The sequence below is a fragment of the Coccinella septempunctata genome, chromosome 8 (genome assembly GCF_907165205.1).
Source record: "Coccinella septempunctata chromosome 8, icCocSept1.1, whole genome shotgun sequence".
Lineage (NCBI taxonomy): Eukaryota > Metazoa > Arthropoda > Insecta > Coleoptera > Coccinellidae > Coccinella > Coccinella septempunctata.
Window position 1 is genome coordinate 10154016 of NC_058196.1, and position 68358 is coordinate 10222373.

Sequence of the window (68358 nt, forward strand, 5' to 3'; positions counted from 1 at the left end):
TCGCTGTCAATCATGGTGTGCTATAACCCTTGGGGCAGCGAATAAAAGTCTCGAACAGATCCGCCCTAGCCCTTGGGGTACTGAAGGGAAAGTTCCGTCAACCCCGCGTTCCGCGTCATAAGTGTTAAATCCGAAATCTCTTCTTTTCTGTCAATCATGGTGTGCTATAACCCTTGGGGCAGAGAATAAGAGATACCGCACGTAGTCAGTGAGATCCCGTAGTTGCGTTAAAAATAGACATTTTCTTCGCTGTCAATCATGGTGTGCTAAAACCCTTGGGGCAGCGAATAAAAGTCTCGAACAGACCCGTCCTTATTGTGTTTCATTCCCGGAGAAATATAACTACACACCGATACCGTATAGCAAGTCCTTAGCATTCGTCAGTTCTGGTTGGCGCATTTTTATTGAACCGTTAATTTTTCACTACACCCGGTACAAATTTCATAAAGTGCTCGTGACCGGATAAGATTTCCCGAATGTGTTTTCACTGATAGAATCACTCATATTTTGTATCGCACATGTCTCCCTTGTAATTGGTTTCCGAAGTTGTGAATAAACTTTAGTTCGATTTTGACTTCTTCGTTGTCGCTACTACCCTAGACAACACCGAGCTCTGTCTCTGGCTAGCAGCTACTCTGGTAGGTTTGCTATTCTTCCTATTGAAAAGAATAGCTGGCGCTCGAGATTAAGGCTTCTCCGAGAAACGCGCGTTACAAAATGGCGCCCGAGCAGGGACTGTGCAAAATCTAGTAGGAAACAACAGAGGTGAGAAACATTAACCGGACAGTGAGTGAATTCCCGAAACAGTGAGTAAAATCTAAGAACAGTGAGTAACTATTTCTTGAACCGAGAACTGTGAAAAATAGACTTGAACTGTGTTTTATTACCTGCCACTCTGTATTGAACTGTTATACTGTGAATTGAATTGGACTATATTCTGAAAATTTTCCTATTGTTGAAATCTATTGGAAATAATTTAATTAGTTTGTGATTATTCCTTTTGCCGATTACGTTATTGAGGACTGAACTGTTATTGCGCCTTAATATCAGTGAAAATTATTTCCGATTTCTTATTATTCCTGATTTATTGAATTGAACTGTTTTAATTTCGTATTGAAGGTGAGTGAATTTCCGAACATTGAAAATTTATTGTCACAATTGGTAAAATTTAATAGGTTTGATTTACCTATCAGTTTAATAGTGAATCACCTATTACCCTATTGATAACTTGTCTACCTGCTTTCATTTTCTTTTGACCTGTACTGTTGAAACTTACCAATTATTGCTGATTTTTCTGAAACCTATTGCGATTTATTTTCTGGATATTGAACTTGAAAAACTGTTTGGAAATTAACCTGTGCGTTCTGGTGCGATTCGAATTTCGGGAAATTTTCCGGACTATACGAAACGACTTGCGAGTGTGTGCGGTATTTCGCGAATGTTTTCGGACTTTAGTGGGACAGATTGAAATTTTTTTCAAGTAACGTCGGACTTGTAAAATTTTTTTTGGTGTGATACATCGGGACTTAAGATTATTTTAGTGCGCCGGGACTTGAACTTAGATTTTTTTTTTTTTCCGATACACCGGGACTTAGACTTTATTATTTTTTGGGGTTACACCGATACCCACTTCGAACTTAAGTGAGTAGGTTAGCTAACGATTAACTTACCGGGTTGGACTTGGAACTTGAACAGATTGTGAAGGACATACCGAGTGTGAAAGATTGGTGCGTTCCGAATCGGACTTAAGCGAAAATAATATGTCGAACATGGATGTAAACCGGTTACTCAGTGATGAACTTACATACGAATTACAACTGAGAGGACAATCGATACCGGGTACTGTGATGACTAAACGGAGTCTACTACGACAAGTACTTCAGTCTAATGAACCTCTATTACTCCCAACGTCATTGAATCCCGCCTCGGAGATTGAGATTTGTCAAAATAAACTCACCGATTTAGTGGAATCCCTTCAGAACTTCAATCATGAGAATGCGGCTAACGAATTTACGCGAATTTACACCCGATTAATACACATACAAGGAAGGCTGGACTTTATTGTTACTGCAGACACAACACAGTTACAACTAGTTGGACAAATGAAGGCAACTACAGCTAAGGCGTTGGAAACACTAGAGGAGCTACGTAAAAAGAGCAATCGTGAACAGCTGCAGACATCTAACCGATATCAGAAGTCTCTCTTAGATGTGGAGGTGCCCAGTTCACCTGGAGTGTCAACGATCCAACCGGAACGGATTTCAGGGCTCCGAGAGCCATCGCTTATCGACTTGGGAGATGGTGTCGATCCTCCTGTGGCGGTCGATGTCTCACATACTGGAACACCTGTAAGGAATCCAACATTAGAACAGGTCATGAATGAGACAAGGCAGACATGTACAGCATTACTGCGACAGTTACCAGCGATACCTCTCACGCAGTCACAGGACTGTAGAACAACAACACCTGAGGGTCTGACACAGGGTAGATGGATTAATTCTACACGAAGGGTGTCTTTTCCACACTTACCTGCACCTTGGATAAATCCTGACCGACCTATTATCACAACACCTGCCAGATCGGAACCGGAGTCCCGATCAACAATACCGACTGTCCCTGTACACAAGTGGAACATTTCCTTTGATGGCACTGGAAGTGTGACCGGATTCCTTGAGGAAGTGGAGGGGCTGGCTGAATCCCGTAAAGTGTCCCTGGAACAAGTTTTTGAATCAGTTTATGAATTACTACGGAAAGATGCAAGGGATTGGTTTATTCCCAGGAGAGGTACTTTCGAGGACTGGGAGGATTTCAGCAACCAACTGAAGGAAGCGTTTCTGCCTGTTAACTATGAGGAGAATCTGTTAGAGGAAATAAAAAGACGAACACAAGGTCCTGAGGAAAAGTTGCTTCTGTATGTTACCCGGATGCAGAACTTATTCCAGAAGCTCACCTATACAAAACCATCCGAGGTGGAGCAGATCCGACTCATCCGACAAAGCACCCTTACAGCAGGCCTTGGCCTTCCAGGAGACCAAGACGTATGATGAACTTCTCCGTAAAGGAAAAGTTTTTGAACTGGTCCAATGGCAGATGAGCCAGTACACCCGGCCACCCTCAAAACCAGGTTTCGTGGAGGAACCTCACCTGACGTACACTCCCCGCCAACTGAACCGATATCAGGCGAGTTTTTCTGTGGATACCGGAGAACAGGTACAAACAACTGATCATAGGAAATCAATCCCGCCGACACCAGCCGGCCAGACACGACTTTCTCCGCCGGGGGAAAGCCGTCCAAAACCGCCCAGATCCAGGGAGTCAACAGTACAGCGACAGGAGTCACACCGTCCGGTTCCTGGAGACAGGTCCGAAGGTAGATCCGGAACTTCAACACCGCCACCCCGCCGTCGAGCCGAAAATAGCCACGCTGACCGGACCGAGCCATCATCAGGGAGGAGAGTGTCCTTCCAGACACAGTGTTTCCGATGTGGTGGGTATGGCCACATGCGTCGAGAATGTCGCAGGCCACCGAAAATATTCTGTTCTCGATGTCAGAGGGAGAACATTCTCTCACGAGATTGTCCCTGCCGTCCGGAAAACTAGACGGAGGTATGGAGAAGGAGTCGACCATATCTCCCAACACACTGACTCCCATAACATCGACCGCCTGGAATGATAACCGACCGCTTGTCGAAGTTAAGATAGCCGGAAAGCACTACAAAGCATTAATTGACACCGGAGCCACGAAGAGTTTCGTAAGTCGGAAAGTGGCAAAACAATGTGAAAGCAAGGGAATCACCGGACAACATGTTGAGAATGGTTTCGTGGTGGTTGCAAATGGACAACCCACGACAACACCCAAACTCTACACTACCGCTGTTCACCTGGCTGATTATTCCTTGACCGACGTAAAATTTCTGTTGGTGCCTGATTTACCCGTTGACCTCATTCTAGGAATGGACGTATTAGGAAGGTTCAATTTTTCCATTAACCTCAGTACCGCGGACTGTTACCTGGAAGGTCGACTGATTGCCAAACCAACACCGAAAAGTCAAGAAGCTGTTGAGGTACAGGGCCGGAGAAAATCCCGAAACCCGTTGCCGTCCCTAGATTCCGTATGTTTATCCGAGATAGAAACAACTCAGTGCAAATGGTACAACAAAAAGTTACAGGAGGTGGAAAAAGACCCAGCAAATTTTCCTGACTACGCCGTTGAAAATGGAAAACTGTTGCGACATTTCTGGGACTCATCCGACTTCACAGAAGATGGAACCGGCCAACCCTGGAAACTCTGTGTACCATCCGAACAGCGAACAGAAGTACTGAAGGAAAACCACGACTCAGAACTAGCAGGTCACATGGGGATTGCCAAAACGATTGCACGGATAGCCAGAAACTACTACTGGCCAGGGATGTTTAGAGACATTGCGAAATACGTGAGGAACTGCACATCGTGCCAAAAGTACAAAGTTTCGCAACAGAAAACCCCTGGTAAGATGCAACCACACCGAATGGCGGATGCGCCGTTCAAAGAAGTATCTACGGACATAGTTGGACCATTGCCACGGTCAAAAAAGGGAAACTCCTACATCGTGGTAATGCAAGACCGGTTCACAAAGTGGGTAGAGTGTCGTCCGTTGCGAAAAGCTACCGCCAAAACTGTTTATTCGGCCCTCTACGAACAAATCATACTGAAATATGGTTGCCCAAAACTAGTAATATCCGACAATGGAGTACAATTCGACAGCAGGCTATTCAAGAACAGTCTCCGAGAGCTGAACATCGCTCACCGTTTCACACCACCGTATACTCCTCAGTGCAACCCTGTAGAAAGAGCTAACCGTACCCTAAAGACAATGATAGCACAGTTTTGTGAGACCGATCAAAGAACCTGGGATGAAAAGATAGGAGAGTTAACGTTTGCCATCAACACCGCTAAACAGGAGTCTACTGGATTTACACCGGCATTTTTAAATTATGGAAGGGAACTAGAAGTCCCGAGGGCGATTTATTCGACAAACCCCCACAATGAAGAAATGAACGGAGAATCCAACCGTACAGAAGAAGAAAATAGAGATATGACTTACCGTACTCAACAGATCAAACATCTCCAGGAGGCTTATGAGTTCGTCCGTACTAAACTATACCGTGCGTTCCAACAACAGGCTCACCACTACGATCTTCGACGAAGAGAAATCCGATACCATGTGGGAGATAAAGTTCTACGCCGGGACCGTCCTTTATCCTCTGCCGTTGACAGTTTCGCCGCCAAGTTGGCTCCGAAGTTTTCCGGTCCGTTCACCGTTGTTAAAGTCGTTTCACCTGTCGTCTATGACCTGAAAGATACAGAGGGTAGAAAAATCACTAACATACACATTAAAGATTTAAAACCATTTCATGCATAATAATATTATTGACATGATCCGTTAACCGTTCTATAGAAATAACCTCTGAAAGGAGGAAATCCGTTATTTTTTTTTTGTTACCGAATATATATTATTTTTCCGTCACCGAATATATATATGTATATATTTTTTCCGTTACCGATTATATTCTTATTTTCCGTTTACCTGTTGATCTGAATAACTGTAGTTGCTCGGCCAACCAGAACCAGTGTTCCGTAAGACAAAAGGTGTCTAGTTAACATGTTTCAGATGGAACATTTACACCTGGGGGAGATCTTGGGAGAAGGCAGCTTTGGGCGTGTCTATAGAGGCCAACGACACGGCCAAGCAGTGGCGGTGAAAAGGACTATGTTGACTCACCACGCCATCCAGGAAGTCGACATACTCAGGTCCCTAGAACATACAAATATAATACCCCTGCAAGAGGCCATCATAGAGGGAGACTACCTTTTTATGGTAATGCCTCTGTGCGACGAGGACCTAAATGCCTTCCTGCGTCGAGAAGGGCCGAGGAACCAGCCGTCTCGGTTCTTCCGCGTGATGCGGCAGTTAGCAGCAGCCGTGACGGAGTGTCATCGTCGGCAAATAGTACACCGAGATATCAAGCCAGCCAACATCTTACGCCGCCGGTGCCGATTCCTGCTAGCAGATTTTGGGTTGGCCGAAACACTCACCACCGCCCAACCCCTGCTTACCGAGCCAGCAGGAACCATGGTGTACTGGGCACCGGAACAGCGCAGGCTAGAGCCGTATGACACGTCCGTCGACCTGTGGGCGTTGGGGTTAGTGGCCGTAGAGGTGGCGACCGGCCTACCGTGCCGTCAGGGTGAGGAGGAACAGCATTGGGCCTCATCCCTGGACGACAAATACCGTGCGGAGATGGAGCGGTTGAGATTCCCCGTCCGATGGTATATCGAAGGTTTGCTCCAGGATAACCCGTCCCACCGGAGACCTGCTGCACAGTGGGAGTGGCCTGGAACCGATACCGTCCTGTTAGTTGAAACCGTAGCTCAGCCACCCCCACTGATACCGGTGTCCACACTGAGACCAGCACCGCTTCCACCAATTGCTCCGTTAACGCCACCACCCCAACTGTCTCCCGTCCCACAGGAACCGCCAGCACCAGGGAAGACACTGATTTTGCCGTCAAGAATAGCATCCAAAATCCAGGCTCAACCGAACCCCCGTCTGTGGTCACCCAGTCTTCGGACTGAGGTCATCGCCCTGATACCAACCACCGTCAAGGGCAAACGCCGGCTCCGGCTGAAGCTCAGGTTTCCCTCCGGCACTGCCCACCGTCTCTGGGTGCCAGTGGATTGAAACCGTAAGAATTATCTTCCTGAAAAAAAAAAAAGAGAAATTTGCGCCAGTCAAACCGTGTGTTCACCGTATAGAAATGAAAATACCAGGTAATAATGATCTTACCTCTTTTCAGAATACCGTCTGGCAGCAACATGAGCGACTCAGACTTTCTGGAACGACTGGACGAGGAGCTGGGTCTTGTCGAGCCACTAAAAGACCAGGAACCGGAATCTCCTCCCCGTCCTGTGCCGTTGCCGTTGGGGGCACTCAAAGCATTTGGTCGCCCCAAACCAAACACCTCTTCCGCTGTCACTGACCGTTCCACATCATCACCCAGGAAGCAGGAACTACAACAGGCGGCTGTTCCGACTCAGAGACAGAATGCAATGGAGATAGACATTCCAGCTGGAAAGAGAAATAAGCAAGATAAACGTTATTTCATAAACAAGGGGAAGATTGCCAAACAACCGGATAATCGTCAACATGACAGCCATCGACATAACAACCGTCCAGATAACCGTCAAATAACAACCAAGATTCCAGCCCGAGTACGTACAGTTGGCACAATGGGGCCCAATGTCTACTTAGAACTTCGCCCTAATATGTGTTGGAGATGTGGCCAAGGGGAGCACAGTCGAGCACACTGCACCGGTACCCCGATTCTCTTCTGCAGCAGTTGCGGCCTGCTAGGTACATTAACCAGAAATTGTACTTGTCAGTCTCATCACCGTCAACGCGAGGCTGCCGTCCAATGTGATATCCCCAGCGCATCCACCCAATCCGAACCGCCCCGGAAGAAATCGAACAAGTTCCGTATGCCAACCAGTAGGGAGTTAGCCCTCCGTGCCTGTCCAAGATGTCGAGAACTCCGTGAGGCCAAGGACAATAGCAAGGAGAAATCACGTACAACTGAAGCCCGTCACTAACTTAGTTATAACCGATTACACCGTAACAATTCCGTTCAAATTCCGTACAGGCACCACCGTTGACCGAAATACCGTATCTACAGATTTTCATCCGTTCAACATGCAATTATAAATCAAACCTGTTAAAACTGTCCGAAAAATCTGTTATTTATGTAAGGAATACCAATAAAGGATACTGTTTCACCTTGCAACTGAGTATATCCGTCTATTAATCCAATAGATCTAACCAATTTCTGTCCTGAACCGAATCGAAATTACTGTACCGTCAATTTAACACTGTTTACCTGAAGAAAACACCGTCTACCTGAAAACAGAGTACAGAGAAAAACCGTTCCAAGAAGAAAAGTTGACCACGAGGAACGATGAAGATTGGAGAGTTTATTGTTAGAAATTACCCACCTGCAAGTCTCATACCGGATCCGAGAGTCTCAACGTCCGTACAGCCGGGTCATACCAGTCCATTGAACCCCCACGTCAAGCTGTTGGAGGCTTTCCACCTGTTGCAGCTCCCACGAATCCTGGGTAACCTACAAAACCACGATGGAATTCAAACACCCGCCAAACACAGTTAAATTAGGTACTCACCGGAGGGATGAAAAATGGCACGTTTCCGACCAACGATGAAGATGAATTTCCACATAGAGAAAGAAGATTTTCCACTATTATACACCATTTATCCACGGAACGCTGAACAAAGTTCTTTGACAAGATGGCGGAGACCTGCGCCGAAATGACTGACGCTGACGTTTCTGCGTGCGCATCGGAACTACCATTGCCAACCATAGAGAAGTATTGTAAACTGGTCACGAGTATAGTTTGTCTATGGTATATAGGTGGCGCGCGCGAAAGTAAGGTACTAGGGGTAGATAGAGTCGTGAAATTAAGCTCACTATTTCATCGTAAGTTAATTTCTTCCGAGATGCAGGGGGTGTGATGAACCCCAGTTTTCTGAGGAAAATTGGAGTTCATCTTAGTGAATTCTTTCGTTTTAAATTTCCGTCTTTGAAAATATTTTAATTCTCGAATATTCCGTACGTTCATTCCGACAGTCAGAGTAAATGTAAAAAACCGCTTATCTGTATTCCACGTTGTTTTTCTTACTTGCCGCTGAAGATTTCGACGTTTTTCATCTGTTGATATGCGGTAAACCGGAGCTGACGACGTTTTTCAGTCTTGTAGCATTCTGGAATTTTCAGATTTTTACCGTGGGAGGGGATATACCTATAAAAGCAAATTTTCCCCCGCGACGGTCACTTTTGAATTTTACTTCAGTGCCTTCCTTTCGCTTCAGTATTTTCGATTTTTTTCGCTTGCTAACGTAGTGACTTCTGTTATAAATTCATTTAATTTTCGGTATTCTTTCGCCGTTGAAGAATAGTCATTTTGTGTTATTTGCATCAGTGCTTAGAGTTAATTCTTTAGTTTTTCTTTTAAATCCTTTGAGTTTCGAGTGCGTGAAACAAAGGAGGTAGGTCCCCGTCTGTACCGTTCAGTTTCTTTGTTAGACCTACGCCGTTACTTTCTTAACTTTGACACTGCTGTACTGTATCGTTTTCTGTTGTATTTTATCGTCCTTTACCCCGTTGCGCGAAATAGACATTTTCTTCGCTGTCAATCATGGTGTGCTATAACCCTTGGGGCAGCGAATAAAAGTCTCGAACAGATCCGCCCTAGCCCTTGGGGTACTGAAGGGAAAGTTCCGTCAACCCCGCGTTCCGCGTCATAAGTGTTAAATCCGAAATCTCTTCTTTTCTGTCAATCATGGTGTGCTATAACCCTTGGGGCAGAGAATAAGAGATACCGCACGTAGTCAGTGAGATCCCGTAGTTGCGTTAAAAATAGACATTTTCTTCGCTGTCAATCATGGTGTGCTAAAACCCTTGGGGCAGCGAATAAAAGTCTCGAACAGACCCGTCCTTATTGTGTTTCATTCCCGGAGAAATATAACTACACACCGATACCGTATAGCAAGTCCTTAGCATTCGTCAGTTCTGGTTGGCGCATTTTTATTGAACCGTTAATTTTTCACTACACCCGGTACAAATTTCATAAAGTGCTCGTGACCGGATAAGATTTCCCGAATGTGTTTTCACTGATAGAATCACTCATATTTTGTATCGCACATGTCTCCCTTGTAATTGGTTTCCGAAGTTGTGAATAAACTTTAGTTCGATTTTGACTTCTTCGTTGTCGCTACTACCCTAGACAACACCGAGCTCTGTCTCTGGCTAGCAGCTACTCTGGTAGGTTTGCTATTCTTCCTATTGAAAAGAATAGCTGGCGCTCGAGATTAAGGCTTCTCCGAGAAACGCGCGTTACAAATTCTGATTTTCGATTAAGAGTTTTAGATATTCCTAAATGAGCAGAAGTTTCTTTATCATGATAAAAGCTGAGAACTTCCAAACGATTAGTGGAAGGGACTACAATTTTCCAATCGGTTAAATTACTAGTTAAATTGTGATGTGAAAGAACATGTTTATACAAAATCCCGTTTTCCACACGAAAAGAAGGATATTCATCGGGACTCTTCAGAACATTTTCAATCATTGACTTATACCATCTATCAGGTTGAAAAGTAGAAACGTCAATTACAGAAATATCTGCGACCGAGCGCGACAATGCATCAGCCACAACATTCAAAGATCCTTTCCGATGCTTTATCGCAAAGTTAAACTGAGAAAGTTTAACAGCCCACCTAGTCAAACGTCCGGAAGGATTTGACAAGTTATGAAGATAGATAAGAGAGGCATGATCTGTTTCAACTGTAAATTTGGTACCTTCTACATAACTCCTGAATTTTTCAATTCCGAAAATGACCGCTAACAATTCCTTTTCTGTCACAGTATATTTACGCTGACAAGTTGTCAAAGTTTTACTAGCGTAAGCTACAGGGTGTTCCAAACCATCACATTCCTGGTATAAAATAGCACCAACACCTGTATCAGAAGCATCACACTGGATAATGAAGGGTTTCGAGAAATCAGGGCTGGCGAGCACTGGTGCTGAAACTAAACGAGATTTTATTTCAGTGAAAGCTGCTTCGGCTTCAGGAGTCCAAGTAATAGTTTGTCCTTTCTTTCGACCATGCAACAAATCAGTTATGGGAGAACAGACAGACGAAAAATCTTTTATAAAACGCCGATACCAACCGACAAGACCAATTAAACGTTTGATCTCAGTTGTACTTTTGGGGGTTGGATAATTAACAATCGCAGAAACCTTTTCTGGATCAGTTCTCAAACCATGTTCATCGACTACAAACCCAAGATAAACAAGAGATGGGCGACAGAATTCACACTTATCTAAATTTACTGTGAGATTCGCGTTTTTGAGTCTCCGATAAACCTCTTTCAAAACCTTGATATGAAGAGCAAAAGTAGGAGTGGCTATAATGATATCATCCAGATAAACAAAACAATAAGGCGCTAAGTCATGACCTATAACCTTATCCATTAAGCGAACCATAGCTCTAGGACTGTTCTTCAGTCCAAACGGACAAACAACAAACTCAAACAGACCTCTTCCTGGAACTGCAAAAGCGGTCTTGGCACAGGAAGAATCATCCAAAGGAATCTGAAAAAAAGCCTTGGTCAAATCAATTGAGGAGAGATATTTGGCGTCCCTCAATTTATTGAGAATACAGTCTATCTGAGGCATAGGATACATATCATCTGCTGTAACCTGATTCAACTTTCGACCATCGAAGCATACACGATATTCCCCTGTACGTTTTGGAACTAACCACAATGGACTGCACCAAGAAGACTGAGAAGGACGTATAACCTGCAATTCCAACGTTTCATCAATTTCTTTATTTAAATGATTTTGCATAGTAGGCGATAAAGGATATTGACGTTGAACGATTGGTTTCGCGTCTCCCGTGTCGATATGATGAGTTATCAAATGTGTACGACCGATTTTATCGTTAGGAGCAATAGACTTGAAACAATCTATCACATCCTGAAGTTCTTTTTTCTCTGACGATGACAACTCCGAAAAAGGCCGGATAACATTTACTGCATTTATTGAAGCTTCATAAGTATAAGAAAGATTAGTGAAATTAGCTTCAATTCGAAATGATTCAAAGAAATCCATTCCTAAAATTAGAGCGTGGGCAACAGAGGGAATCACCAATATTTTCATTTCCCTTGAAACACCATCCAGAGAAATGGGAACCGAAATATACCCTAGAAAATCCTGTGGTTTGCCGTCAGCAGTAGTAACACTTATCGGGGATTCATATCTGATAGGTATGTTGTGCTCGTGCAAAAGGGAAAAACCAGCAGAACCCAAAATAGAAGAGGTACTACCAGTATCAGCTAAGGCAAGAATTTTTTGACCGAAAATTTCAATGTTGAGATAGGGGCGATTATCATTAGGTTTCTTTACAAAAAGGGGATTGATATGTACAACTGAAGGCTTTGAATGTGAATATTCTATTGGTTCGAAACGTTCTGTCTTCGGTTGTTTCTCGAATTCGCGGCGCCATGATTTGTGACATTTCGATTGACTGTAGCATGACCGTTCTGACTGGTGACGAGATTCGTGTTCTCGCCACCGCGATTCACGTTTTTTGAATTACATTGATCACACTTAGACTTAAATGTGTCCTTCTTACCACAACCATAACAAAATACTGTTCTGGGTTTTCGACATTGAGGATAGTTGTGACCAGATAAACCGCAATTCCAACATCGAGAACTAGATATTGTAGATACATTATTAGATTGACCACGAGAAATAGACCTATTAGTCATAGAAGAGAAAGAAGTTGAATCACGAACAGGTCTGCTTAGGTCTGGTTCCAAGAGGCCGGCATCATGAGTCGGTGGAGCTTTATAACGACTGGCCCATATTCTAGATTCTTCCAGCCTTTTACACATTTCGGTGAGCTCACGGACTGTTTGAGGATTATACATCGCTAAACCTGAAATAAAAAATGGCAACAGATTTCTACGAATTTTCCTAACCCTTGTTGGTTCATCAGGCTTGTTCGTCAACCTATTGAAAAGACCTTCCATAGAAGAAATATACAGAGACACCCTTTCGTTGCAACCCTGGGTCCTTGCGTTGATCTCTTGTTCCAGGTCCTCCTCGTAAAAGTAAGGAAGAAAATCTCTCTTCAACTCAACAACAAGATCATCCCAAGTGTGAAATTTAGCTCTGCTATTAACAAACCACGTCCATGCTGATCCCCTAAATAAGTCACAAGCAGATTGGAAAAGTTCCTGCTTCGATACACCTCGTGCCTGTCTCAACAATTCAACCTTTTCTAAAAATGAATTTACTGACTCGGTCTGGGTCGAACCTGTGAAATAAATATTCCATTTATGTGGAGCCACAAATGAACCATTCGATGAACTACTATAATGGACAGGAGCATTCACCTGAGTGGGGGTAGAAGACCTAGCAGGAGACACCTTCAAATCGAGATCAGCCTCCAACTCTAAAACTCCATACTCAATCTTCTGTTTCGTCAAAATCTCAAATTCCTCATCAGCAACTAACTTAGATAATCGATTAGACGCGTGAGTTAAACGACTAGAAATTCTAGTATAGGTAGGATCATCTCTATTACCGCTAAAGTCAGAAATAACCTTTTTCAAATCAATGAGAGTTTCACCAATTTCTTCTACGTCTTGAGAATGAGAATATGGATTTGTTACGGCATGAAAACTGCGATTAGCTTTTTCCTGACTAAGAAGTCCTCTTAATATTTTTCTCTTAGTATCAATATCTCCAGTAGGTTCAACACCTCGAATTTTAATTTCATAAATCAGTTCATTAATTTTCAAGTGATTAGGATTCATATTGTGTCGAATTTATAGGTCCATACGAAGTTACGAAAAAAATCAAAAATAAATGAGTTTATTGAATTTCGGGAAAATCGTATATATCTTCAGAAAATTTGCGATAAAGAAAAAATAATTAAATATCGAGAAGGAAGGAGTTCGTTCAAAAGCAAATATTACCAGTAGACATAATATGTGTTAGTAAATTTTGAACAAATTCTGTCGGACCAGTTATTTTACAAATATTGTCTCCAAGAAGCAAGACCTCAAAGAAAAAATAAAAGAAAAGGAAGTTAAGCACTGTGAAGCTCTCAAAAGAAATGGCGGGCCCCACGTTGGGCGCCAATGTGTAACCTACAGTTGTACTTGGCCTATCGGCTGCTCAGATGGATACGGTGAGGGGTGAGTCCCCAAAATTTTCTTCACAGAACCTAACTTTAGTTGGGCGCCAGGTTTACCACGTAAACCAAGAGGAATCCTGCTTCAGGGAAAGTTGAAGAAAATGGTTTTTTACAATTTTATTAAAATTAAAAATTTACAAACAAAAAAATATAAGTTATGATTGCTGAAGGCTGATTATATAAAAAAAATACAAATAAGGCGTTATAGAAAGCTAATTGGGCTCCAGACAGAATTTTGATAAATATGTACTGATCGAGTTAAAGTTATAAAAAAACAGAAATTTTGAGACCTCACTTGTTCTATTCTGGGTATTTCCCGTTGGATGGTAATTGGCAGAAAATTTTAGTTCTCACTGGTTCAATCCAGATGCCTTTGATTTGCAGTTCAGTTATTGGAGGCTCGCTGGGTGTATATCAACCAAAAGATTTCAGTCCACGAGATTCTGATCTTAAGACTCAGCTTCAGACGGTGTTGCTTCCCTTCAATGTCAACTGATACTCCAACGTGCAGTGCAGAATAGACAACAATTAGTAGATGTCAAAATGGTGGTCGATTTAATTCTGTTACAACTAACTCCTTCGACAGTAATATAATAATTGGAATCAGTACAAAACGCCTTTTAAGTGTTAAGTGAAATAATTCACAGAATAACGAACTATAAGTGATTGAATAGATAAAAAACTATGATCAAGTTCAACAAAATATAACAAAATTCTAGCTATATCTTTCCGGAAAGAGAAAACAAATTCAACAAATTGGTCAAACTAGAATTAACCAAATAGAAGTACAACAACTTTTCAATAAATCATCCGAAAGAATTATATCAAGAAATTAAAGAAAAAATGATGACAAAAAAAGGGAGCATGTACTCTCTGGCAAGTGAAGAAATGAAAGGAAAAAAGGATTTATAATAATAAATAAAGTCCCAACCCACTGATGGTGAGCAGGATGAAAATTACGAAATTCAGCAAATTAAATTTCTGAACAAAGAAAATGAAGTAAAATTAATATGATTGAAATTAATCAATAAAGATATTTTATCACCAGATATAACGTACTCACTTTTCGTCACCTGTTAACAACGTCAAGTTCAAAATCTAATTGATTTGAAGGTCAATTCAAATGGAATTGAAAATGAACGACTCCCCTCCCTCCTTAGAAAAATCCGGTTAATTATTCCGTATATTACGGAAGCAGTAGCGTCACGGCGATGAGGATTAGGGTTGTAACGAGATCGTTACATCATCAACTCTTGAAGTATCACATTCAATGAAGTCATCATTATCCCTGAGCAAATATTGTGTAAAACACAGGCTGCCATCACAGATTTCACATCAAGTTTGATTTTCAGGTTCTCAAAATGATGAAGCTTTCGAAATCTGTTTTGTAAAAGGCCAACAACAGCATTTTCTACATTTTCTGCCACAATTCTTGTCGATGACAATTCATAATTGAACAGTGATGAGCTGAACTCAATGATATATTGAATCTGTCAGATATTTGTCGAAAACTCTCAGTATTCGACGAAAAGAAAACAATTACACTGAAATGACACATCTCAACAATGTGCGCCTACCAATCAGTACTTGAACAGTTTTTTTTGACATACGGAAATGTTCTTCAAATAGCCTTTCATCTTAACCTGGCACCACCTTTTCAATGAAATTTTCTAGTTTTTGCGTTCTTGGCCTAGGACTTTCTTCCTCACTACACTAATGCTACTGAAGCTACCGCTAGAAGACGATATATCTTCTTGACGCTTCAATAATTCCGGCTGTGATAAAGTGCATCAATTATCATTTCTATTCATTGCATACATGGAAAAATATAAATCAAATACGGTGTCTGTCTGTAAACTGTTTCGATAACGATCGATATTGAAGAATTAAAATACTACTCAAATTATGTAAATTGTAATTGGATTCGGCATCTTGTCGTGATTAGAAAACCTAGTGAAAATCATATAATTCCCTTTCGAATTTAATAATACGTTCAAATTGAATTATCGATTTTGTTCTGAATTGGACTGATGAAAACCTGGCTACTTTTCTTTTCATACTTACCAAAATAAAATTCTTCTCTAGAATTGTCTCTGAAGACCTGATAGTTTCCGAGATCAACGCTCATTTGCACCGCTTACCCAAAAGTCTCTCTTTGCTGGGTTCCACTTACACAAGAGGTACCTCTTAATGGAAACTCAGCTAAGGGACACTTACATTTGTAAACGCTGTAAGATTATTATATTGTTAATACACTCGACCAACTTGCGGATTTAAAAAGAAAAAATTTCATATCCATTTCTATGAATTGTCAGTTTTCAATTGGCCTACTGCCGATCACGTGGGTGCCGTTTGAACTCAAAATCTTAATAATGGATTCTATGAGATTATGAGATTAAATAATATCTGATCTTAGTCTCAGCGTGGGTTTGTCTTTATGTGAGTAGATTTTAAATGAAAGTAAAGTGCCCTTAGTGAAGGAAAGGGGTGTAAAAACCTTTCTCGAGTCGAGTTTTTTTTGAGAACATATGTTGATCAAAACAGCTGTTAGCAGTGGTAAATCAAATATTACGTTATCAAGACCTGCGAATTGTCTCTCAGTGAAACAATTTTGAAAGCAGCTGAAAAAAGTTGTGATGAATGAGCTCTCAAAATAAAATAACGTATATATGAGTTAAAAAATTTGGTAGCCCTTGATGCTCGATATCATCGGTTCTGTCAAACAAGGCACTACCAAACACCACCAACAGGAAAATCTAGCTGAAATCCCACTGTTGATGAGGCCATGGAAGAGATTCATTTATTTCTGGAAGAGAACGTCACAAGACCTCAACCCCAAAATGATGACCAGAGATGCTGACCCACAACACCTCTTGCAGATGATTTATTTTTATTTTTTTCAAGTTTTTTTAACTAGAACGAAGTAAGGTTGGCACTCATTAAATGTCGTTAATGTCATAACGCCGTTGCCAATACTAATAATAATAATGCCTGGGGATCGTCAGGGCATGTCTGGACGGGCGCTGGACATGACAGCATGCGGGACGTCGGTGGCAGGATGTTGAGGAAGCGGGCTCCTGCTGCAAAAAAAGCTACAGCAACAACAGCAACCAACGAGTGCAATTCAATTGCCGACTCGAACCGCTGAAGGTGCTGCGCAGGATATTCTGCCAGTGCTCACCCAAGCGGGGTTAGTTAGAAAGCGCATGAAGTGGACAACGTCCATGAATGAAACTATTGTGCACATATATAACTCCATCACGGGACTAGGGCAGAACACGAACAACTATAGGAAAAGGCTCCATGAAGAATTCTGCAACGCCTACCCAAATCTCAATGTCACTGAACAACGAGTGGCAGACCAGTACCGCGTAATACTGAGAAATGAACTAATACCAACGGCCCGAATCGACGCAATTAAACGAGAACTTCAGCATCCGCTTGCAAAAGAGAATAACACCAACACCTCTGATAAAATTCACATTCCTGGGCAACAACACTCAGAAGACATTGATACTGAAAGTCCATCTTGCAAAGCAAATGAGCCTGAACACCAGGACGATAGGGATGAGCTCCACCGACAAGTTGACTCTGAGATGAGGAGATAATTTGCCGAACTGGAAGGAACAGATCCTCTTCATCGAATAGCACCTCCCCGACTCAATACATCCAAGAAACTGTGACTCATAATCGACATCTTGAATAAGGACGTTTTACCTGAGTACCTACAGAATGGAAGTTCATTGGAATATCTTCATCTAGTTTTTACTGTGCAGCGCTAACGACGGCTAATATCATAGGGGCAAAAATTCGCCGAACGAACAACGATGGTCCCAAATTACACAAATTACATGCGTCACCATGGCAGAAACGTCTTCAACACAAAACAGAGAGACTAAGAAGAGACATTGGACGACTGACGGAGTACTTGAACGGGAATCGCGGAAGAAAGGTTGTGAAAGCTGCCAAAGAAATCATGGATAGAAACAGAACACACACAGAACGAGAGACGGAGAATGCTACAGCTCACCACTGCCTCGACACTCTGAAGCAAAAGCTAAGTCTGTATGCAGAACGCCTGAGGAGATATAAAAGCAATTATAGCCGAAAAAGAGACAATAATTCACTCGAAAAGTCGGAAGAAACTTTCTACCGGTCACTCACATCGTCTGATGTAGAAAATGGAAAGTTACCACCAAAGGAAGCCATAGAACAATTCTGGACCGAACAATTATAAACAAAACCTCAGTTCAATGGAGATACCGGATGGATTGAAGATGAAAAATCTGAAGCTATAAAATATGAACCGATGCAGCATGACAAGATCACAATTGAAGAAGTGAAATCAGCTATCAGAGGACTACACAACTGGAAAGCACCTGGACCTGATGGATTACAGAACTTCTGGATCAAAAAACTTTGGATCATGCATAACAAATTGACCTCCGCAATAAATGATGTCATTGAAAATCCTGAAAGAATGCCAATATTCCTTACACATGGCACAACGTACCTGTTACCTAAAGACCAAAGGAATACAGAAGACCCATCCAAATACCGACCAATCACATGTCTTCCAACGATGTACAAATTAATCACATCGTGCATTTCAAATCGAATTCACAACCATTGCGAAAGGAATAACATCATCGCCATGCAACAGAAAGGATGCACCAAAGACAGCCGAGGGTGCAAAGAACAGCTAATAATTGATTCAGTTATCTGCAATCAAGCGTTCTCCAAGCGTAGGAATCTTTACGCTGCGTACATAGACTACAAAAAAGCATTCGATTCTATACCCCACGAATGGCTCTTGACGATCTAGAAGATTCACAAGGTGGATCCCAATATTGTTAAGTTTCTGAAAAACGCTATGTCAACCTGGCGTACTAGTCTTCAAATGAAAGCAGCAGATTGCTCCATTACAACAGGACCTATTCCAATAAGACGCGGAATTTTCCAAGGAGACTCGCTGAGCCCTCTGTGGTTCTGCTTGGCCCTGAATCCCTTGTCTCATAGATTGAATTCTACGGACTACGGATTTTCCATCAAGAGCGGCAGTAGAACTATGATGAAACTGAATCATCTACTTTACATGGACGATTTGAAACTCTTCGCATCTACCAAAAAACAAATGCAACAGATGCTGAAAATGGTGGAAGGATTTTCGGAGGACATCAAAATGAAATTTGGATTAGAAAAATGTCGACTGCTGAACATAACGAGAGGAAAAATAGAAGATGGTACGTTCAAACTCAAGGAAGGTGCAGAAATTGAAGCATTGAAGGAAGGAGACACATACAAGTATCTAGGCATAAAACAGGCAAGACAAATCAATCAGACCCAGATGAAGAGAAAATTAACGGAGGAGTTCACCCGAAGATTGAGAAGGATAATGAGAACTGGTCTTAACAGCAAGAGTCTCATAAAAGCGATTAACACCTACGCTTGCTCGACGCTGAGCTATTCAGTCGGTATCATCTCTTGGACGACCACCGATTTAGCAGCCTTACAGAGAAAAATAAGGACAATGCTGACTAAACACAATGAACATCACCCCAAAAGCTCAATAGAAAGGACAGAGCTGCCACGACATCTTGGGGGTAGAGGAATCGTTGATTTGTCCAACCGTATATCCCAGGAAATTGAAGGACTTCGAAAATATTTCCTGAGCAAGGCTGCTTCGTCAGAACTCCATCGAGTAGTTTGTGTTGCTGATAGTTCTAAACCGTTAAAGCTACAACTGGATCACTTACAAACCGTCGAACACTCTGCAGAAAGTAAAATGCAAAAACTGATTGGCAAACCTTTGCATGGAAGGCACCAGAACGAGGTCAACCATGATTACGTCGACATATCTGCGTCGAACTACTGGTTGACTTCCGGAAAGTTGTTTCCTGAGACAGAGGGCTTCATGCTTGCCATCCAGGATCAGGTGATTCCAAGAAGAAATTATATGAAATATATCGCCAAGGATGCCTCAGTGGCGGACGATAGCTGTCGTTATGGCTGTGCGACACATGAAACTATCCAGCACATCACCGGGGGATGTCAGAAGTTCGCGGGCACGGAGTACAAAAATAGACATGATGCTGTTGCCAAGATTCTTCACCAAGAATTGGCACTAAAACACCAACTTCTAAGTTCGAAAAAGGTTCCTTATTACAATTACCATCCGGATACTGTGTTGGAAAATGAACATCACAAGCTCTACTGGGATCCCACGGTTCTCACAGACCGGATAATAACCCACAATAGACCAGATCTCATTTTGCTAAATAAGGATGAGGACACAGCACTATTCATCGACGTGGCAATTCCAAATAATAACAATCTTCTATATAGGCACACTGAAAAAATTTCAAAATACAGAGATCTCGAGGAACAAACCAGAAGACAGTGGAAGCTGAAAGAAATCAAGACCCTCCCTATTGTAATTTCATCTACAGGCCTGATACCGAAGAAACTACTGGAGAACTTGAGGAAACTTCAGCTGGACGAAAATATTTATAGAGTCATGCAGAAGGCGGTACTGCTCGGAACGGCGGGAACTGTACGCAAGTACATGGGGAATGCAGAGGAACACCGTCTGCGCCGACAGGAAGTACGGATGGAGAAGGAATCCAACCTACAGCAGGGAGGCGAGGAGCGACCCGGACCCGACCATCACCTCGAGCCCGAAAACCTGGAAAGGGTTCCGACAGAGCTTAATCCTTTTGATATCTGAGATATCTGGGATAAGTGAATTTTCCTCTGGAGAGGAGTGTGAAAGCCGCAAGGCTAAAGTCATAATAATGTCTGGCCTGCCTGGCAACTATCTGGTAGATGGCCTGCCTGGCAACTATCTGGTAGATGGCCTGCCAAGTAGCCATCGTAACGACGTAGACGGTACAGCCAGCCACGCCTGCTGTCCGCAGTCCCATTCCTTTTTTCTCTCTCTTTCACATCCTTTATAGGGGTGCTCTTTCTGCTCTCATTTTTCTACCCCTCACCCAAACCGAGAAAGGGGAGCACAAACCCATGAAAATGGTGATAACGAGAAGCCTCGGAAACAAGTTGCTCCCTGGGGATCGTCAGGGCATGTCTGGAGCCGGCGCTAGACATGACAGCATGCGGGACGTCGGTGGCAGGATGTTGAGGAAGCGGGCTCCTGCTGCAAAAGAAGCTACAGCTCCAAAGCAACAACAGCAAACAACGAGTCCAATTCAATTGCCGACTCGAACCGCTGAAGGTGCTGCGCAGGATATTCAGCCAGTGCTCACCCAAGCAGGGTTAGTTAGAAAGCGCATGAAGTGGACAACGTCCATGAATGAAACTATTGTGCGCATATATAACTCCATCACGGGACAAGGGCAGAACACGAACAACTATAGGAAAAGGCTCCATGAGGAATTCTGCATTGCCTACCCAAATCTCAATGTCACTGAACAACGAGTGGCAGACCAGTTCCGCGTAATTCTGAGAAATGAACTAATACCAACGACCCGAATTGACGCAATTAAACGAGAACTTCAGCGTCCGCCTGCAATAGAGAATAACACCAACACCTCTGATGAAATTCACGTGCCTGGGCAACAACAGGCAGAAGAAACTGATACTGAAAGTCCATCTTGCAACGCAAGTGAGCCTGAACACCAGGACGATAGGGAAGAGCTCCACCGACAAGTTGACTCTGACATGAGGAGATACTTTACCGAACTGGAAGGAACAGATCCTCTCCATCGACTAGCACCTCCAAGACTCAATACATCCAAGAAACTGTCACTTATAATCGACATCTTGAATACGGACGTTTTACCTGAATACCTACAAAACGGAAGTTTTGCATCTAGTTTTTCACTGTGCAGCGCTAACGACAGCGAAAACCATAGGGGCAAAAATTCGCGGAACGAACAACGATGGTCCAAAATTACACAAATTACACGCGCCAGCATGGCAGAAACGTCTTCAACACAAAACAGAAAGGCTAAGAAGAGACATTGGACGACTGACGGAGTTCTTGAACGGGAATCGAGGAAGAAAGGTTGTGAAAGCTGCCAAAGAGATCATGGATAGAAACAGGACACATACAGAACGAGAGACGGAGAATGCTACAGCTCACCATTGCCTCGACACTCTGAAGCAAAAATTAAGTCTGTATGCAGAACGCCTGAGGAGATATAAAAGCAATTATAGCCGGAAAAGAGACAATAATTCATTCGAAAAGTCGGAAGAATCTTTCTACCGGTCACTCACATCGTTACCACCAAAGGAAGCCTTTGAACAATTCTGGACCGAACAATTATAAACAAAACCTCAGTTCAATGGAGATACCGGATGGATTGAAGATGAAAAATCTGAAGCTATAAAATATGAACCGATGCAGCATGACAAGATCACAATTGAAGAAGTGAAATCAGCTATCAGAGGACTACACAACTGGAAAGCACCTGGACCTGATGGATTACAGAACTTCTGGATCAAAAAACTTTGGATCATGCATAACAAATTGACCTCCGCAATAAATGATGTCATTGAAAATCCTGAAAGAATGCCAATATTCCTTACACATGGCACAACGTACCTGTTACCTAAAGACCAAAGGAATACAGAAGACCCATCCAAATACCGACCAATCACATGTCTTCCAACGATGTACAAATTAATCACATCGTGCATTTCAAATCGAATTCACAACCATTGCGAAAGGAATAACATCATCGCCATGCAACAGAAAGGATGCACCAAAGACAGCCGAGGGTGCAAAGAACAGCTAATAATTGATTCAGTTATCTGCAATCAAGCGTTCTCCAAGCGTAGGAATCTTTACGCTGCGTACATAGACTACAAAAAAGCATTCGATTCTATACCCCACGAATGGCTCTTGACGATCTAGAAGATTCACAAGGTGGATCCCAATATTGTTAAGTTTCTGAAAAACGCTATGTCAACCTGGCGTACTAGTCTTCAAATGAAAGCAGCAGATTGCTCCATTACAACAGGACCTATTCCAATAAGACGCGGAATTTTCCAAGGAGACTCGCTGAGCCCTCTGTGGTTCTGCTTGGCCCTGAATCCCTTGTCTCATAGATTGAATTCTACGGACTACGGATTTTCCATCAAGAGCGGCAGTAGAACTATGATGAAACTGAATCATCTACTTTACATGGACGATTTGAAACTCTTCGCATCTACCAAAAAACAAATGCAACAGATGCTGAAAATGGTGGAAGGATTTTCGGAGGACATCAAAATGAAATTTGGATTAGAAAAATGTCGACTGCTGAACATAACGAGAGGAAAAATAGAAGATGGTACGTTCAAACTCAAGGAAGGTGCAGAAATTGAAGCATTGAAGGAAGGAGACACATACAAGTATCTAGGCATAAAACAGGCAAGAAAAATCAATCAGACCCAGATGAAGAAAGAATTAACGGAGGAGTTCAACCGAAGATTGAGGAGGATAATGAGAACTGGTCTTAACAGCAAGAATCTGGTAAAAGCGATTAACACCTACGCTTGCTCGGCGCTGAGCTATTCATTTGGTATTATCTCTTGGACGACCACCGATTTAGCAGCTTTACAGAGAAAAATAAGGACGATGCTGACTAAACACAATAAACATCACCCCAAAAGCTCCATAGAACGGACAGAGCTGCCACGACATCTTGGGGGTAGAGGAATTGTTGATTTGTCCAACCGTATGTCCCAGGAAATTGAAGGACTTCAAAAATATTTCTTGAGCAAGGCAGCTTCGTCAGAACTCCATCGAGTAGTGTGTGTTGCTGATACTTCCACACCGTTAAAGCTACACCAGGATCACTTGGAAACCGTCGAACACTCTGCAGAAAGTAAAATGCAGAAACTGATTGGCAAATCTTTGCATGGGAGGCACCAGAATGAGGTCAACCATGATTACGTCGACATATCTGCGACGAACTACTGGTTGACTTCCGGAAGGTTGTTTCCTGAGACAGAGGGCTTTATGCTCGCCATCCAGGATCAGGTGATTCCAACAAGAAATTACATGAAATACATCGCCAAGGATGCCTCAGTGGCGGACGATAGCTGTCGTTATGGCTGTGCGACACATGAAACTATCCAGCACATCACCGGGGGATGTCAGAAGTTCGCGAGCACGGAGTACAAAAATAGACATGATGCTGTTGCCAAGATTCTTCACCAAGAATTGGCACTAAAACACCAACTTCTAACTTCGAAAAAGGTTCCTTATTACGATTACCATCCAGATGCTGTGCTGGAGAGCGAACATCGCAAGCTCTACTGGGATCGCACTGTTCTCACAGACCGGAAAATAACCCACAATAAACCAGACCTCATATTGCTCAATAAGGATGAGGACACAGCACTATTCATCGACGTGGCAATTCCAAATAATAACAATCTTCTAGATAGACACACTGAAAAAATTTCAAAATACAGAAATCTCGAGGAACAGACCAGAAGACAGTGGAAGCTGAAAGATATAAAGACCATCCCTATTGTCATTTCATCTACAAGCCTGATACCGAAGAAACTACTAGAAAACTTCAGTTGGACGAAAATATCTATAGAGTCATGCAGAATGCGGTACTGCTCGCCACGGCGAGAACTGTAAGCAATTACATGGAAACGCAGAGGAACACCGTCTGCTCCGACAGGAAGTGCGGGTGGAGTAGGAATCGAACCTACAGCAGGGAGGCGAGGAGCGACCCGGACCCGACCACCACCACGAGCCCGAAAACCTGGAAAGGGCTCCAACAGAGCTTAATCCTTTTGATATCTGAGATATCTGGGATAAGTGAATTTTCCTCTGGAGAGGAGTGTGAAAGCCGCAAGGCTAAAGTCATAATAATAATTATATATTTCAATCCTTTCAGACATTTGAAAAAAATGTATAGGACACGTACAAGAAGAAAATAACTCGATAGATCGAGAGAAAAATAAACTAATCAATCAAAATTTATACAAAAAAAATTCAGGTATGCTTTAGAAACATTTATCAAGCAGTAATGATTTAACATGATTTTTGAATTGCCTATCGTACATAATTCTATAAGAGTTGGGCAATTTATTATAAAGTTTGATGCCTGTGAATGATGGTGACAATTCATACCTGGCAGTGTTATGTTTTGGTATGCACAGTATTTCCTTATGTCTCGTCTCATATTCATGGAAGTCGGAACACTTATTCAAATGATTCAAATTAGAACGTATATATAAAAGACACTGTAAGATGTAAATACAGGGGAAAGTCAAAATCTTATGTTCCTTGAAAACTGGTCTACATGAATCCTGAGGTCTCAAGTTGAAAATAAGTCGGATTGTTTTTTTCTGGGCCCTGAACGCCCTGTGCTGGGACGAGGGTTTACGAATAATTGATGTAGGATTCAGAGAAAATATTGACAGCTGTGTACAGCCCTAATGCTATTTGTTGAGTTACCCCATAACACAACATTATAACTCAAATGGCTGTAAACCATACTGTAATAAATACCCAGCAACGCATCAGCTGGAAGTGCACTCTTTAGTCGCAATATTGCATAGTATGAACTGTTGATTTTTTTACAAATGTGATCGATATGATCATTCCATCTAAAATGTGTGTCCAAATACAAGCCCAGAAATTTCACACATTCCGTTGACTGCAAATTACCATTCAGGTTTACAATAACAAAAGGTTCAGAAGCTTGGTCACGAATTTGAAATTTAACTATTTGGGTTTTATTAAAGTTAACTATTAATGAGTTTTTGTGACACCAATCAATGAAGCTCTGAATTACAATTTCACAGAGTGATTTAAGTTCCATTAAACTAATTGCTTTGATTGCTACGGAAGTGTCGTCGGCAAAAAGAATTATTATAGAAGCAATAATATAATCAGGCAACTCATTAATGAAGAGTATAAAGAGCAGCGGCCCAAGAACCGATCCTTGAGGTACGCCTAGATCAGACTCATATTCTTGAGATTCATAGTTGTTGATTTGAACATAATTTTTTCTATTAGTAACATAACTGTTGATCCATTCCAGAAATATACCCCGGAAACCTATTTGGTACAACTTGTATAAGATGAAATGGTGATTAAGGCAGTCGAAGGCCCGCGAAAGGTCAAAGAACAGGCCGGCGACGTAGGAACCACTGTCCAAGCACTCATAGACGTACTCCACAAATTCACAGCTCGCAGTCTGGGTGGATCGACCAATTCTGAAGCCATGCTGCCTACTAGTTAGGATGGAAAACTGAGACAAGTAATCATGCATTCGCTTATATACAATTCTTTCGAACACCTTGGAAAGCTGACTAAGTATGGAGATTGGTCTATAATTCGCTATGTTATCGATGTCGTCTTTCTTATGGATAGGTAAAACCCTAGCTAACTCAAGGGCAGATGGAAAGAGGCCTGTGGAAATTGATTCGTTCGCGAGATCGGAGAAATATTCCGCAATTAGAGGGGAGATTGATTTTAAAATTCTGGCAGATATTCCGTCATGACCAGTGCTACTACTATTCTTTAAACTGACAATGGTGTTGTAAACTTCATCTGGCAGTACAGGAAAGAAAAAAAATTATGATTCATCAATTTGTGAGTGGTACACTTGTTTGACATAGAGTTACCATAATAGTTGCTCAGCGCCAGCCTGTTCACCTGACTAAAGTAATTCACGAATGCATCAGCCACTTCCTGAGGGGAAGATAGCTTTTTATCGTCGAGGGTTAGTGTAATATGCTTCCGAGTACTAACTGTGCCGTGTTCATGCTTAACCAGTTTCCAAACTGCTTTGTTAGTATTTGCAGATTCTAAAATGAAATTTCTGTTATACTCAATTTTCGTATCTTTGACCAGCCGAACGTAATCAGACTTGGCTTTTCGGTATTGAACATTAACCCTGAGCGTATTTAAATTTAGAACCAACCAGTGCAAATTACGTAAATGGTCTCTGGCTTGAAGTAATCGATGGTTAACCCACTGTGGTCTTCTTGATAAATTAGAGTTCAATTTTTTCAAAGGACAAGCAATCTCAATTTTGGATTTCAATATATCGATGAAATTTTGGAATTTTTGATCAACGGTTACAGAGTGAATACTATTGAAATCAATGTTGGAAATCAATGAATTGAGTTCATTGAGATTATTTTGAGAAACCATTCTGATTGTTTTAATCTCCCTATTGGTTTTCTCTACTGGGCGATTGACGTATTCAAGGACCACTGCTCTGTGATCGCTAATAAATGGTTCAACAACTGCAACATTCACAAGAGACTTATCAGTATTAGTTACAATATAATCAACTTTGCTGGAAGATGTTATCCCATGCTTATTTGTGAAAACTCTTGTGGGCTCTGAGGAGCCAACGAATAGGTTCAGACTAATAAATAAATCCTCGAGCAGCTGACGTGATAAATCCCCATCGTCCAGGTAATTCACGTTTAAATCACCACATAAGAACACTATTCCATACTTCGAGATACAGTAATTCAGTATATTGTTGTATTCCTTTCAGAACGAACTTAGTTTTTTAAAAAAAACTAACAGAAAGCAGGGTCGCTGTCACCAGGGCAGCTTTATTGAGGTAAAGCTCCGTAAAACCTTTAGTTATGAACACTATTATAGATTGATAGATTGTCACTTTACGAAGGATAACGCACTGTTATTTTTAATTAATTTATTTGGAAGGCACAAGATACAGAAATAGATCAATTGATACGAAAATTAATTTGAACTATGCGATATGAATGAAGAATCAATCTCAACGGTACGATCTGAACTGAACTGAGAGCGTCATGCTGCTGCTTATATATTGTTTTGGAAAATGCTGATTTGAGCAAGAATATGTTAACAATGGGGCCCTTGTATACAGGGTGGCAACATCTCCCCCCTAAAAGAAGATTTTTGATGTACAAGAAGAGCAAAAATCTTTAAAATAAGAATTCCGAAGCAGTATGACACCTTACATGAGGTATTAAAATGTGAAGATATATTCTAACTAAATTATTCAGTAAAATCAAGATTAAAATCAATAAAATATTATGGATACTCAATTAGTGCAAAAATGAGAGCATAGAATTATCAAGAAATTAAGACATTGCAAATTGAACAAGATATTAAAATATATAAGATATATGTAAAATTGCAACAATTAATGAGGATTAATTTTTAATGTCTTATTTGTTCTTCTCTGTGTTTGAGACCCGCTGCTGGAGGCGTCTTCTGGTCTCGATACTCGGATTTCTGTCTCAGAGGAACCTGGGTAATTAAGAAGTTGGAGTTCTGCATCGTAGTAGACTTGAACTGGTTGCTGTATTGGTCTTTTGTGGCATTGGTTGAAGATCTGGAAACATGGACCTGCTTCAATGGCTCTAGGCTCTTTGGTACAGCAGAAGATTCTTCGGAGAATTTGGAACCATCCACACCATTTCATAAAATTGTAGAGGACTATGAGCAAAATGGTACCACATGTAATTGATAGGGCTGTTGTTACCCACGAAGAGTGTTGGATTATGAAAGGCCTATTCAGTTGTTGTTGGAGTTTTTCATCGAATTCTGCTAGCTTGTGTTGAGCATACTTGAGTTCGTGGAGGTTGACACTTGTTAATTTTATTGGTTCCATATGAATTGCGTGGACAGTGAGATTTCTCTTCAATTTCTGGCAGCAATCGTCCTGTATTATACTTGAAGATGGAATTTCATAACTTGAGTTTAGGGAAGCTCGTACTACGCTCGTTTCTAGACTTGTACTATCAGTAAATGCCTTGCAGTGTGAGTTGAGCTTTAGAATACCCATCTTCTCGATGATTTCTTGCTTTAAGAATTCTTCACCACAGATGATAGAGATTCGAGTTGGATTGGATAGGGAGAACAGCCATTCATTGATGTCGGTTTTGTGCCAGATTTCAGCGTCGGCTATGATATTTCTTTTCATGCAGGAGTCGGGAATCCTGTTGACGATTTTCATTAGCAGTTGTACTTCACAGGAAGAGTCGATTTTCTTCATGATTTTATAGTAGTAATAAACGTTTTCGGTACTCAAAGGAATAGGAAGAGAAATATTAGTAGAGATTTTTAGAAGTTCTCGATAATGTGCTTGTGGAGGCAGAATTCTATAATTTATTATTCCATGCTGTATAAGTGAAACATCATTCACGTAATTTTGCAAATTGAATAGGAGTTCATCAGTCATTTCAATGAGCAGTATAAGATGATTTGAAATTTGAGATTCTATTTCATACGCATGTTGAATATTATTAAGATCCTTCGAGAACTGATTAAATTCTTTTGAGTTCTTATTTAAGATTCCTATGTTTTCGTTCATTTTATAAAATGAATTATTAAAATTAGAAATAGAAGATGAAAGAATTGATACTTGTTGCTGCATTAGAACATCAGTTTGTTTTTCGTTATTTATGATTTGATTTATTGCATCTGAATAAAATTGAGCGTCTTCTGAATCCGGGTTACCAGTTAACAATTTAATAGCCGTTCCGACGACGTTAAATAAGCCACGTTTCTTTCTCGGCATATTAATTTGATGAGATATAATTTTATAAATTTCCTAAATTATTGAAACTTTGGTTTTCACGTAACTTAATTGATTTTTACAGTCATTAGAAAGATGCTCTGCCATTGCGATATCACATAGATTAATAGAGTTCGAATAGAAACCTAATATTTGTACGACTTGATATTTGAAATGAGTTAAGTTATGATATGTAAGAATTATATATTTTTCGTTTGATATTTGTGCCTTACCAAGATTATGATATAATAAACCGGAGGATGATTTGATGGGATTGATTTCATACTGATGTGCTTGAAGAAGGACTCGGAAAGTGAATAACTGGAGGAGAACAATTATTTTCGTCATTATCTGCAACAACATAAGGTTTCAATTTATTAAAATGATAAGTTTTTAGTTTCGAAGGACTAATTCTCAATGTTGCTGTCTGATTATTATGTATCTGTTCTATTTTATAAGGTCCTTTGTAATTTGGAGCTAGTTTCTTATTTTTCGCTTTCGACTGTGAGTCATAAAGAAGTACAAGATCGCCTTCATTGAATTGATACGTTCTATTGTGAGTTTTATCATAATATTCCTTGGATTTATTTTTAGACTTTAGAAGATTATCACGAGCAGTTTCTCTTAGTATTTTCAATTTATTTGTGATATCAGTAGCTAGTTCTGAATAATTATTGAGATTTTTCGGATTATTTATTTGTGAGGGAATTCGAGCCCTTTGTCCAAAGACTAATTCATATGGGGTTTTTTGAGTAGATTTATGTATTGAGGTATTATAACTGAACGTTGCAAAGTTGAGGAATTCATCCCAGTTATTACAGTCTTTATTCACATAGCATTTGAAATAATCTTTAAGAGTAAGATGTGTTCTTTCTAAGGATCCTTGCGTTTGAGGGTGATATGGAGATGATTGCTTTTGTTTGATCGACATTAATTTATTAATTTCTTTGAATATTTTCGATGTGAATTCTACGCCTTGATCTGTGAGAATATTGTTTGGAAATCCGAATTGTGTACAGAATTTAAGAAAGTGTATTGCTACCGTTACAGCATCATGTATGTTGAGAGCGTAAGCTTGAATGAATTTCGTTAAGTCGTCTTGAATGGTTGATATAAAGCGATTATTATTTTTCGTCATAGGTAGAGGACCAACTATATCTAAGGCAATTTGTTCACAAAATTTGGTTGAGGTAGTTGTAATGATCATAGGACTTTTATTATGTTTGAAATCAGTTTTAGATTTTTGACATATTTTGCATCTCCTTATATACTTTCGAATATGATCTTTCATATTATCCCAAAAATAGAATTTCTTTATTTTTTCGTATGTGCGTTCAAATCCTTGGTGTCCAGCTAATGGTGAATCATGATTTTCGAATAAAATCTCCTTTATTAAGTTTTCATCACTTACATTAATTCGTTCGTCGCATAAAATTTCATATTCAAAGTCACGAAATAGAAAATATAAGAGACTGAAAAAGGTATCTTCTCGGATTATAGAATTATTTTTAAAAAGAGCTATATTTGGAATCGTGAACTTTTATATGTTGTTAAAATTGAGCATTAGTCTAAGATTAACAAAAGTTGCGAATAAATCTTCGTATGTTACAGATTGATCATTAAATTCTTTTAGAAAGAGAACAAAAATAAATTGATTAGTTAACTTTTTTGCTATTATATCAGTAACTTTAGGATTTTCCGGAAGATCTGTAAAATGAGTTTTTATAAAATCAAGAAATTTGTTCGGAATTGAGTAGTCGCATGACATTGGAATTATAAATGTTTTCATATTGGAAATTGGCGTATTAACAACCTTAGGTTTAGGAATTTTAACTTCTCTTTGATGAAAGCCTTTGAAGTTTTCAAACGTGAGGTCTTCGTCATCTATAGAATAAACAAAATTTTTACTGTATTCATCAGGTAAATTATATATTGTTATACTGATCGACGAATCGTGAAAAATGTATTTAATCATATCAAATATTTTTGGCCAATAAAGATTGTCTAAACCACAACTGATACGAGGGAAAGCTAAATGTGATTCATTATTTTGTTGACATAAAATTTTGAGATTCATTAGAGCTTTGAAAACTGTTTGATAAGTAGGTTTTTGGAAAGAGAGAGCTTTGGTTATGAGGTAATAAATTCTTCGGTTTTGATCACTAATATAAGCCACTTGTCCTACAGTTTTATTTTGAGATTTCAATTCATTTACTTGTCCAAATCTAGTTTTGAATATTAATGCTATTCCTTAACCCATTTTAAAATCCTGAGATACACAATGTGCTAGAGAATGATTAGGTGGCGCTTCGAAAAGATTGCCTAGCTTTTCTTGAATATTGGAAGAATTCTGTATGGTTTTGGATTCGTATTTATTCATGAAGTCATTATATGAGATTTCATTATTATTGTCTTGAATTAAACGACTTAGAGCATCTGCATTCTGATTCAACTTTCCTTTCTTATACACTATTTCATAATCATAGTCCATTAATTTCAATCTCCATCACAATAAGCGACTTGAAGGTTCCCTACAATTTTTCAACCAAACTAAAGGTTTATGATCTGTGCAAATAATGAATTTTTGCCCATAAAGGTATGGTCTGTAATGTTTACAAGATTCAACGATAGCTTATAATTCCTTTTCTGTCGTGGAATAATTTCTTTCAGATTTTGTTAGAGTTTTAGAATAATAACTGATGGGTAAATCTTTTCCAATAGGTCCTTGAGAAAGTACTGCAGCAATAGCATCGTTAATATGAATGTTTCTGAAAAATTAGGAAATTTGATAATTGGTTCTTTTGTAAGGATGTCTTTAAATTTCTCAAAAGACTTCTGACAATCTTCTGTCCATTCGAATTTTTGATTTTTCTTCAGTAAGTTATGTAATGGCTTAGCGATAGCGGAAAAGTTTTCGATGAATTTTCGATAATAACCAATAAGACCTAGAAACGATTTTAATTGTTTAGGATTTTTGGGAACTGAAATATTTTTAATAACTTCGATTTTGTTTTGATTGGGTTTAACCCCTTCTTTTGATACATGATGACCTAGATACGTTATTTCTCGACATAAAAATTCGCATTTATTCGGCTGTAATTGAAGATTGTGAATTTGTAATTGACGGAAAACATCTTCTAGCATCGAATTATGATCTTCTAATGAAGAACCATGAACCACTATATCATCAATATAACAAAAACATTTAGCACCTTGGAGCCCAGATAGTACAATTTTCATAAGTCTTGCTAAACGACTCGGACTGTTTTTGAGTCCCATAGGCATTCTGTTGAATTTGTAAAGTCCTGATGGAGTAGCTATAGCCGTTTTAAATTTATCTTTTTCTTCTAACTCGACCTGATAAAACCCTGATGCGAGATCTAAAGTTGAAAAATAGATTGCATTTCCTAATTGATCTAATATGCTCTCAATATTAGGAAGTGGATAACTATCACCGACCGTTATTTCATTAAGTTTTCTAAAATCACAAACTAATCGCCATTTTTGTTGTCCTGATGCATCTTTTTTCTTAGGAACAATACGAATTGGTGAATTCCACGGAGAATTAGAAGGTCTTAAGATATCTTGATCGAGCATTTTCTGAATCTGTTCATTAGCTTCTTTTTCATGAATTTTAGGTAATCGATAAATTTTAGAATAGATTGGAATGTTAGATGATGTTGGAATTTCATGTTTTAATGTTGGTGTTGAAGTTAAGGAATCGCCTGGTAGATAAATTAAGTTTGAATATTTATGACAAATTTTTTTTTATAATGGATGCTTTTTCTTCCTCATTTAAATGATTCAATCGAAGATTTTCTTCAAGAATTTTATTTCTTTGAAATGCTTCTTTTTTTGAGTGATTCTGATTATAGTTAGTTGAGAGATTTAAATTTATAGATTTTTCCGGTAAGAATTCAATTATTTCCAATACGGGTCTGTCTATTGTGACTTCTTTAGAATTCAAGTTGAGAATTGGAATACGAGCTTTTGAATTATCATTTGTAACAAGAGTATTGGGTATAAGAACGTTATCACATATTGTTAATTTCTCAATGAGTCCCTGTCTCAAATTGCCAACAATATCGACTTCAGCAATAACTTCGCATCGAGAAGGAATGATTATTTTATCTTCTTTAATTTCATTGTTGAAACGAATACGGTGTCCGTTTATAATTGCAACATTGTCTGCATAATTAAGAAAAGCTTGTTGTTCTTGGAAGAAATCGTTACCAAGCAACCCGTCGAAATGAGTCTGTATTTTTGCAGCGTTTATAACATTGAATTTATGAACAATATTTTTGGACGATATTGACAAGGATATTTCCGTTGTTCCAATTGTATTGATAGGCATATTAGGATTTATTCCATTCAATAAAACAATATCATTTTTATCAAGATGAGTTTGGCTAGGAATAAGTGCATCATGTTTTATAATGGAACAGGCCGCTCCTGTATCAATTAAAAGAGTTACATATTCTTTAGGAGAATTTGGGATTTTGAATGTTAGAAATTTTAATTTATCATGAGGAATATTAGACTTATTGTGAGAACTGTTTATTTTTGGATTTAATTGAATGCCTTCTGAATGATTTCGTCGGAATCCTGGGCATTCTTCAGGTCCGAACTTTCCCCGTTTAAATGATTGACTTTAGAATTGTTAAATTCTCGTTTCCTACATTCTGATATTATATGACCTGATTTTTTACAATAATTACAAAACTTGTAAGATTTAGCGTTTGGATTTGAGGTTTAATTAGGAGGACTATTTTGTCTAGAAGTTGAGGCATGATTATTAACGTTTGAATTATTCTTTACGAAATTATATCTTTCATTCGAAGGATTAGGAGGTCTATTATTCATATTATAATTACGTTTATAGTTATGATTTTGAAAATTAGGAGTTGTGCCATTCCTTTGATTATTTTGGAAAGAGGTTCTTTGATGATTTGAATAATTTCTTTGATTGGTAATACGATTCATAGAATTAGATTTAGATTTGGTATAATTTATAATTTTTTCCTCTTGAAGAGCAATAGAATAAGCTTCATTCAAATCACCTATATTTCTAGCTCGAAGCATTTGACTTATTTCTGCTTTGGAATGAATGATGAACCGTCGAAGAGCAGTTTGTTGAATTGATTTTTTCAATCCCGGAAGTTCGTCAGGATGAGAACAACTCAAGATTTCAGCTTGAATGCATTCGTTTTTCACTTCTTCCAGACGTTTGAAGAAATCAGTTATGTTTTCATACGGCGCTTGTCGAATGGTTTCAAGTTCTTCGTGCGTTTGAACTAAATGTTTCGTTTGGCCATAAAATTGTTTCAAACGAATTTTTAATTGAGTCCAAGGAGTTATGTCCGATAATTCTAATTCATTAACGACACTAGCTGAGAGTTGTGATACAACATAGAGCAATAAACTATCGATTTGATCAGGCGAAGCAAGTGAAAAAGCAGAATTTCTGTTTGAAGGTATTGAGTTCAGATCGATTTCCATCGAAGGGTTTGATAAACTTAAAGAGAACTGTTATTGGGAGATTATTTGAAGAACTTTCGTCGTCGGAGAGATCGTCATTTTGAGGAATATTCTCAATTTCAGGATTTGACATGATGAAGGATTTAAGGAAATTGATTTCACTTGAGAACGATTATATAAATGATGGTTGATAAACAGAAAATTGACTTACGTTTTTCTCGAGGGAATTAGGAATTTGAACCCGTGCGTAGACTCCAGTAGTCAGGTGAATCTGAGGATCCAGTTACACAGGTGGATTCTTCTGCGTAGACTCCGCTAGTCCGGTGAATCTTGAGAACCAGTTACAGAAGAGGGAAGCAGCTTTGGCTTATAGCTTGGGGTCCTTTCCTATTCAAAAATAAATGAATATTGCCAGTTGGGGGACGATAAACACTGATAACGCAGAATGATGACATACCGAGATTATACTTAACCCAGCACATTTCACAGTGCATTTCAACTGAAAACTTATCAATGTTCAATTGCTCAACTTGAAGTTCGGAAAGCACATAAATTGCACATCCTCCATGTATTCGAGAGCCCCTAGAGTAATAGGCACCAATCTTGTATCCTGGGATGGACATGTGAGGAATCTGCTCCGGTGAGCACCAATGTTCGGCCACGCTGACGAAGTCAGGTTTCATAGAGCCAAGAAACATCTCCAAAGTAGTGAACATGTTAGAAATACTTTGAGTATTTAACTGGATTATTTTCAGTCTTGTAGATGTTTGAATGTCGAAAGAATTGTTAGAATTCACAAACTTGTAGGTTCTGCTCGGCGCCGACTTAAAAAAAATTTGTTCACTGTAACACCTTCGGGCCAGAAAGTGGGATCATTCAATTGGGATATATATTCTGAGGGAAAACTCAACTTGAAAGAAGAATAAATGTCAGGTTGTTTCGTTTAATTGTTCGCATATGAAGTTCGGAATAGACTTATTAAGAAATTTATTTATATCATCGACTGTAGTTGATGGATCAAGACGAGAGACATGAATATGGGATAGATATTTTTTGGGTGCACTGATAAGAGTAGTAGTCTTAGATGATCCAATTATGAGACTACTGCGTTTTCTTAGTTTATGAACATCAGAAGGTATTTCGTTTCGGTTTTGAATCGACTTCTTTCTTTTAGATTTAACAGTTGTCCATTCTGAAACACCGACCTTATCCTGGGATCCTACATTTTTATTCACAATTCGAGGAGCCCCTTCATCAAGTCGAGACGACTCCGTAGAAACATCAAGAAACATCAACAGACAGTTCGACGCCCTCTGAATTTGGTTCCGTGTGTTTCATACTCTTATCATCAAGGGAATTCCGGTCGGCTGTTATCACAGATGTAGTATTGTTATTGATCTTTTTTAAAGATTGAATTTCCTCGATAAGTGCGTTCATTTGAGCATTCTGCGAGATTATTATGCTTTTCAAACTCGCTATTTCAGAATACAGCGGGTGAAGAGCCTCCTGAATTGCTCCTTTAATAAAGGCATTTATTGGAGTACCCATTTCGGATGAATCACCTCGAAGAGCCGCGGATCCCGAAGAAGTTTCACACCGATCACAGATCCAATTGGTTATGGGTCCATCCTCACGCATTTTATTGAAATTTTCCACAGATATATTCACACACTTGATATGAAAACTGCTTGTACAAATCTTGCAATCGATAGGACCGTCATACCTATCAATCTTGAGAGAACATTGAGAGCAAGTTATACCTCGTACTCGCGACATGACGGCGGAACGATAATATCAATTAATATTAAAAAACTATTTTCATTTAAACTTTTATTCGACAGTAAGTCTCAAAAGTTGCATACTCTTAACCTGAGGAATAAAAAATCCTTGAAAAGAAAATATTGAATTTAATGTTAGCAAAATATCATATATTTTTATTGTGTATGCTGGCCTGATGACGAAATAATGATAATCCGAAATCGATCGCCTAAGAATTAAAATATAATAAATTTTACTGCGTTTCCTTTAATTTCTACTTAATCGATTAAAAAATTGATTGAAAAAAGAGACAAACAGGGTTGAAGAAAGTGCTATTTAGAATTGAGGGCCTCTCATTCAAATAGTAGCCCTGATCTCCTAAAAGCTACAAATATCAGACGGTATTGAATATATACAATGTTGGTGAATATATAGAATGTTTAATCTGGATCTAAACGACTTATATTTTAGCTGAATGTTTCCACAGTCCGAAAGATTGTGACTGAAGAGGATAAATAAGAATTTCCTTTTATTGGGAGACCCAACGAAGTGGTAAAATTGAAGAATTTTATTTTAAGATGAACGAATGAGAAAGTTTTTAAGAACAAACCGGCGTGAAGTTGTCCACATTCACACAAACACTGCACGAAAAAAAATTGGTTCGATAAATTCTCGGTACCGTAAGGGAGTTATTATTATTATTATTATTTAATATTGATAAGAGAAGAGGCAGGAGCCTATAACTCTCAGATACATACAGATAAAAAAAAACACACTGACAGCGCAAGACGTACAAGAGTTCAAAAAGAATTATAACGATACAACCAAAAAGAGAATGCAAGAAAAAAGAGAATGAGAATTACGATACAGTCAAGTGCCGATTAAGACGGTTTTTGAAAGCGTTCACTGACGGGGCGCATACCACTTCACTAGGCAGTGCGTTCCAAGCTCGGAATACACGATTGGAGAAAAAATGCTCACGAACGGTACACTTGAAATTTCCGCGGTACAGCTTGAGACGATGATCACGGCGGCCCGCCTGATCCATCACAAACAGACCAGTCTTATCACATCCGAAAAGCCCGTGGAGGGCGCGATAAGCCACGATGAGATGAGAATTATGCGGAAAATATTGTTTGATTCGTGCAATTTTCATAGCAAAATCATACTATATGAAACAACCCTTCTCTTTTTCTTTGACAGGTCATCAGAGATGTGGACGTTGGTAGTTTATGAGAAATAATTCGATAACTTTTTTGAATGAAGAGTACCGCCTCCTGTTTCTAGAATTTGTTTAAAGAAGGAAAAATGAACCGAATGATATCAATCCTATAGTTTGTCAGGCCTTCAGGGAGTAAGAGGGGGCAGTTTATGAGAAATAATATGATAACTTTTTAAAATGACGAAGTACCATTTTCTGCTTCTAGAATTTGTTTAAAGGAGGAAATATGAATCGAATGACATCAACCCTATAGTTGATCAGGCCGCCAGGTGCTCGTTCATTTACAGTGACGGCCTGTGCCCTTAAGGTGTGGTTCGGCCAGATCCAGGATATACAGGGAAATATCCTGGAATAAAATTACTATCTATTTTTTTAACCCATAAATTTAAATCCCAACATAATTTTTGTTTTTCTGAGATTGAATATTGATATATTTTTTGTTAATTGAAGTTTTAATGATAAGTTGGATGGGGTTGCGGCCAAGGGGTTGAAGAAAAATATTCAATTTTATATCGCAAAAATAAGTCCAATCGGAACTCAATTGACTTATTTCTGTTCTTATTTCAATCTCTTTTCAATTGATCTCTTGGTCTCCTTCGGTAAATTCGCATTCCCTTTTTGTCTTCCTCTGGGTCGTAGTCCACTAGTTTCCTGAGTTCTTGATTGGAATGGTTTTTCGCTGTTTCGAATAATTTCTCTGCTTTTCTGTTCATGAATTCCGCTATGGTTTCCCATTTCAGGTCCCTATAAATCTTTCTATTCCTGACTAACCAAGATGCATCTATTGCAAATCGTAGCAGCTTGTTTTCAGTGGCCTGAATTCTTTTGATGTGGCTCTTTGCCGCAAATCCCCAGGCAACTGATCCAAAAGTCAGTTGAGGCCTAGCAACGGCTTTGATTATCTTCAATTTTGTTTCTTTCGACATGTGGCTTTTTCTTTCTACCAGAGGGTAGAGTCTATTCATTGCTGCTTTCGTTTTGTCGATTGCTTATTTGATATGACTTTTCCAAGTAAGTCCTTTGTCAAACGTTATTCCTAAATAGGTTGGTGGTGTAAGGATCGAAATTAAGCAGGAGAATGATACTCTGTCAGTTCGCCGACGTTTCGGAAAAATATTTTTCCATCTTGAGAGGGGATTTAGAAAATAAAAGTTGATCTCCATTTCATCTTCCACTTTTTGTTAGTTGGTTCATTTTCAATAGGGAGTAATGAAATCTACTGAGTTGTTGAATATCAGATCTAGAGTTCACTGAGTCATGGACACTTATCTGCAGCATTTCATAAATCAATCGATTACTCAGGAATGACTCCCTATTTAGTATGTGGACGTCTTCAAAATTAAAGATATGTCCCGCGTTCACACAATGCTCGGCTAAAGCTGTTTTGGGGTTGGATATCGGCAAACGAACAGATCTAATATGTTCTTGGACTCTGGACTTCAGATATCCTATATAAACTTGAGAACAGTTCAAACAATCGATCCTGTAAACGACGTTGGAGTTCAGAAAGGTTGGTGTCGGGTTTTGAATAATACTGAAAAAGTGTCTACCTGCGGTGTTGAAGGACAACCTAACGTCCTCCTTTTTAATAATTTTTGAAAGTCTTTCTGAGAGACCTTTGATGTAAATGAGTATGTGGTAACTTGAAACTGCATTCGGAGGTTCCTTAGACGTAATGCCCTGGGGTGGGGGGAGTTTGGGGGGCTCCCTCAAAATTTTGTCAAGGAGAGACGCCGGATAGCTGTTGCCCAATAAAATAGACCTGATTTTTTTAAGGTTTTTTTCGTGAAATCTGCAATCAGACAGGTTTAAAGCTCTGAAATTCAGATTTCGTATGATGTTTACTTTACGTATCATGGCATGATGGGAGTGAAAACCTATATATCTACCAGAGAAAGTAGTTTTATGGTACCAATCGACATATAAAACATTTTCGTCCACACACTCAACTCTCATGTCAAGAAAATTCAGAGCGTTATTTGATTCCAACTCTAAAGTGAATTGTAATTTAGTGTGAAAAGATTAGAATGTGTCCAAAACGAGTGGTTCAGTTGTAACAGGTATAGCAAAGAAAATTTAATCAATGTAGTAGTTTAAAAATGGGCACCCAGAAAGGCAATCGGGAAAGACAAAAATTCTGAAGTTTCACCATTACCATGTCACAGCAAATTTGTGAAACACAATTTCCCATTCCGAAACCAAAAATCTGATGATAAAATTGTCCGCTGAAACAGAAATAGATGCTGGCCATCAAAAAGTTGTAAACCAACTTGAAAGTATTGAAATCAAAATCGGGTGAGGGGTCGGAAACTACATTCCAACTTTCTTCAATGATCTGCAGTGCTAAATCTGTAGGTGTGTTGGTATAGAGAGAAACGACATCAAGTGATACCAATATATAGTCAATTGGTAGTTTGGTTCCATTTATCGAATTGAAATAATCAAAGGAGTTCCGGACATAATGTTCATCTTTGACGAATATTGGCTTCAATAGATCGGCGACAAATTTTGACAACTCATGAATAGGGGAACCTACAAAGCTCAAAACTGGCCTAAACGGTACGCCACTCTTGTGTTTCTTAGGAAGAAAATACATCTTAGGGAAAATGCCGTTATTACAGGTCTTCCGATATTAGGTCTTTGTTCAGCAGGATATTGACGAATCTATTATTCTTGCTCTGGATGCGAACTGTGGGATCAGATTCCAACGTTTGATAGGATGTGCATCATTGAGAAGTTCCGTTCATTTTCCCAAATATTCATCTCTGCTCATAATCACAGGAAGGTTCCTTTGTCAGCCCTCAAGACAACTATGTGATCTTTATTGTTCGAGAGAAACGTCTGAGGGACTGAAAGATTTAGTATAGTGGTATGAATTCAAAAAATTCATGATAGTGTTAACAACTCTTCCCCAAATCAAATCTTTATTCTCAAAGTCGTGTTTACTGATAACCCTCTCGCAGTCAACGATCACGTCCATCACAGGTATTGTTTTGGTGTAAGGAAGATTGAATTTATGATCTATGCTGAGAAAATACTGCACATGATTGGGTATGAAGAGATCAGAAAAGTTCACAATCCATTTGTCTGTAGTAGTTTGAAGACAACAAGGTACTCGCATATCCATTAAGTTATTAAACTCGACAATTTGTTTATTTCTGGTGAAATTTGAAACTATAAAATCTATTCTGTCTGGTCGGAAAGAGAAGAACAAATCTTCTGGTATTTCATTTCTAAGTTTTGACCTTATTACGTCAATATTATGTTTAATCTGTCTTAATTTCCAATGATAAGAACATATCTCAATATTAAGCACTCGAAACTGAAACTGAGTCAGTGCGTTGTAACAATGGTTGACAAAGGGACTGTTGGACAGAACCAGACTAGAAATACAGTTAACGTATCGTGTGATATGAGAAGGTAAAACCTTATATTTCCTATATGTCTGTCGTTGTACTTTGTTTCTTCGATATGGAGGGGTTGTTCTGACAGACACATAGGTCTTGTTAAGAGTTTTCACGAAGGAAGCGGAATAAACGATCCAACAGCGTACATCCTGAGAAAGATGCTGGACTTCACCGAAACCAATGTCAAACTAATCAATATGAAATCAAGAAGAATTTTGTCCACTTTTGAAAATCTACAGTCAGATATCATTAAGAACAACATAGATTCAAATACGAAAAGGCACAACTACAAAATGAAGAATGAAGACACATGCACTACGAGCAGAAGATTTGGAAATTGTTAAAATAAAGATTGAAAAAGGGACCGAACCCGAAACGTCTTATATTTGACTTAAATTAAATAAATTAAGTTTAGAAAATTCCAGACGATCAATTAATTTAACACAACAATAAATTGGTGGAATAAATATACCACCAAACAAAGTTATCAGCCACGATTGAAATTATGACAAATAACCAAAGATGTACACAGGAGGCCAGAATGGGACATCTGGCAGAACAACCCCTCCATATCGAAAAAACAAAGTACAACGGCAGACACGTAGGTTTGGTCAAGAGGTTCCATGAAGGAAGTGGAATAAACGATCCGACAGCGTATATCCTGAGCAGGTCGGGGATCCAAGATTTCGGGCCGATTCACCTTAAAAAAACATAATAAAATGAATTTCGTGAATACCTACCGAGGCTGAAAACCACTTTTCTCCGCTATAAAAAATTAGTATTATTCCAATAATATACCAACTTAATGAATGCTACGTTGCTATTACTATAAGGCCCGGTTGTTGAGTTCAGGATGAGGCCGAGATTTAAGATGATCCTAGATAATCTGACAGAACTGAACTGAAATGTCAATATCAATCTAGGATAAACTTTAATCCCGAACTGAACAACTGCTATACATGTAGAGTTTCGGATTTTGCGAGAATCTACTACTTTTTCTTCAGAACAACAACTACGCTGAAGGAAATGTGATTGACTGTTAGCGACGCGGAATATCAACCATCTAAATTCTGTAGTCCATACAAATTTTTTTGAACTCTCATCATACTATATAGCAGTCGGATACTGAAATCCGTCATTGGTCAAAATGAGTTGTCAGTTCATAGACTGACCAACATTTTCGAAAGCTATTGATCTATTAATTAAATCGTTCTATAATTGGTCCTAAATTGACAGTCGTATTGTGAAAAACGATCTGCAGCGGATTATCTAAACACGAAATAAATTCTGAAATGTTTCGGATCATAAGGTTAATTGAATAAGTATCTTGTTCGTATCATATGTTGAACTTCATTATTCTAAATATTCTTCAATGAATGAAAATATAATATCAACACACATAATTTTTTGATTTATTGGTCATCAAATCATTAAATAAATCGTTTCTCGAAAAGTTTCGAGTCTTGGGGCAAATATAATATTGAATTATTTACATCATTATTTGTCGAACTTCAAAGTTCTGAATGAATTAAAATCTAAACTTGACAATATACGAGACAGTTTTCGCAAGAGTTTTAATGAAATCTGAAAATTTTCATCATTCTGGAGCATTCTGGACATCAATAATTCTCGAATCATCCATGGCATAAATTCAATTTTATCCAATATAACACGCAAAACGAAATGTTACTCGAACTCATCTTGAGCAATTCTCTCCTGAAAAGCTCGAATCAGGTAGAAAAGTTTCAACCCTTCGGATCAACATTAACACGTGTTTTGCAGTAAACAGATGCCGATTTCATTTTCAACGGGCAATGTAACCAGGGTCGGGGGGATGAACCAGAGTCTCTGGATGAACGTTTCTCACAACAAGAAGAATTTGAATTTTCATATGAGGGTGAGGGCATTTGTTTCAAAATTTTCAGAGTACAAGGAGTATACAGGGTGTTTCACGAGTAAACAGACAAATGAAAACCGTGAATAGAGGGCATTGCGCTGAGTTCAAAATCACCCCATATACAGGGTGTCCCAAAACTAGTGAAGCAAACGTCACACCACGATAGAGTAAACCAAATATTATCGAATGACACCAACATTAGTTCAACGAAAACGTACCGTTTCCAAAATAATCAGAATTTTATTAAAATACCTAAAGTTTCCGATTTTCGAACTATTCTTCTTAATAACAGGGCCAGTTTGTGAAGAAGGATATCGATTTTAAATTATATTGAACTAAGATTATTGTTTTATCTCCCCTAATTATTTTAAGTAGTTAATCGATAACCATAACCTAAGTCTCGACCTAAGTTGATGTTAATTGAAACAATTGTTTTTTCTACATGATTTTCAATACTCAGATTAAACAGGGGTGATAATATGGGAGAAAAACGCTATCCTTAATCACAAATTTGCCTTGTAATTGAAAAAATAGTTCGAAAATCGGCAACAATAGGTTTCCTCAGAAACCGTTCATTTTCGCTCAACTAATGTTTGTGTCATATTCGATAGTATTTGATCTACTCTATCGTGGTGTGACGTTTGTTTCGATAGTTTTGGGGCACCCTATATATAGGTTTCTTCAGTGTTTTTTGAAATTTCTCGAATTTCCGTTCGGCTATAACACCTGAAATTCTCTATCAAGTCGACTGAAAATTTATATTTAGCCTTGAGTTGTTAATTTCATTGAAACAGAGCATTTAAATTCGACAAAAATCAGGACCAGGCTCAGTGAGGCTTTACTTAACTTCAAACTCATAAAAACACCGTGTATGTAGTTTTTCAATAATAATTTAAACTTTTTTGCTATCTGCATTATTATTGTCTCAAAATGAATTGATTTTTGGGTTGCCACACCTGTTGATCATGTTCTGGAAAAAATTGTTTTGGTCAGACGCCTCTAAGGAATAGAGGACTTCATGAAAAATAGAAATTCTTAATTGATTTTTTTCAAAGAAATGAAATGAATGTGTTCAACAATTATACCATATTCGGTCTTCAAAATAGTCATTCACAATGATGAAATGTTTCAAAATTGATAATGCACAAATATGGATGGAAGAACTACGCTATCTTGAAACTAAATATTAAAACTTGATCTTCAGAATTAATCTATTTTTCTATGGACAACTAGTTGTGTGAATGAAAACAAAGAAAGAAATCGCGGGGTGTCAGATCTGGAGATCTAGCAGTCCAATGTTGGGGTGCTACCGTTCAAATGAAATGACCTGAAATACTGATAAATACTTTTTCTGGTGCATGAATATCATCAATGTTTCAATAACAAATTGTAATAAGACCAGACCAATCCATAGATTTCCATAGATCCAAAAATGAATATAACGGAATAAGTGAAGAATTCGAAAGTGCATTTATCATACTTATTCGAAGTGCCAATCATTACTTTCACTAAAAGACCAAATGAGGTGAAAATCAATTCGAAAAATTACTTCAGGTCCACGTTGTCCATAAAAAGCGATTCATTCGGAAGATATCAAGTTATAATTATTATTTTCATGATAGCGTAGTTTAGTATTGCTATTTTTGTTCATTATCAATAATAAAGCTTATTATCACTGTGAATGATTTATCTGAATAACCAGATATGCTAAAATATCAAAAACGAAAAAATTCAGTTGAACATTTCGAATTCCATTTTAAGATTTCCACATCTGATTGGCGATCATATTCATACCATTAATTATTTTGAAGTAGAAGTCAATATGCAGCGCTGTTTTTTCTAGAGGCATTTCACCACCAAATAATTATTCATTAAAAATTATCCACTGATAAAGCATACCAAAATTTCATTGATTTTGAGATAATCTATGCAGATACCTGAAAAATTCAAAATTATGACGAAAAAAACTACACAGTGTTTTGCATGAGTTTAAGTTTGAATATGGCCTGAATGAGTCCGGTCCTGTGTTCGTCAACTTTTAATGTTCTGTTTTATTGAAACTTACAAGCTTAAGCGGATTATGAGTTTTTAGCCGAATACAACTGAATTATTTGGAGTTATAGCTGAACGAAAATTCGGGAAATTTGAATAAACTCCTCTGTATATCGGAAACGGAATGCACAAGACACACATATGAGGTGTTTTTGAACTCAGCTCAATGCCCTCTATTCACGGTTTTCGTTTGTCCGTTTACTTGTGAAACAACCTGTGTACTGAAAAATCGCAAAAGACACGTCGAGCAATTAAGAAATGCCATTAAATCGAGGAGTTTCTTTTGATCCGCTATGATGGAAAATGTCAATATCCAGATATTATTATCATTTATATAATAATATCTCGAAAACCAAGGCACTTTTACCAAACGTAAAATATATTTATCTGAACCGCCATAGAGTCCTCTACCCGCAGGATCCATATTATCCATTCATTACGCCACACCCTGTATAATTATCACATTATATCAATGTATTGAAAATAAACAGACATGAATACGAGCCAGTTGTTTTGTGAGGTGAAGCCCCTCTTGCTTCAAATATCTTTTAATTATTTTGACTACTATTCACCCAAGATGATTTTTGTTGAAGAATTCAACATTCTTGTAATTATCCGTTCATTTCTTCAAGAGATACCCATTCCCTACCACCTTTGATTATTCAACTCAATGCTAACACTTCATCGAATGCATTTCATCTTCGGGTTGATTTTTTTGAATTCTACAACTGATGTAACGTCTTCAACCTCCAGCCAAAGAAGATAAACAACAGTAATTCTCCTCAAGCTACTGATCACTTGTATTTTCCATATAAATAAATAGATTTGGTATGTCTTCAATCAGTTTGTATAAACGTCAATTATGTTCGTTACATATTTTCGACTTAATATTTTCCGAAGTGATTTGACATTGTGATGAAATACGTAATTACTGAGAGTCTCACGTAGAACGGACTACGAAGCACTGATTTAAAACTCAAGAATGTTTTGACAAGCGTCTTAACCCAATATTCTCGTACCATACAGAGTGAAAGGTATCCAATTTCGATGACCAATCCAGTGCTAAAATGAAAGTGAATGAAGTATAGAAGCCGAAAGTAAAACGTATATCTTTGTTGATTCATTCGGGAAAAACATTTCAATGGATTTCCTGATGTCGTGAATATAATACCCAAAAATTAGATTACTATTTCATACCAGAACAAATTCGGTAAAATTGTCTTTGGAATCAATCTTATATATCACGAAAAATTTCATTGTCATGTATCATTCATTTTGGGACCTATATGGTATTAAACTCCCCTATCGGACGAAGTATCGTAGACATAAGCATATTTATTCAAAACTGTCCAAATTCATTTACACCGAGATCACGAACCTTATCAATCAATTATCAGCGTATGAAGTTTATTAATATTATCTAGTATCGTTCTCGAACTATTTACAGGTTTCAATATGTGTGAATGAATCGGAAGAGCAGCTGTATTCTATATATGAGTAGAATTCGAGCTGTCTTACTTTCTGTCCTCCTAAAATCTGACAACGTTGCGGGAGGTGAGAGCGCACTACTAATGAGAAATATATGCGGAGGTAGTAAGGTCTGATTCGTTTGAAGAAAAATTTTTCGATAAAAATCTTTTCCCCTCTTTAGGTACCCATGCTATTTACCTTCCCCTCTACATATATAAACAAAAATTATTCCAATTATATAACTCCTTCACCCGGAGGTCAGGTCGCCCAATGAACTTAACGGAGGTAACAACGCACTACGGGTTCATATATATATATATATATATATATATATATATATATATATATATATATATATATATATATATATATATATTTTTTTTTTTTTTGTCAATCACCTTTCAGGGAATTACGAAATACCACCGGGCTCTGGGAGCCAAAGTGGAATCAAGAGTTATGAAGGAAGCGTCTTACGATACGTGTAGTGCCCAGTATGACCTCCTTCTGGGCACTCGAGACAACATAGCTGTCAAGTTCCAACAGCTTTGTATTATCAACAAGATGTTCTTCTACGAGTCCGATATATATATCGGATTTTTTCCGAAGAGAATCTTCTGAATCTTGCCACTACAGCCTCCTCTACTTCATTTGAGGACATATATAGGGAAACTAATTTTGAAGACGCTTTTATGCAGTTTTCCAGTATTCTGAAGATTCTGCTTGACTCCGCTTGCCCCATCAAACATAAAAAACTTCTGAATGACCGGAAAACTCAGTGGATAACTGAGGAAATAAGGACAGCAAATCGCGAATTGAAAAATTCTCATTGGCTTTCTCAACAGTTGAAATCTGACAGGACCAGAGAACTCTACATCACAAAGAAAAAGGAGTACAAGAAAATGTTGAACCTGGCCAAGTTCAGTTTCCATAAAAATCTCATAGATAGTTCTAGCAACAAGGTCAAAACAATATGGAACCTAGTTCGGAGGCAGACTGCTAACAAGAGCTACCGCAGTTCAATCACTTTGAATATAGACGGGAGAATACATTGTGACGAATTGGAAGTGGCTAATATTTTCGCTGAATATTTTTCCAACATTTGTTCTGCAAGTTTAAACCAGCATTTCCGGAACGGGCTATCGAGCTCCTGTACAACTGAGCCGCTATCGGATAGAAACTTCTTTTTCTTTCCGGTAGTTACCGAGGAGGTCCATGCCGTTATCAATGGCCTGAAAAATAAAAATAGCTCTGGGTATGACATGATTTCCGTTAGGGTTTTGAGGGTTCTCTCACCTTATATCTCTGAGCATCTCGCCCATCTGATTAACTTGTCGGTCACTTCAGGCAGGTTTCCTAGCGTCTTAAAAACTGCTAAGGTTATTCCCGTACACAAGAAGAATGCTGCTGACGATATTGCGAATTATCGTCCAATATCTCTCTTGAGCACTCTGTCGAAAGTCATGGAGAAACTAATTCTCAATAGAATGTTGGATTACTTAAATAAATTTTCGTTGATCACAGAAAGCCAACATGGCTTTCGACTCAACCGGTCGACCAATACAGCTGCTTGCGACTTGATCAATTTTGTATACGACTGCTTGGATGGCGAATCGCATGTGGCAGGACTTTTTTTTGATGAGTCGAGAGCATTCGACTGTTTGAATTTCGATTTTATTCTGGCTAAGTTGTATAGCCTCGGATTTAGGGGTGTCTTTCTCGACTGGGTTAGAGATTTTCTGGAAAACAGGGACTTCTATGTTCGTGTAGGCCAGCAAGAATCTTCCAAATATCTGACGGAACTAGGAGTCCCGCAGGGTTCTGTATTGGGACCTCTTTTATTTATTTTATTTATCAATGATCTTCCTCTTTATGTTATTGTTTATGCATCGATCTTAGCACATATCAAAATAGTCTTGTTTGCTGACGATACTTCTTTTATAATTCGAGCATCCAGCCTTGTTGAACTCACAGCTAGGTGTGAACTTGTAGTGCGCTGTTTTACTGATTGGTGTTTTCGGAATTCTATAATCCTGAATATAAATAAGACTGATCTCCTGTACTTTCAGTCGCGAGATATGAATTGCCAGCTGAGCTTGAAACTTTCGACAGGTGAGTTGAAGAATTCCGATTGTGTAAAGTTCCTCGGACTGTGGGTTGACGGGGTTCTGAGTTGGAAGAATCATGTTGACTCAGTTTGTTCGAAATTGGGTAGTGCATACTTCGCCATTAGGAGTCTCAAGCAGATTCTACCAAAGGAATCTCTAATTTGTATTTATTACTCACTTGTCTTCTCTCATCTGAGTTATAACGTAGTATTATGGGGCGAGTCGTCTACAAGTTATCGTGTATTTATCGCACAGAAGAAGATCATTCGACTCATATTCAATCTTTCACCTATGGAGTCCTGTAGACCCTACTTTGTTGGGAGCAGATTGTTGAGTTTTCCCTGTATTTTTTTACTTGAATGTTTACTATATATTAAAAGAAACATTGGTTCACTGAAGAAATGCTCTGATTTTCATTGTTACAATACCAGGCATAAGGATATTCTCTGTATTCCAAAACATAGAACAACTAAATTTGAGCACTCACCCATGTACTGTGGTATCAAGCTTTTTAATCATCTTCCAGAGAAGTTAAAAGTTTTAAAAGTTTTGGAGTACAGAGAATTCAAGAGAGAAATGAAGGAGTTATTGATTGTGAATTGTTTTTATAGTGTTGGTGAATTTTTGAATTTTTCTATTGTTTGAGGTTTATGGATTTTTTTTTCATTTACTTTTCTTTGTTACTAGGGTATTAATCTATTTTTCTTAATTTTTCATTTTGTTTTCATTTCTGACGTGTTCTATACAGATGTAACCTGTCCTAAAGAATGAATAAAATTATTATTATTATTATTATTATTATATATATATATATATATATATTTTTTTTTTTTTTTTTTTTTTTTTTTTTAATCACCGACATGCGGGCTGGTTACCAAGAAGACCGAGCTCATTCGAAGCCAAGGTTCTTCTCAGTGACTGGTTAGGAATCTTCGAACCATTCGCGCGGTCGCCAAAATGACCTCCTTCTGTGCCTGGCTGATAAGGTAGGTACTTAATTGTAGACGTCTCGTGTTCTCTGTGATATGACTCTCTACCAAACCATTCACGGATATTATTAATGGGAGAATCGACGTTTTCTTTAACCTGTAAATCTCTTTCAGTTCGAATGCGAGATCCTGGTACTTAGTCAGCTTCTCCGTATAAGCTCTGGAGATATTCTCGTCTGCGGGTACTGTGACATCTATTATGGACACAGATTTTTCAGCCTTATCAAACAACACAATGTCCGGGCGGTTGTGTGGTACTGCTCTATCCGTGACAATAGTCGTGTCCCAGTACAATTTAAAATTTTCATTTTCTAGGACACTGCATGGTTGGTAAGTATAAAGGTTCCCTTCCTCGTGCATCAAAGCTGTCTTTTTCGCGAGTTCCCTATGAAAAATCTTTGCCATCGCATTATGGCGTTCCATATAGTCCCTAGGAGCTAAAATTGGGCAAGAGGATGTGACATGTTGCACTGTTTCCAGGAATTTGGAGCATTTTCGGCAGACGTCAGTAGGGATATTACGATTAGTAATCCTCTTGATATATGCACGTGTTGGTATGACTTGATCCTGGATAGCTACTATTCTTCCTTCCGTCTCCGGAAAAAGGTACCCTGCTTTGAGGTAAGTAAGCGATTCTGACCTCAGGATACTGTCTGATCTTAAATTCCCAGGGTATCTACCGTGCAGTGCCTTGCTGTGCCACTCCTCCGAGAGCTGCTCGAGTGTCTGTTCCCTGAGGTTTATGGTAGGTTTCGCGAGCTGCAGTGCCGAGGACTCATCTGCCTGACATATGGTCTCATAAAAAGGTAAGTTTTTAGACCTGAAATATTTTCTCATTTCTAACACCATCTTGTTATGTGTTATTTGTATATTTTGCAGTCCCCTGCCTCCGTCCTGCCTAGGTATATAGAGCCTACTCACCGAGGAATGGGGATGATGAACACCAAATCTAGTCAGCAGCTTTCTTGTCTGTACATCCACCGCCTGCAGCTCCGTAGATGTCCAGCGCACAACTCCGAATGAATAGCTGATACAAGGTAAGGCCCATATATTAATCGAAGTGAAGAGTGCCTTGGAATTTAATTTAGCCTTCAGTAGACTCCTGATTCTGGCAAAGTATTTAGTCTTCAATGATTCTTTCACTTCAGCTGTCTTGAAGTCGAGGGCCTGCTGCACACCCAGGTACTTGTACCCTTCTTGTGGTTTTAAGTATGCTATTCTAGAGCCATCCCACAGTTTTACCTCGTCTCCTTCTATGATCCCGCCCCTTCTCACATTCAGAACCGCACACTTTGCCAAACCCATCTCCATTCCTATTGTTCTGCTGAAGGAGGATACTATCTCCAACAGTCTTCTCATCTGGTCTTCAGTGGCCGCGAAAAGCTTCAGGTCGTCCATATAGAGTTGGTGGCTGACTTTCAATTTCCTGACCTTATCTAGTACGTATCCATACCCAGATTTGTTCAGTAACCCACTCAGCATATTTAACGCCAAACAAAACCAGAGTGGGCTTAGAGTATCGCCCTGAAAAATTCCGCATTTGATCGGTATCTCCCTCGTTCTGTTAGCTCCGTTCTTCGTCTCGATGAGTAATGTTGTTCGCCATGTTTTCATTAGGTGTTTAAGTAAATTTATTATTTTTTTCCGAGATCCCGTAGAGACGCAAAACCTTCAACAGCCAAGAATGGGGCACCGAATCGAAGGCCTTTTTGTAGTCGATCCAGGCGATAGATATATTTCTGAGCTTAGTTTTTGCCTGCCGGGTAATGATCTGATCGACAACCAGTAATTCCTTGCAGCCTTTCGCGTCACTGCAGCACCCGTTCTGTTCGTGCGCCAAAATATTGTGCCTGCTCACATGCTTCCAAATATGCGAGGTTAGGGTACCTGTCAGGATCTTATATACGGTTGGGAGACATGTTATCGGGCGGTAATTTTTAGGGTCGGATGTTACGCCCCCTTTCGGAATCATCATGGTGATGCCTTGTGTGAGGGATTCCGGGATCACCTCAGGGTCGCGTAATGCTCTCTGAAAAAGGGTTGCCAGAGCTTGATGGGTGCTCGAAAAATGTTTCCACCAATAATTTTGTATCTTGTCCGGTCCCGGCGCAGCCCAGTTGTTCGTTTTTTTAAGAACATACACAATATCAGCGCAAGTGATTTTTATATTGAACGTAATACTTTGAACCATAACAATATATATATATATATATATATATATATTGTTATGGTTCAAAGTATTACGTTCAATATAAAATTCCAAATCACATTTGAAAAGGATACATTATGATATATTACTTATATATTCAAGTTGAAGTACATACTTTTATACTGATATTCAAAATTCATATCCAATATCTATTGAGCCGGGTTGCACGTGCGAGTGTACGAATGTGTATGCTCGTATAGTGTGAGGGGTGAAGCACCAGCCCGGCGCGTCTCCAGGTGGCGGATAGGAGGACGGCCTCTAACGATGATTTCATATGAGGAGGAGGCCAGCAGGGAAATAAAATCGGCTCGTTGTGCCTAAAACCTCAACTGGCAGCCTGTTAAATACCTTGCCGCGGACCAACTTCTCCTGTCCCGGCTGTAGTGTCGTGGCCAAGGGATTGCACCAGGAATACGATGCCAGATGGGATCTCGAGCTAACCTCGGGACCATCCTGTTACACCAACGCTTCTTGGCTGTCTGTGGTCATGTCTCGCGGGCCAATGGAGTGGGGGGGGTCTTGGCTTAAACACCCGGACCAAGAGGAAACAACCTCATCAAAAATTCTAAATCCAAGACGGGGAACCAGGTCGAAGGATGCGTGGCTAGATAGAAGACTAGTCCCAACTGGTTTCAACCTTGGAGCACCGGGGGGAACTCCATTGTATTAACCCCTTACCTCTGCAAGCGGGGCTCTGCAGAGGTGGACCGTTCTGACCCTAGCTTCTCGTGGGACCTATTATGGATGGAAAGAAAGAAAAACAAAAAACCACTGGAAAAGAGGTGGAGAAACCCTCCACCTCCTCATCCGGGCACCCTGAAAAGGGGAAGGTCAAAAGACCAAATAGAAATCGGCTGCCATTTGAGTTGCCCAAGTTGGGAGAACCGGGTGGCAGAGATGACCCACTGAGGAAAGGACTCAGTGGTGCAGGGGTGCGAGGGTACCTGCGGCACCTCCATCAGGGCCTTGCACCTGAGGAGGCTAGGAAGCAGGCTCTTTCGAACCCAACCCCGAGGGTTACACCTACGGGAAAGCAGAACAAAAGAGGTCCGGAGCTTATAACACCTCCGACGCGGCCTCTACCAAAGAGGCAGAAGACAGCTGTAGCTAAGACCGGGCAAGTCACTGGCAGCAGCTGTCAAAGCTGAGAAAACCTCCAGGGTTGGAATCATGCCCAAGGACTACCCTAAGGCCATCCTGGAGGCAGAGCAACTTTCCTCCCTGGAAGATATTCTGGTGGAGGAGATGTGCCAGAGCCAGGAAAGGGGGATCCACTTTACTGGCGTTCATTTCAGGAATGGAATGATGCTGGTCGATTGTGGATCCCAGGGATCTGCGGAATGGATTATAAAATCAGTTCCGCAGCTGAAATCTTGGAAGGGACCCGAGTTGGTGGTGCTAAGGGGAGACGACATCCCCAAGCCCACCAACATTACGGTATTCTTTCCAAGAAGCCAAGAAATGGAGCCTGAGAAGATCCTCAGACTCGTGGAAGTTCAGAACTCCAACCTCAATATTGGGGCATGGAGAATTCTGAACTCCAGGAAGGAGGGCAAGGGAACAGTCCTCACGATTGGGATTGATCCCCAAACAGAGAAAACCCTGAAGGCAGGGGGATGTTGCCTAAACTTCCGGTTTGGGCTCATCCCAGTCTCAGGGTTAAAAAGTAAGGAGGTTTCGGTGGATGTGGAGATGCCCTCCACATCCCGGGAACCCGAGGTGCAGGGAGAAGGGGCAGACTCAAGTCTGGGGCAAGCTGTTGGCTCTGCCGGGGCGCCTATGGCGGCGGAGATTCCCTCTGCCGCCCTGGCGGCTGGGCGCAGCTGTCAGCTGCCCGTGAGAGCCTTCTCGGATTCCGAAAGGGAAGAACACCTTAAGGAATCGGAGGAGGAACAGGAGGAGATGGAGGAGGGGACGTAAAGGGACGGGGTAACCAACGTCCCTCACCCCAAAACAACCACTGCATCTTCTCGAAGGTCGTGCAAGTGAACCTGCATCACGCGAAGGGTTCTTCAGCAGTGGTTGCAAGGTTATTTGCGAGGTTGCAATTAGGCATTGCTCTGATCCAAGAACCCTGGATCAACAAAGAAGGCCAAATCTCAGGATTGGCATGCAAAGATTCTAAACTGATTTATGACCAGAGGCAGGTATCTCCACGTGCCTGTGTGCTCATAAGAAGCAACATTAAGTATATTTGTGTTTCAGAATACATGTCTCGGGACCTGATTCCAATCATGGTACACCTCAACGTTGGGGGCATTGACCGGGACATCGTCATAGCATCTGCATACTTCGCTGGAGATGGGCCAATTACACCGCCAGAGGAAGTACATCGGCTAGTACGATACTGCAACAGCAGGAAGTTGCCAATTATAATTGGATGTGATGCCAACGCACACAACACCACTTGGGGAAGCACAAACAACAACGCTAGAGGTGAGTGCTTGCTTGAATATCTCTTAGCTAACAATCTCGAGACATTAAATGTGGGGACTACACCAACTTTTGTCACGAGAGCGAGAGAAGAGGTCCTGGACGTGACAATTGCTAATGCCGCTGCCAGGAAAAATGTCACTTCCTGGAGAGTGATGAACGAACCGTCACTCTCTGATCATAGAATTATCGAGTTCAAGGTGGAGGGAGAAATAACCTCGCCCCCCTTGATTCGGAATCCCAGAAAAACAGATTGGTTTCTTTACAGAAGCAATCTGAAGAATAATTTAGAACAAATCGGAATAGGGCGGGAAAAACACCGTCATTACGATTTTGAGCAACACGTAGAGCAGGTAAGTGAGGCAATGATGGAGGCATTTCACTCTAGCTGCCCATTGACCAAGGCTCGATCAAGTAAAGAAGCTCCTTGGTGGAATGACAACCTGTCAAACCTTCGAAAGGAAGTCCGTCGGCTCTTCAACAGAGCCAAACGAGACAGTAACTGGCAAGGGTATACTGAGAAACTCACTCAGTACAACAAGGAGATCAGGAAGGCCAAAAGACTTAATTTTCAAGCCTTTTGTGAAAATATCACTTCCACTCCCACAGCAGCCAGACTTCAGAAGGTCATGGCAAAAGGGGGAACTAACCCCATTATGTCGCTCAAGAAGCCAGATGGTTCTTACACTGAAGGAGAGAAGGAACGAGCCAGTCTTCTTCTCAAAACACACTTCCCAGGTAGTCAACCAATAGATAATACTGAAACAGCAATGAAGTACACCAATAACTCCCGCAAGGAGGACTGGGACATTGCTAAGAAAATATTCACAAGGCAACGACTTGAATGGGCCATAAGCACCTTTCAGCCGTATAAATCCCCAGGAGTGGATGGGGTGTTTCCGATACTCCTGCAGAAAGGAGTGGAGGAGATCCTCCCCCATCTATTAAATATCACAAGGAGCAGTTTGGCATTGGGTCAAATACCTAGAAGATGGAGAAGGGCAAGAGTTACCTTCATCCCAAAAGTAGGGAAAAAGGACGGGACTGACCCTCGATCCTTTAGACCCATTTGCTTAACATCGTTTCTTCTAAAAACGATGGAGAAAGTAGTGGATAACTACATAAGAACGGAGTATCTGGAGAAAATACCACTTCACAATTGTCAGCATGCTTACAGGGCGGGACGTTCAACGGGAACCGCCCTGTATCAGTTGACTGAAGTCATCCAGAGAACTCTGAACAATAAAGAAATCGCCATGTGTGCCTTCCTGGATGTATCTGGGGCCTTTGACAACACAACACACGTGTCTGTCAGAGATGCACTTAAGAGGCGAGGAGTGAATGATACCATTTTAAAGTGGATGTATGAGGTGTTAACGACGAGAGTAGCTGAGACATCGATGGGCGATGAAACCGTCTTTGTCAAAGCTACTCGTGGAACACCTCAGGGAGGGGTAATATCTCCCCTCTTATGGAGTCTAGTAGTAGATGAACTTCTACACAGGCTAACGGAGCTAGGCTTCGAATGTGTAGGCTATGCTGATGACATAGTCCTGATAATTAGAGGAAAATTCGAAGGCATTCTCTGCGACATAATGCAGAAGGGCCTTAGAATTATTGAGCAGTGGTGCTTGTCTGTGGGGTTGAACGTTAACCCAACCAAGACCACAGTAGTTCCGTTCACGCGGAAGAGGAACCTTCCAGCCATGAAGACGTTAACATTAAACGGTAATATCTTGGAGTGGGGGTCTGAAGTCAAATACCTAGGAATAACCCTGGATAGCAAACTTCTGTGGAATAAGCATGTTGATAATGCTACTGGCAAAGCTACAAGGGCTCTGATGGCGTGCAGACGTCTATGCGGCAGGAATTGGGGCTGTAACCCAAAAATACTGCGATGGATGTACGTCATGATTGTAAGACCTATAATCACATATGGGGCAGTAGCCTGGTTTGCTAAGGCAGGTCAGGTAAGTACGAGGAGAATGCTCGACAGAGTACAAAGGCTTGCCTGTGTGTGCATCACAGGAGCCATGAGGACGTGTCCAACTAGGGCGCTTGAGATCATCACAGACCTCACACCTCTACATCTAGTGATTGATAGGGTAGCTCATGAGGCCATCCTCAGATTATCTAAGGAAGGAACAGGTAACGAGAGAATCAAGAGTCAGAGAGTTTGGTCCTCCCTGAACGACTACATCTCATCTGCAAACCTTCGTAGTGACTTAATGATCAAGAAAGTAAGCATTGAGAAAAATTTCAGTACAATGCTAAGTAAAAGAAGAGATTGGGAACGGGAGTACACCGCCTACAATCTTAAAGAAAATACATTAAAATGGTATACAGATGGTTCTAAAACCGCTACAGGAGCTGGTGCTGGGATTTATGGGCCAAGTACCAAGTGTGCACTATCGTTAGGCTCCTGTACAAGCGTCCTTCAAACGGAAATACTGGCAATCGAAAGATGCCTAGATGTAAATCTAGAAAGAAACTATCAGAAGTGTGATATAGCTATTCATACAGAGAGTCAAGCTGCCGTAAAGGCACTGAGCTCCTATGTCATCGATTCAAAGCTGATTTGGGAGTGCCGGAATAAACTCAATGATGTAGGCAAGAAGAATAAGGTCTCTTTAATCTGGGTTCCCGGTCACTCGGGAATCGTAGGAAACGAGAAGGCCAATAAACTTGCCAGGGAGAGCGCACAAACGCCACTCACTGGCCCAGAACCCTTCTGTGGTATAGGAAAATGCACCTACAAGAAGGAGTTTATGGAGAAGGAGAAAGCCGAAAGGGAAAAACTCTGGCGGAATCTCCCAGGAATGGATCACTCCAAAAAGTTCCTTCGGAACTTTGAAACTGCTAGATCCAAAAAATATCTGGATCTCAGTAAGAACCAACTACACCTACTCACTGGCTTTCTCACAGGACATTGTCGCCTAAAGAAGCATCTGTTGAGAATGGGTTTGTCGGACACAGACGAGTGTAGATTCTGTGGGGAGGAGGAGGAAACTCCTATGCACCTGGTTACGGAATGCTTTGCCATTGTAAGCCAAAGAAAAGAGTGCTTTGGACGAGAAACTTGTAGGAGTGGGGAAGTATCCTCGTTGAAGCCGTCCCAGATATTGGATTTCATCAGATCTCTGGATCTGGAAGGCGAGCTGTAAAGGGCGCGATGAAAACAGCTCTGTTAGGGGGCACAATAGACCTTAAGGTCGCAGTGAACTGTAACCCCTTCTCACTATATACTATATACTATCTATTGAGGCCAATGACTGAAAATGAAAAATTTAGATTATAAAATTTGTGAATAGTGTCTATGAATAGATAAGGTGAAAATTAGGAAATCAAGAGTGTAGGAAAGTGAGGGGATGGAAACCAGGGAAACAAGAAAAAAAAAGAAGGGAGATATGAAGATCGAGAGTAGAAAGAAGCATTGCAGAAATTGTAAAACGTACAAATCGTTTGAATAATTGAAAATTGAAGCCAAAAACTCAGTTGAAGTAAAAACAGAAGGTATTACCATATCAAGACGATAATATTTATATATTTGGAAGTATACTACTGGCTGTTGAATTACTTTCATAAAAGTAACATTCATTGTGATCCTGTGCAACCAATTCAACGGTGGAAGAACCTAGAAATAATAGCTGAAAGCAACATATCCAGAGAACAAGAAGCCAAGGAGCATTTTGGTGTGAAATAAACTTTACAGACAAACATAACCTACATTTGAATTCGTGGATATTGGACCATAAATTAGTCAGTAACATAGATGTGAGTGTAGTTTTCCTTTTCATATAGAATTAGATTTAATTAATTATAGGAATTTAATTAGAATATTTCGAGATTTTGAATTGAGATTATTTTTAATGGCATTAAATGTTATATTAATATATATAAATTTTTCATTTATCTTGAATCCTCAATAGTGATAGAGTCTACCGGGAATTTCAAAATTTAATTTTATCATTTATTTGATTCTAAAAATTCATTCTCATTTCTAACGAAAAAACAAATAAAAGGAATCATAACAATTTTGGCGCCCAACGTGGGGCAGAAAATTTTCATTTCTTATAATATTAAGAGTTATTGAAAGGCATTTTATCAAATTTCTTGATTCATTATATTTTTTTTAATATATATTATATATTCTGAGTAAGATACAAATGGCAAACCGCAAAATGGAATTAAGAAATAAAAGAAATGAAGAAAATGAAATTCTTGATGAGGAAGAAATAGGCAGAGATCAAGGTACAGGAGAGAGCCAAATGGATAAAATTGTGAAGTTATTAGAAAATATGAACACAAGATTTGAAGAACAGAACAAAAAATTGGATGATATAATATCAGACTCAAGGAATACAATGAAAAATGAGAAAGATGAAATCATTACAAAAATAAAAGATGATGAAAATAAAATAAATGAAATAAATCATAAGGTAGAAACAAAAATGGATATTGCAATAGATAAAATAAATAAATATGAACAAAATATCACAGTGGAGGTAGAGGAACAACTCAAAATGTACCAACAACAACAAGAAGAAAAAATTCGATACATACAAGTGAAACAAGAAGAGAGGAATAACATTTTAATGGAAGAGATTTATAAAAATAGAATAGATCCATTTCCAAGTGTTTTGATGAACAATGAAAATATACAAAAATTTGACGGAAACATGAAACATTTGCATCCAAAAATTTTCATAAATGATATAAAAAGTAAATTGAAAGCAGTACATGATTGGGAAGTTCAAAAGAATATTATCAAAACATATTTGACATCCAGTGCATCATTATGGTTTGCAAGCCGAGAAGAAGAAATACAAAATTTGCAGCAATTTGAAATTAGATTCTTAAATTACTTCTGGGGATTTGTGCAACAAAATAATGTTAGACAGGAACTAATATGGGGAAATTGTAATTACCAAAGGAGTAACAATTTGAATGATTATTCTTCAAAACTGTTTAATATGGCCAAGCATTTACAGTCCCTGGCCATATTATTAGACGCATTGATTCGATGCAAAATCTCAATATTGAATTATTAAATTGAATGTATATGTTACATATACTTCATCTGTAAATGGTTTTCACACATAATATATCATATTGGATAGAAAATATTGATTTATTGATGAAAAAACATGAAATTCTAATATTTTGCTGAGCCACCCTGTGTAGCTATGAGAGCTTCATACTATCAAAGCAGAATTGTTCGGTTTGCTGCATTCGAAGATTATGATTTCATATGTGGATTATCGAAATAACGTCCGAACCTGCAGAATGCAAGACGTCCACTGGAAGACATAGTACTGATTCATACTTAAGTATTAATACTACAACATCAAAAACAAATGCCAAATAGAACAATTTAATGAGAGTCGTAGATAAAACTGACATTCTGTGGAAATGAAATTCAAATATTCTGCTTTTTCCTCGGGCAATACCAGTAAATATAAAAAAAATTCTCAGTGCGTCTAATAAACTGGCCAGGGACTGTAGATCCAATAATGCAACAAGAAGAAATAATAAAATGTATAAGCCGACATTTTGGACCAGAAATTGAGAGATACGTTTTATTTAATCAAATTAATACACTGGATAAATTTTCTTTATATTTGAATGCGATAGAAAATGACATAAAACGAAGAAATAGACCGTATGGGAATTATAATAATAATAATGGAAATGGAAGGGATAGAAATTGCAGGAACCATATGAATATTGACAATGGCAGAGAGAGAGATAATAGAAATAATCGAAATTTTGATAATAGGAACTATAATAATAATAGAAACTATAATAATAATAGAAACTATAATAATAATAGACAGTATAATGATAAATTCAGAAGAGGGGATTTTGAAAGAAATGGTGGAGAACGAACAGAAGGAAACAGAAACAGGAATTATGACGAAGAAAATGCAGGAAGATCAGACACAAGAAGATTTCAGAATATGAGTTGTCTAAGAATGGAAGAACAGGAGTCTCAAGAAACCAATCAAAATTTTCAATAGCGCACAAACCAAATGAATCTATAAATACCATCCATTATGAACATCCATCAGAATTTGTTGATCTAGAAGGAAATATTAATAAACAAGAAGATTTCAAATTGATTATATTACGAGGAAAATTCAAAGACCAAAATATTTCCATTTTAATAGACACTGGTTCGGAAGTATCATTAATTAATGAAAATTTGGTGAAGAATTTGAAATTAGAAAATGAAGTAATCAAAATTCCAAAAATAAATTTAATGAGTGCTAATGGAAAAAAATTAATGGAGGTGAACAATTCAATTATAGCAGATTTATATTTGAAGGAAGATATTGTGGTACAATTTCTTGTGGTAAAGGGGATTGAATACGATATGGTAATAGGATGTGATGAATTAGAAAAACACGAGATGATCATTGATTATAAAAATAGAATAATTCAACTGAATTCATCAGTAATTCATTTTGAGCATGAAAATGGATTGATAACAGGAGAAGAAAGTAAACAATTGAATATTATATCAGAAGAGGAAATAAAGGAACCATCATGTCCTGAGAGAATTAAAAATGAAATAAAAGAATTATTACAAAAGTATAAGGGTATCATGATGAGTGGGAATGGAAAAGCAAAAAGTTATGTTCATAAATTAGAAGTCAAAGGAATTGAAAATTTCAAATCAAAGAATTATCCAGTACCATATCGATACAGAAAAGAAGTAGCAGAGGAAATTAATAAGATGCTGGAGAATGGAATTATAGAAAAAAGTAGAACAAGATACATCAATCCAATAGTAGTAGTGAAGAAGAGTAATGGAGATTTACGTTTATGTTTAGATGCAAGAAATATTAACAAGTATACAGTACCACAATACGAAGCACCAATGAATATTGAAGCAATTTTTGGAAGAATTACAAAACCCAAAATTTTCTCTAAAATAGATTTGAAGCATAGTTTTTGGTTAATTCCATTAGCAGAAAATTGTAGAGATTACACAGGATTTTCCATTGATGGAGTTATTTATAGATTTAAAGTAGTGCCATTTGGTTTACAGAGTGCATGTTCAGCATTAGTTCGAGCACTACATCAGATTTTTGACAAATATGAAGATTTTATCTTACATTATGTGGACGATATATTGGTTTTCTCAGATAATGAAGTGGAACATTTGAAACATATTGAAATTGTATTGAAGGAATTAGAAGAGGCAGGATTAAAAATTAATTTGGAAAAATGTAAATTTTATCAAGAGCAAATCACATATTTAGGATATAAAGTAGATCAAGAGGGACTGGAAATGGACGATGACAAGATAAAAGCAATTCAAGAATATAAGATACCCAAGAATTTGAAAACGTGAAGGGGATTTTTAGGAATTATCAATTATTTCAAAAGATTGATTCCAGATTTAAGTCAGAAGGAAATCAAATTGATAGAACTTTTAAGGAAAGGTGTAAAATGGAAATGGAATGATGAACGAAACATGGCATTTGAAGAATTAAAAAAAACATTAACTCAAAAATTGAAAGTATTTCATCCAAATTATGACTATCCTTTTATATTAAAAACGGATGCATCAAAAGAAAAATTTGCAGGTGTATTATTTCAAAAATATCAAGATAAGGAGGTCCCAATATGTTTTATTTCAAGAATCACAAAACCATATGAGAAAAATTATAGTGTATCCGAATTAGAATTAGCAAGTATCATATTTTGTATAAAAAAATTGAGGTTTTATTTACTGGGTGATAAATTCTATATAGAAACAGATCATTCAGCACTCACAAACATATTGAAGAATAGATTTGGAAATAGCAGAATACATAGATGGGCTCTTTTACTACAAGAGTATGATTTTGAAATTCGACATATACCAGGAAAATCAAATTTGATTCCAGATATATTATCAAGAGAAGGAAACCAGAAAAAGGTAAATCAAAAATATATAGGGATTAATGTAATGAAAGATGCAGATGGAATTTTTTCTTCAGATATGATTATTGAGTCACAGCAACAATTAGAAGATAAAGAAAAACAAAAATGCCAATTGAAAAATGGAATATATTTAAAGAAAGCACAAAATGAAGAATTATATGTTATTACAGAAGATTTATGCAGAAGAAATTTAAAATATCTACATGAGGAATATGGACATATTGGATCAAGGAAGTTATGGTTGTTATTCAGAGAAAATTACATCACAAAGCATGACCAAAGATTAGCAAAGGAAATAACATCTACATGTAGAATATGTCAATTAAGCAAGAATGAAAATAGAACAAATACTAATCAAACAAAAACAATAACAGCAAATAATCCATTAGATTTAGTAGCAATTGATTTTCTAAGTGATCTGATATCAAGCAAAAGTGGAAATAGACATATTTTAGTGATTTTGGATATTTTTTCAAAGTACGTTAAATTGTATCCATGTAAAAGAACAAATTGTGAAGAAATAAAAAGAAAATTCAGACAATATATGGACGAGTTGGGAGCAGTTAAGGCTTGTATACTTGATAATGCCACATATTTCAGAAATGAAAGATTTGAAAGGTTTTGCAGTGAAAATGAAATACAATTAAGATTTACAAGTATTCGACATCCAGCTGCTAATCCAGCAGAGAGATATATACGAGAAGTAATAAAATTTTTGAGAATTATAAATCCTGATGACCACACAGAATGGGAAAATAATTTACATAAAGTGGAGAAATTCATGAATTGTGTGCCGAATACGAATACTGAAGAATGCCCAATAGTATTGATGAAAAATGAATTACCTGAAAGGAAATGGGAATTTGAAAACAACAGACAATATCAAGAGATTGTGAATGAAGTCAATAGAAGAATGGAAATAAATGCAACTAAATTTTTGAAGAAAATGAAAAAAAGAAATAAAAAGAAAACAAAATTCGAAAAAGGAGATTTAGTAATAGTTAAAACATTGAGGGTATCTAACAGAAGAGAAGATAGATGTGCTAAATTCTTATTTCCATTTGATGGACCATATAGAGTTGAAACAGAACATCCTGTGAACAGTTATGTATTGAAAGATTCGAATACTGGTGCAATTAAAGGAATATATAATATAGAAAGCATTTTTGAATATAAAAGGATATGAATCACGAAGGTTCATAAAATTAGTTTCTATTTGCATAATTTAAATTTATTCAAATATCAACAAATTTTAGGGGAATTTTTATGGTTCAAAGTATTACGTTCAATATAAAATTCCAAATCACATTTGAAAAGGATACATTATGATATATTACTTATATATTCAAGTTGAAGTACATACTTTTATACTGATATTCAAAATTCATATCCAATATCTATTGAGGCCAATGACTGAAAATGAAAAATTTAGATTATAAAATTTGTGAATAGTGTCTATGAATAGATAAGTTGAAAATTAGGAAATCAAGAGTGTAGGAAAGTGAGGGGATGGAAACCAGGGAAACAAGAAAAAAAAAGAAGGGAGATATGAAGATCGAGAGTAGAAAGAAGCATTGCAGAAATTATAAAAGGTACAAATCGTTTGAATAATTGAAAATTGAAGCCAAAAACTCAGTTGAAGTAAAAACAGAAGGTATTACCATATCAAGACGATAATATTTATATATTTGGAAGTATACTACTGGCTGTTGAATTACTTTCATAAAAGTAACATTCATTGTGATCCTGTGCAACCAATTCAACGGTGGAAGAACCTAGAAATAATAGCTGAAAGCAACATATCCAGAGAACAAGAAGCCAAGGAGCATTTTGGTGTGAAATAAACTTTACAGACAAACATAACCTACATTTGAATTCGTGGATATTGGACCATAGATTAGTCAGTAACATAGATGTAAGTGTAGTTTTCCTTTTCATATAGAATTAGATTTAATTAATTATAGGAATTTAATTAGAATATTTCGAGATTTTGAATTGAGATTATTTTTAATGGCATTAAATGTTATATTAATATATATAAATTTTTCATTTATCTTGAATCCTCAATAGTGATAGAGTCTACCGGGAATTTCAAAATTTAATTTTATCATTTATTCGATTCTAAAAATTCATTTTCATTTTTAACGAAAAAACAAATAAAAGGAATCATAACAATATATATATATATATATATATATATATATATATATATATATATATATATATATAATATATATATATATATATATATATATATATATATATATATATATATATCTATGTACAGCGGTACATATTGGGACCGTTTCGGAGATCGCGCGGTACATATGGGGACCTTCGGTACTTATTGGACCGGTCCCCATATGTTTTTAGATGCAGCGGTACTTATTGGGACCGATCCCCATAAGTTTTCGTAAGTCTATCGGTACATATCAGGACCGTTTCAAAAATAGATACAACGGTAATTATTGGGACCAGTGTCCCAATAAATCTAATCAGGATTGGCAGAAAAAGGTAAATAAAATTGTATACGTGACAATAATCGGCCGACTGCCACTCCCGTTCAAGTTAAAGATTCCGTATTCTATACAATTTTATTTACCTTTTTCTGCCAATCCTGCTCCTGTATCCGATGATGAATGCCCCCTTCCTAATCTCAATTCAAATTAACCGAAAAGTTAAGTCCCATCCCAAAATTATTACAGGGTCGTTATCCCCAATTGGCAAATAAACATTAACTGTCATTTGTCAGGTAGTTTGAGATTTTGAAAGGGGGCAGAAATTTCGGTGGTCATCTTACGGTTCTCAGAAAAAAATTACGTACCTAGCCATTCCTACGAGTATATAAATGAACGTAAATGGGTGTCTTTGTACAGTTGTGCTTCGTTTTTCAATCGTGTCAGTACAGTTTAAATTTTTAATCTACAGTGTGTTTAAAACCTGAAATATGTCGCGAAGAGAGAATAAAACAAGACACCACAATTCTCGCAAAATGGTAAGTGCATAAAAGTTTTCTGTAAAGAGATTTGCAATGATTCTTGAAAATTCTTGTATACGCGGAATCTTTGATTCGTACAAACATTTTAACAGTATATTCTTGAGGTCAAAAAAAACATTTTTTTCCTGAACCATTTTTTCCGAATCGGCTCGGTTTAAAAGATACACGCTGATGAAAATATTTTCTCTCACTAAAGGTTTTATCGAATGAAATGAATTTCGCAATATAGTTTATCATTTATTTGATGAATCTTTTTTAAACACAAAATATCACCTACATCTCCAGTTTTTCCATTATGACCATTACGTACCATGAACTGATTTGACTGATTGCAATTCTGTTTGAAAGAACCATATATGTGTAGTGTCAAAGATTCTGCTTTTATTCTGAAGGGAATCTTGTTTTTCTATGGCTCATTATGAAAACTTAAAATGGCTATATCTTTTTATCAGGGCTGAATCGAAAAAAATGGTATAAAAAAATGTTTCTTTTCACCTCGATAATATATTGTTTAAATATTTGTAAGAGTCACAGATTCATCCTGTATAGACCGACTGAATTTTTGTTGTTCACAAAACCTGATATATAAGTATTAACTTCATAACAATCGCCTTATTTCTCTTAAATTCTTTACAGACCATCAATATTCCCAAAGAAAATATTGAGGATCCTCAGAAAACCGATCTTCATGTGGCTGTCGAAACGGGAAATTTGGAGAAAGTCCTGTTTTTATTACGAAAAGGAGCTAATGTCAATGCCACTGACTCGAAAAAGGTTACCCCCCTCCACCTGGCTATACAATTTAGGCATCTCCATCTGGTTGAAACCCTGGTGACTAATGGTGCCAATATTGAAGCAGAAACATGCGACGGTTCCAAGCCTATCCACATGGTGAATGATAGCAGTGAAAAGAGAAAAGAATGCATTGAAGAACTTCTCAAATATAACGTCGACTTAGATGCCATTGATATAAGGGGGAACACCCTGCTGCTGCTGATGGCTAAAAAATGGCCTAGTCCTGAATTGATCAGGCTACTTCTAGATAACACCAGCGATGCCAGCAACACCGATTTCAAACTGAACAATTGTCTGCATTGCCTAGCGATGCTGACGAATGTGAAACCGGAGATTTACAAAGAAGCAACATATATCCTCACAGAACGTGGCATAGACGTAAACGCGATAAACATGGCCAGCGAGTCGCCTTTGCACAAAGCAGTCTCCTATGGGAACCTGCCAATGGCAGCTTGTCTTCTGCGACACGGGGCAAGATTGGACATGCTGAACAAGCAGAATTTGAATCCGTTCGAGCTGGCCATCAAGAGAGGAAATTCGAAAATGAAATTATTGATCATGAAATACGCCTTCATCCATACACTGAATGGAATTCCTATTCCTGAGAAGATCCATCAGGATATCTACTCTGACGATGAGCTGAGATGTCTGTGGCATCGTCTCGATAAGGATTTAATTCATTTCGAGAACTCCGTCAGATTTGATGGGAGATTCCCATTTACACCTTTCCAAATACTGAGTGGCCGAGTTTATATGTATCCGACGCTTATCTCGTCTCTTGATCCTTCTACAGCGATGGTTGGCGAACCACGATCAGCCTTCTTCGACGAGGTTTTGGAAACCTGGGAGCTTACAGTCAGGAGAATTAAAGATATATATTCAGAAAGGAAGGATTTCACCACAATCGGTTTACCAATTATTCGACCAAAGTCCCATATGAGAGGATTGTAAATAATAATTGTGTTTATATTAATGTATATATCGATTTAAAGAATGCTTTTTTTCTGTTAATAAATTCATCGTTAAAATACACTGCGTAAAAAATTAATGCACATCCTGAAAATCCCAATTCTAATGAAAGTTAACTGTACATTGACTTTATTTATAACTTATTTTTTAAGTTCTCTCGGGAAGGTTTTGAACGAAACAAGACACATTAAATGGAAGAAAAATTCAGGATTTCACCGAATCTTATGTGAAAGAAGAGAAATGAACAAGTTTCAAAATACTGAGATGCTGATGAGAGATTTAATACTTGGTATTTCCACCCCTTGCGTTAATTACAGTTTTTGCGAGTGTTACCAATATACAGGGTGAGTCTTTGACTCATGCAAATGTTTTAACAGTAGGTTCTTAAGGTCAAAAGACGTGCCCTGATTCGATCACACACATACGAATACATTCTACGCATGAATTTCCTAACGACTACCGATTTTTATCACCAATTCTACCAATGCGTTCTGGTGAACGTTCGATAGATTGATAGATCTGTATGGAAAAAGATTGTTAGGTTGCAATTCGATTGGCGAATTATACGAATCGACTGAGTTTTTTCTGGTGGAGTATTTGGTGCGTGTTTTTGGATACAGGGTGGTCTGAACAAACAAATAAACCGCGATTGTTTCAAAGGTTGTTCTAAAGGAGTTGCTCTTTTAGAATATGTACCACTTTCAAGTCTACGATGATTTTTTTGAGGGATACGCGTGTCAAAAGTTGATTTCGAAAATTTCCAAAAAAGATGGCGTCACTTAAAAATTCGTCAAGACCAAACGGTTGCAACTACGTCGATGAAATTTCGAGATTTGTCACTAGAAGAGTTGCTTTTTTATAATATGTATAATATTCGGATCTGCGATTTTTCTAGGAGATAAGCGTGTCAAAAGTTGATTTCGAAAATTTCCAAAAAAGATGGGATCACTTAAAAATTCGTCAAGACCAAACGGTTGCACCTATGTCGATGAAATTTCGAGATTTATAACTATGAGAGCTGCTTTTTTGAAGTATGTATTACTTGTTGATCTACGATGATTTTTATGGGAGTTAAGCATCTCGAAAGCTGACCTTCGAAAAATTCCCAAAAAGATGGAGTCAGTTAATAATTCGTCAAGACCGAACATCTAGGTCGATGAAATTGCGAGATTTGTTACTAGACTAGTAAGCCCATAGATCTACCTTTATTGATAGATCTACCTTTAGTGATAGATGAATAGATCAACCTTTTTTGGCAGATCAGTATATCCAGGAGATCCACCTTGTAGGTAGATTCGCCTTCATGAACAGATTCGCCTTT

General features: G+C 38.5%; 3 protein-coding genes and 1 long non-coding RNA gene across 4 annotated transcripts; 1 reads left to right on the plus strand and 3 right to left on the minus strand.

Moving 5' to 3' along the window:
* Positions 1 to 27565: 27565 nt before the first annotated feature.
* Positions 27566 to 35107, minus strand: LOC123319466. The gene is made up of 2 exons (XM_044906463.1): positions 35010 to 35107; positions 27566 to 28742 (listed from the first exon to the last, which is right to left on the minus strand). Exon 2 carries the CDS (start codon positions 28724 to 28726, stop codon positions 27944 to 27946), a length of 783 nt encoding a protein of 260 aa, XP_044762398.1. The 5' UTR covers positions 28727 to 28742; positions 35010 to 35107; the 3' UTR covers positions 27566 to 27943.
* Positions 35108 to 49620: 14513 nt separating this feature from the next.
* Positions 49621 to 51180, minus strand: LOC123318285. The gene has a single exon (XM_044904903.1). The coding sequence runs from the start codon at positions 51178 to 51180 to the stop codon at positions 49621 to 49623; it is 1560 nt and encodes a 519-aa protein (XP_044760838.1).
* A 1897-nt stretch (positions 51181 to 53077) lies between these two features.
* LOC123318286 lies at positions 53078 to 54221 on the plus strand. Its single transcript, XM_044904905.1, has 2 exons — positions 53078 to 54054; positions 54113 to 54221. Exon 1 carries the CDS (start codon positions 53078 to 53080, stop codon positions 53825 to 53827), a length of 750 nt encoding a protein of 249 aa, XP_044760840.1. The 3' UTR covers positions 53828 to 54054; positions 54113 to 54221.
* A 9263-nt stretch (positions 54222 to 63484) lies between these two features.
* Positions 63485 to 64352, minus strand: LOC123318946. The gene is made up of 2 exons (XR_006538427.1): positions 63937 to 64352; positions 63485 to 63688 (listed from the first exon to the last, which is right to left on the minus strand). It is a non-coding gene; the product is annotated as an uncharacterized LOC123318946 (long non-coding RNA).
* Positions 64353 to 68358: the final 4006 nt, after the last annotated feature.

Bases quoted from the DNA above. Each gene is read 5' to 3' on its own strand.
- LOC123318285 (XM_044904903.1), bottom strand. From the start codon at position 51,180: ATGCTGAGTGGGTTACTGAACAAATCTGGGTATGGATACGTACTAGAT.
- LOC123318286 (XM_044904905.1), top strand. From the start codon at position 53,078: ATGCCCAAGGACTACCCTAAGGCCATCCTGGAGGCAGAGCAACTTTCC.
- LOC123319466 (XM_044906463.1), bottom strand. From the start codon at position 28,726: ATGAAAAGAAATATCATAGCCGACGCTGAAATCTGGCACAAAACCGAC.